At 54.7% G+C, this 56402-nt stretch overlaps 2 protein-coding genes across 6 annotated transcripts; one reads left to right on the top strand and one right to left on the bottom strand.

Moving 5' to 3' along the window:
* Window positions 1-244: 244 nt before the first annotated feature.
* On the bottom strand, window positions 245-24401 carry LOC100993681 (aldehyde dehydrogenase family 3 member B1). 5 transcript variants are annotated; one of them, XM_034933176.3, is made up of 11 exons: window positions 24256-24401; window positions 22659-23100; window positions 14078-14240; window positions 10872-10982; window positions 10616-10736; window positions 10254-10339; window positions 9713-9794; window positions 7638-8024; window positions 6748-6914; window positions 3411-3510; window positions 245-1771 (listed from the first exon to the last, which is right to left on the bottom strand). In XM_034933176.3, the coding sequence occupies exons 2-11, from the start codon at window positions 22919-22921 to the stop codon at window positions 1581-1583; spliced, it is 1671 nt and encodes a 556-aa protein (XP_034789067.3). In that variant the 5' UTR covers window positions 22922-23100; window positions 24256-24401; the 3' UTR covers window positions 245-1580. The 5 variants fall into 5 exon arrangements, 4 of the variants coding, with proteins under 4 accessions (XP_034789067.3, XP_054950574.1, XP_003828789.2 ...); XM_055094599.2 differs by lacking the exons at window positions 22659-23100; window positions 24256-24401 and adding exons at window positions 15061-16121; window positions 18210-19116; XM_003828741.4 differs by lacking the exons at window positions 22659-23100; window positions 24256-24401 and adding an exon at window positions 19157-20008.
* A 989-nt stretch (window positions 24402-25390) lies between these two features.
* Window positions 25391-38398, top strand: UNC93B1 (unc-93 homolog B1, TLR signaling regulator). Its single transcript, XM_034933175.3, has 11 exons — window positions 25391-25568; window positions 25718-25859; window positions 26341-26494; window positions 29838-29999; window positions 30213-30345; window positions 31068-31161; window positions 31700-31824; window positions 32706-32888; window positions 33605-33878; window positions 35696-35814; window positions 37644-38398. Exons 1-11 carry the CDS (start codon window positions 25473-25475, stop codon window positions 37953-37955), a joined length of 1794 nt encoding a protein of 597 aa, XP_034789066.1. The 5' UTR covers window positions 25391-25472; the 3' UTR covers window positions 37956-38398.
* Window positions 38399-56402: the final 18004 nt, after the last annotated feature.

Here is a 56402-nt window from a genome sequence, read left to right as displayed (position 1 = left end):
CTTTGGGCTGGTCAGCAGGTGCTCAGAGGAGAGGGGCTGGCCCTAGAGAGAAGGGAGGTCTTGGGATGGTGGCCCACACCTGACCCTGGCCCTTCATCAGGTGATTCCTGCGTGGATGCCTGCAGGGATTCCTGCATGGATTGGGGAAGTCCTGCAGCATTACAGAATTGTTACCCAACGCCAGGGGCTTGGTCCAGAGTCCTGTTGCTAGGTGCACAGAAAGCAAGTCACCGAGATGTAAGTATTGCCAGGGAAGAAGGCTTTATTCAGGTGACATCAGCCAGAGAGACAGGAGACGAAACTCAGGTCCACCCCTGTCCCCCTTCCCGACTAAAGTTGTAGGTTGATATAATCTGAAAAGAAAGCAGGAGCCAAGGAAGAGGAGGTGGCCCGCAGGCCGCAGGAGCTGCCTCTCATTGTCCAAATGTAGGTTTCTCAAGCATCCGGCTTGTTAGGAAATTGGGCCAGTTTCAGAATCATCAGCTTGTTCAAAAGTGGGACTTGGGAGGTGAGAAGGGTTGTCAGGCAGGAAATCCTGCATTCTGCTTTGGCTGAGTGGATGGGGCCCAGGAGGATGAGCAGCATGGGGAAGAGTATGACTCGTAGTGGGCACCATGAGGATAAAGAGTTACAAGCTCCTCTGGCATGGGCCGGAGGGAAGGGAGACCCTATCGCATAACCACAGCCCCACCTGCCTGGAGAGAAGAGGGAGGCGGCCCCGCTCCGTGCCACCCCACCGAGAAAGATAGGACACCTGGAGCTCCAGCTCAGCAATCCCTCAGTCCCTCAATCCTTCATTTCATCCTTGCAACAGTCCCAGGAGGTTTTTGTTTTTTTTTTTTTAAGGCAGAGCCTCCTTCTGTCACCCAGGCCGGAGTTCAGTGACGCAATCTCGGCTCACGGCAACCTCCACCTCCCGGGTTCAAGCGATTCTCCTGCCTTAGCCTCCTGAGTAGCTGGGATTACAGGCATGCGCCACCACGCCGGGCTAATTTTTGTATTTTTAGTAGAGACGGGGTTTCGCCATGTTAGCCAGGCTGATCTTGAACTCCTGATTTCAGGTGATCCGCCCGCCTCGGCCTCCCAAAGTGCTGGGATTACAGGTGTGAGCCACCTCACCCAGCCAGGAGGTATCAATGGTTAATTCTCTCCACTGAACAAATGGAGAAACTGAGACTCAGAGAGGGCAGGAATGGCCTTGGATGCAGTGATTCCATGGTGTGGCCTGAGTCAGATGCCAGGGCCCCTCGGACGCCCGCTCCACAGGAGAGGGGTGACTCAGAGGTGCCGTGTCTGTCCTCTTCTCCTGAAGATGGGTGGTTGGTGCGGGGGCAGGGGATGGGTCACTGCACTGTTTCCCATGCCTCCCACCTCGGCTCTCATGGTTGGGAGCGGCTGAGGGAGGAGGCTGAGGCAGGGAGAGGGAAGACCCAGGAGGGAGGAGGCAGGCGCTGCTTTGAGGGGTGCCCTGGAGCCTTGGCAATCCTTTTCCTCCTCGGGCCCGGGAGCCCAGGCCCCGTCTCCACCAGCCGCAGGCGACAGCTGTCATGGTGGTCTACAGCCTGGGCCTGGGGAAGGGCTCAGAGCAGTGTGCAGCTGCAGCCTCGGGCCTCCATGGCCACCAGCAGCATCCTCAGGCGGCGCGGCGATTGCGGCGGGTAGCGGAGGGCGTTGAGCTTCTCCATCCCCGGGCTGCGCAGGAGGCAGGCGCGATGGTGGGAGAAGGTGTCGAAGGAGAACTTGCCATGGTACCGGCCCATCCCACTGGCACCTGTACAGTGGCACAGAACACAGGTGGTCAGGCGCTGGGGGTCTCCTAGTCACAGACAGTGGGGCCTAGGCGGGCTACTTCTCCCCTCTGAGCCTCAGTTTCCCCATCTGTCCAGTGGGCTGATCATGAGGCACTGTGTGTAAAGGGCTTAGCCCCGAGCTTGGCACCAGCTCAGTAAGCCCTGGGGATGCCAGATGCCAGGGCAAGATAGGCAGGTGGTGGTCAAGGGCATGGATTCCAGAGTCAGACTGCCGGGGGTTAAACCCTGGCCCTGCTGCAAACAATCCATGTCACCTTGGACTGTGCCTCAGTCTCCTTTGTCGTGGGGTGACAAGGGTACCTCCCTCCTAGGGTTGTGGTGGGGATTGAGGGGATGTTGAGACCCCTGGACCCAGTAGGTGCTACGTGCAGTGAACTCTCCTCAGCGTCTAGGTTGGGAGGCAGATGAGGCGCCAGGCCAGGGCGTTCAGAGCACAGCCTGGGTGGAGTGGGGTTGGCTGGGGGGCTTCCTGCAGTGAGTGAGCTCCAAGGATGTGCAGTTAATGAGACGAAGAGAGTGGGTGGGGGCAAGAGGGACCCAGGCTTGGGGAGCCTTAGAGGTGGGTGCCATGCGGTGTGTTAGGGACCTGGGCAGAGCTCAGGCTGTGGGAGCAGCAGGTGGGGAAGCCGGGGTGGGGCCATGGCCACCAAGAAGGGTCGGCTCGGGGGCCTGGGAGCTGGGGGAGGCTTTCTTGAGGGAGCAGCAGGGTCAGATGTGCCCACAGACAGCCCCGACTCTCCTCCAGGGCAGGGAGGTGGGTTGAGGAGGCTGGGGCTGGGGCTGGGGAGGCAGCTAGGTGGGGTCGGGGGCAGCCGCCCAAACTCGAGCCGAGCCAAGACAGCAGCACAGGCACTGTTGTGCCCCTGGCTGCCCTCCAGGAAGGGCATGGACCCACCTGAGGCAGCTTGCCTGGCCCTGCCATCGTTCACTGTGGTGCTGAGTGTGGACAGGTGGCGGGACTGCCTGTCACCTGCCCGGGGCCTACTGTTCTCTGAGGAGGAAGTGGGCTCAGAAAGGGGAGATGTCACCTGGGCCACAGGGCCTTCAGCGTGTTGCTAGGACCATCTCTGAGGCTTCCTGACTCAGAGGCCAGGACTCTGCAGTGGCATCGGGGCTGCTCTGGGGGGTGGAGGATTGGCACTCATCCAGGCCTCTCAGGGTGGGGAGGTGTCGTACTGAGAGCTGGAGGGGGGATGGGGTTAGAGGAGCAGCTGCCCTGGAGTAAAGGACGCCGGCAGCATTGCTGCTAAGGGGCAGACACCAGGTCATACTGTTGGGGAGAAGAGCAAATAGCATCGCAGTGGGCAGTGTGATCATAGTTGTGTGGTATTTTTAAAAATTCACTAAATTGTGTGTCTGTGCAGAGATGGTCTAGAAGGTTCCACTGCAGACTTTTTTTGAGATGGGGTCTTACTGTGTTGCCCAGGTTGGACTCAGACCCTCTGGGGTGGGGAGCAGGATGCGGGTTCTGGGGTGAGGCCTCCTTGCCTGTCCCTCTACACTGAGGTGGGGCTGGGGTGCTTTGGCAGGAATGTATGCAGGTAACACTATTGCAATTTGACCAAATGGTAACAGAAGGGCAGGGTAGCAGGCACCTACCCACTCCTCCAAAAGGCAGGCTGGCCAGGGTCATGTGCATGAAGCCGTCGTTCCCACAGAAGCCCCCGCTGCTGGTCTGGGTCAGCACCCGCTTGACCACCTGGGAGAGAGCAGGATGTGCGTGAGGCCGCCTTGAGCCCCATCAGGATCATCAGGACCCAGAGCCTGTTCCATGCTGGACTCTGTGACACTGATCTTGCCTCAGAAAGGGTCTGAGGCCACCATGTCAGCTGAAGGGCCTGTGATGGTACAGGTGGGGCAGGGGATTGTGTAGCAGCTCCTCATGAAGCTTCCAACTTGGGACATGTTTCCTGGACATCTCCTCATGTGTGGTCCATGCTGATGGCACAGACTCTTAGGCCTGGGGGTAGGGGCAGGAAACCTAGTGTTGCTTGGGGACATGGAGGGTGTAGTGGCAGCAGGGCAGTACTGGACAGTAGGGAGGCATCCCAGGAGAGGGGTGTCATGTGCCTGCTGAGTGGAGGGACTGGGAGGGACAGAAGTTGTTCAGGCAAAGAGGGCACTGCAGACAGAGTGGAGGCTGAAGAGCTGTGTGGTGTGAGCACAGGGACATGAAAACATAATGATGTGGTCAGATTTGCACTTTAGAAACAGAAGCTTGGCCCTTGCTTGAAGGTCCTTAAGAAGGACCTTCTTCCTCAATCTGTAGACTTATTTGAAGACTGAAAGGAAAAAAAGATTGGTAGACACTAAATAGTTGCTGCACAAAAACTTCAGTATATTTAGTTGCAATCACCGTGAACCTCTGATCACAGCTGGGTCAGGGCTTGTCTGATGTGGGGAAAGTGGACTCCCCCCAGTGGATTCAGATGTCACTTCATGGCATGAGACCAGCATTACCCACAATGGCAGTGGCAGCAGATGGAGGAGATGGAGCAGAAGGCAGCAGAGGGTGTCCCAGGTAGTACGGGCAAGCCACCTTGTGCATGACTTGTGTCTTAGGTGTGACTGTGTGTCCTGGGATCAGTTCTGGGTGGTCAGAAAAGTTTGAAGCCAGATGACTCCACTGTCAAAAAACCTCTGTAGAGTTTTCTAAAGGTGAAAGTATCCAGATGAAGCAGGGCTCCTTGAAGGAATGGCTGCTTCTGGAGTTGGAGCAGGGGAGATACAAGATGAGCCTGGAGCTGCTTGTAGCACCAGAGGGGAAGGAGGTGGTCACAACCCAAGAGGCTGGGACATCTTACATGGGCTTCTGAGCCCGAGCCTCAGACAAACCACACGACCTTGGATTACAGCCCCTGGAGTCAAATAAATATACCTGAGTCCATAGTGACCTAAATAAACAATTCAAGAGATGAATCTTTCTTACAGAATTCCAGGAAATAGATGTAGATACTGCTGCTAGCCAAGAATACGGTATCCAGCTAAGACTATGCTTTGTAGATGAAGAAATAAAGCCTTTCCCAGACAAGCAAAGGCTGGGGGAATTTACCACTACCAGATCAGTCCTGCAAGAAATGCTCAAAGGAATCTTAACATAAAAACAAGTTGGTATTTGCCATAATACACACAAAAGTACAAAACTCACAGGCCCTATAAAACAATCATACAAAGGAGGAAGAGAAAGGTATCAAATGGCAATACAACAGAATTCCACCAAACCACAAATGGAATAAGAAAAGAATGTATAAAATAACTAGATAATAACTAACAATATGATAGAGCAGCATACAGCTTAATTACCCCCACCTGGTGAGGATGGGGTAGGCTTAGAGACTTGCTTCCAAATAATAAAGAAACAAACAATAGTAGCTTCCCAGGGAAACCCTGGCAGATACCGTCCTGACCCGGTAGTGAAGGTTCCACTCACTAGCCACGTGTGCATCTCAGGTGCCCCAGATGTGGTGTGAGAGGCAGGCTCACCTCTGTGGGATTCTCTCCTAAAACCAGTAACCTTTCTTTAATCATGAGAAATACACCAGATGACCTGAGGCTGGGGATGTTCTACAGGAGACCTGTCCAGCACTCCTCAAGCTGAGAGGGTTATTAATGCAAGGTGGGACCCTGACTTGGATCCTGGGGCCGAAAGAGGATGTCAGTGGAAAAACAGCAAAATCCAAATAAAGTCTAGAGTGTAGTTAATAGTAAAGCACTGCTGTCACTTTTTTTTTTTTTTTTTGGGGTCAGGAGATCCTTCCACCTCAGCCTCCCGAGCAGCTGGCATTACAGGTGTGCACCACTATGCGCAACTAATCTTAAAAACATGTTTCATAGAGACGGGGTTTTGCTATATTGCCAGGGCTGGTCTCAAACTCCTGAGCTCAAGCAATCCTCCCACCTTGGCCTCCCAAAGTGCTGAGATTACAGGTGTGAGCCACCGCACCCAGCCCTGCCATCACTTTTTTAGTTTTGACCCATCTAAGCACCATTAAATGGGGGAAATTAGGTGTGGGGTACATGGGAACTCTCTGTACCATTTTGGCAACTTTTCTGTAAATCTAAAAGTATTTCCCAATACAAAGTTTATTTTAAAAAAGTTCAAGTGGCCGGGCACGGTGGCTCATCCCTGTAATCCCAGCACTTTGGGAGGCCGAGGCAGGTGGATCACCTGAGGTCAGCAGTTCAAGACTAGCCTGACCAACGTGGCAAAACCCCATCTCTACTAAAAATACAAAAAATTAGCCGGGCATAGTGGCACACGCCTGTAATCCCAGCTACACAGGAGGTTGAGGCAGGAGAATCGCTTGAACCCGGGAGGCAGAGGTTGCAGTGAGCCAAGATTGTGCTACTGCACTCCAGCCTGGGTGACAGAGTGAGACTCTGTCTCAAAAAAAAAGTTCAAGTGGAGGGAATCGAGGAACTGGCTGAGGGCCAGGGAAGGGGGTGGGGTGGGTAGGGACTGCTGGTACCTCTTGGTGTTTTTTAATCTGAGGACTCTGGTCTTGGGCCTCCCAGGCTGCCTCTGCAGCTTGAGCAGGGGTAGGGGATCAGGGCTCATTCTTGGACCTGCACCTTTGGGTCATCCCCGACACACTGCCTGTGCCTTCAGAGCCAGGCTTGAGGGGTCATGTGGCCACCAGGCCCCGATGTGTAAGAAGGACAAAGGCAGGGGCTGACCTAGAGGAAACACTGGACCCTAGAGAAGGCCCATACCCCAGAAGCTGCCCACTGAAGGCCTAGGAGAGTGGGGCCAGACTGGGGACAGGGTTGGGGTAGGTGAGGCTCAGCTGCTTCCAGGAGAGTGGGCAGAGACAGAGCCAAGAGGACCACCATCCCAAAGTCCTGAAGCCACTGGATTTTGGTGGCCCCCCTGCTGCCACCACTTGTACTGCCCACTGCGGGCTCCTGACCCTGCCCAGCCCGGCCGCACCCCCACCTGGCTGCTGTTGGAGAAGGCGTACAGGGCCAGGGGCTTCTCCCGCCGGTTGATGAACTCGATGGCCTCGTCCAAGCTCCGCACGTTCACGATGGGCAGGATGGGCCCGAAGATCTCCTCCTGCATCACAGGCTCCGTCTCCTGCACGTCCACCAGCACCGTGGGGGCTGCAGGCACCAGAGACAGCTCAGCCCCGGGGCCACAGTCAGGACCACCCCCAGGGGTGGGGGTAGAGGTGGGGACAGGGCCACAGGCCAGGGCTGTAGGCCAGGATCCCAAGGTCTGACTTCCCAAGGCTTCAGGCTTTGGAGTGTTTAGGGAAGAAAGTCTCCCCACAGCCCCCCAGAAGGGACCCTAGAGCTTCCCCAGCCTGCTCAGGGCCTGTGGGACACAGAGAATCCCCTGACCTTGGTCTCATAGTCAGGGGTGATGGGATCTTAGAACCTTGGAGTTCATGAGGCAACAGCGTCCCAGAATGTTGGCGCCGCAGTGTCCCGTGAGCTGCTGAGCCGTACGGCCCGGGAGACTGGGGGCTCAGGACGGGACCGTCGGAGTTTAGAACCTGGGGATCATGGGCTCGGAGAATCTGAGGTTACAGCCTTTCAGGACAGCCGGTGGTAGGATGGGAGTTCATGTTAGCATGCTGAGCCCTGGAGCCCTGGGATCTGAGCTCAGCGAATCCAAGGTGAGGGACCAGAGTTTGGCCTTATAGGGCCACAAGCTCAGAAGCACAGAGACGGAATCATGGCACTGGAGCCGTGGCTCAAGGCCGGGCTCTGGCAGTGGGGCCAGGTTTCAGGCGCGGGTCCAGACTTGTGGCCCAGCCTTGGGCCCTCCAGTGAGGAGGGGTCTTGGCCCAGGTGGGCTGTGGTAGGGGCAGCAGGACTCACCGATGTAGCGATCGCTCTCGTCGCTCTGGCCCCCAATGGCCACGCGGCCGCAGCCCAGCAATGCCCGCAGCCGCTGGAACTGTTTCTGGTTGATGATGCGGCCCAGGTTTGGGGAGCTCTGGGGGTCGTCGCCATAGAAACGGGTGATGGTGCTCTGCAGGGCGGGTAGCAGCCTCTCCTGCATCTCGGGGCTGCACAGGACGTAGTCGGGGGCCACGCAGGTCTGGCCAGCGTTGAAGTAGCGGAACCAGGCCACGCGGTTGGCCACGGTCTGGGGGTCGCAGTTGTCGTCCACGTAGCAAGGGTTCTTGCCCCCCAGCTCCAGGGTGACAGGTGTCAGGTGCTTGGCGGCAGCAGTCATAACAATCTTGCCCACACGAGGGCTCCCTGGGCATGGAAGGAAACCAGAGTGGCCGTTCAGTGACCTGGACCAGGTGGGATGGCCCAGCCCACGGCCCCGCTCCTCCCTGGAGAGGTGGTGGAGTCAGCGGGCAGCAGCCCTCGCCTGGCCTTTCCTTGTTCCTCACTGCCATCCTGCAGCCCAGGGCCCTGCTCATCCTTCATCAGGACCAGCCCCTAAGCACAGAGTCTCAGGAGGGAATGGTGTATGGCTGCTATCGGCCCCCAGGGTCCCCCTGCTGAGCGAAGCCCCTTGGCTCCTCCCGCCTCTGCTTGTGACCCTGGCTGACCCTGCAGGGGACTCTTTGCAAAATGCTGCATGGAACCCCTCCCTACCCATCTCCTTTGGAAACTTTGGGGATCCCTTATCACCCAAGGCTGGAGTCCAGCTCTGTCTGCGGCATTCAGGTCTCTCTTCTCTAAACCTAAACCTGGAAGTTCTGCCATCTGCCCAGCCCTTTTTTTCTGACCCTTGAGGTGGACTGTCCCAGGCTGATGCAGGCGTCCCCATGTCCTGCCTGGCTTGGCCTCACCTCTCCTCTGTGCTGGCCTCCAGGGGCCCAGCAGTCTCCACATGCACACAGCCTTCTCTGCCCTAGCCATGTCTGGGCCTCAAGGCCTCCTCTCCAGACCTGACTCGGGGACCACGCTGCTGCATCTGTGGGGATGGCCCTGGCATTTCTCCCCCTTGTGGTCAAGGATTAAAGCCGGCAGGAGCCACTGTGCCTTCTCTACTCTCACCCCTGCCCCATCCTGGCACAGTGCTTCCTGGGCTCTGTGGTTCCTTCCAGGGCTCCTTTGCCTTTGCTGGGAGGTGGCCTGGTCAATCCTGCCGGGCCCTTCCCCACGACTGCCTCGACCTGTAAGGCGCAGACTTGCCTGCCAGCACCACTGTCTTCCTCCCGCTCCCTCTGCCCCTCCCTAGCTCAAAAACTCGAAGCCGGGTGTGGTGGCTCATGCCTGTGATCCCTGCACTTTAGGAGGCCAAGGCAGGAGGACTGGTTGAGGCCAAGAGTTCGAGACCAGCCTGAGCAACAGAGTGAGACCCTGTCTTTACTAAAAATACAAAAAATTAGCCGGGCGTGGTGGTACATGCCTGTCACCCCAGCTACTTGGGAAGCTGAGGCATGAGCATCACTTGAACCCAGGAGGCGCAGAGGTTGCAGTGAGCCAAGATTGTGCCAAGATTGTGCCACTGCCTGGGTGACAGAGCAAGACTCTGTCTCAAAAAAAAGAAAAAAAAAGTGACCTCTGGCGTGGATTTCTCCAAGGGCTTGTGTGCACATTCCAGCCTGTCCCCATCCTGGCCAGCAGGGTGACCCTGGGCAGGACGCTGAGGCCCAGTCCCTCATCTGCCTGCAGAGAGGGCTGTGGGCACCAGTAGGGTGGTGTCTAAGAGCCTGGGGGCAGCGGGGTCACGTATGAGGGTCTGGGGACAGTGGGGGCAGAGGCTATGGTTCCTGATGCTGTGGTTGGCACAGTGGGCTGGCCCTGGACATGGGACTCCATCCCTTCCTAACGGGTCCTGGGGGTCCAGGACTGCTCCCAGCCTGGTCCAGAGAGAGAGAGAGAGAGGAGAATTCAATCTCCCTGTAGACTCCCAGAGTTAGGGACAGGACCCCTGAGCAGCTGTCCTCCCCGACCCCAGCCTGTCCCGACCCTCGTCCTGGCCTCACCTGTGAAGAAGATGTAGTCGAACCTGTGCTCCAGCAGCTGCCCCGTCTCCTGGGGCCCGCCCAGCACCACAGCAAAGCAGCTCTGCAAGGCGGGATGGGTGAGGCTCCTTCTGGGACCCCAGCTCCGAGAACACAAGGGAGCAGCGCGCCCTGCCTGGACCCTGCCCTTCCTCCACCCCGCCTGGCCTGACCCAGCCAGGGCTCTAGGAGGGTTGGGTGGAGGCAAAGTGGGAAGAAGGGAGCTCCCCAAGGTTGCCTGGCATTGGCAGGCCCCGCTTGGAGTCCGGCTGGCGCTGGAGGGGCTGATGCCAGGGCCAGGTGGAGGCAGACACAGGACCCCTGGGCAACAGGCTGCCCTCGCTGCTCCTCAGAGGGAAACTGAGGCTGACAGGGGCGGTGACTTGGTCAAGTTTACACAACTCAGAAGAGGCAGGATTGAGGTGGGGACTCGGGTCTGACTGACAGGCCCTTCCATGCCAGGGGCTGCCCAGCCCTTGAGCCCTGCCTGTTCCCGCTCTACCTGCCCGGCAGCCCTGCTCACCTGGTCCAGGTATCGGGGCAGCACCTCGGCCAGGATCTTCTCGACATTCTTGCTAATCTCTGATGGCTTCAGCACCACACAGTTCCCTGCAGGGCAGCGCAGGGAGAGAGCTGGAGGAGGCGTAGCCCGCTCCTGGTCTCCACACACCTGCAGGGCAGGCATCAGCCTCACCCACTTTCAGATGCAGAACCTGGTTCAGAGAGGTGACATGACGGGCCCAGGGCCACACAGCCCGGGGACAGTGGACCAGACAGTCCTCTTTGCCACCTGGGCCAGTTCTTCCATGTCCTCCTGGGATCCATGGGTGGCCCTGAGGCCTCGAGTGGGGAAGGGTGACCGGAAGGGGCAGGCCCAGCTCTCACCTGCAGCGAGGGCACCCACGAGGGGCACCAGCGTCAGGTTCAGGGGATAGTTCCAGGGCGCAATGATGAGGACCAGGCCAAAGGGCTCCTTCCGGATGAAGGCGGAGTCCAGCTGCGTGGCCTGGGCCGGGAGCCGGGGATGAAATTAAGTGCTCAGCACCCTGGCCCCTCGGCAGCCAGCTCCCACCCAGAGGGGCCACCCTGTGGGAGCAAATATCCCCTGAGCCCCCCGCCCACCTCAGCCCGGCCGGCTCACCAGGTTCTTGGGCACACGCTCGTCCTTCATCCAGGCCCGGAGGTTCCTGAGGGCCAGGGTGACCTCGCCCTGGCTGATGGCAACCTCAGACACCTCCGACTCGAAGGCTGACTGCAGGAAGTGGGTGGGGTCAGGGTGGGCCAGGATTCCCAGAGTTGGCAGGAGGGCACAGCCTCCTCCAGGCAGGGCCTGCTCCCACAACTCATTCATTCATTTTCATTCATTCGTTCACTCACTCACTCACTCCATGTTCAGTGCGTGCTTCCTGTGTGAGGTGCTGTCTCTGTGCCAAACAGAGGGACCGGCCCTGAGGCCGACCTTGCAGGGGGCAGTCGTTCCACATGAAAGTGAGAACGCTGACGGCTCCATTAGGATGTGGCTGTGCTAGGGAAATCATGGAGCAGGGTGGGGGTGGAGACTGCTGGAGCGTGTGGCTGTGGGCGTGCACAGGTGTGCACATGTATACATCCACATGAGCATGTGTGTGTGTGCTGTTTTTACAAAGCGGTCAGTGCAGGTCTCCAGGCAGCGGTCACATTGGAGCAGTGACCTGAAGGCAAGGAACAAGCAAGTCGTGGGTACTGGGAGGCGGCATACTTTGGGCAGACGCCCTGGCGGCTGCAAAGGCCCCGAGGTGGCTGTGAGCTTGCTCTGCTCCTGTTTAGCAAGAAGCAGAGTGGGCAAGGTGAGGGGGCCAGGCGGCCAGGCAAGGACTCCTGAGAAGAGCAGGGATGGGATCTGACTTAGGGTTTTGTTTTTTTTTAATTTTAAAAAAAGTTTGTTTTGATTTTTTGCAGAGTGTCTTGCTATGTTGCCTAGGTAGGTCTTGAACTCCTGGCCTCAAACAATCCTCCCACCTCAGCCTCCCAAAGAGCAGGGTGGAGATTGGTCTGCAGGAGACACAGGCACAGCCACCCCTAGGTAAATGCTGTCAGTTCCCACAGCCCAGGGGCCAGGGCCACTGTCAGGCTTCTAAGCAGAAGTGAGGAGACCCGAATCAATAGGGACATTGTCCTGCTCTCGGCTAGCCAGTGCTCCCTGTCCTCTGCACCCCAAGGGAGGAGAGACCAGCCAGGCAGCAGGCTGCAGGCCGCTGGAGAACAGGTCAGGGACACTGGGGCCAGGCTGGCTCCCTGCCTGAGGCAGCGCCTGAGGTTATGGGGTGCAGGCTCTCCCGGGTCAGGGCAGAGGGGGACGGGCCAGTGGGGTGCTGGATGGGCCAGAGGACCAGCGAAGCCCAGAGAAGGAGATGCCCTGCCTGAGGTCACTCAGCGAACCAGGGGCAAGGCCAGGGCTATAGCTGAGCCCCAAGGGGGAGGAAGACGCCACGCCCACCGGCACCTCCCAGCCACTGAGGCTGGGCGAAGGTGCCTTCCACACGGACTTTCCCACAGCCTGTGCTCTGGCCCCATGAGCCTGGTGGCCTGCCCACCACACCTCCTAGGTCACCTGGGACCTGACTTTGGGAGACTGGGCTATTTTGAGCCAGGTTCAAACTCTGGCTCTGCTCTTCCTGGCTGCATGCCCTTGGGCAAGAACACACTCTCTCTGAGCCTCTTCTGGGGGCCACTGGGTGTGGTTGCCCAACCAGATTCACCAAGGGGTTAACTGAGAGGGTGCATGTGACGCTGGGCAGATGCTGCCTGCTGAGGGTGGGGACAGGGGGGTGACCAGGTCCAGAGGGAGGGACCAGGTTGAATGTTCTGGGCTACTGCTGCCTTTGTAGGGCCCCGCTCCTGCAGCTGGGATGGGAAGGCAGGAGGTGGAATCAGAGCCGAAGGGAGAAAAGGGACCAGACAGACGTCAGGTCAAGTCTCGTGAAGGCCGGCAGGTGGCCGGTGGCGGAAGCTCAGTGGTGGCGGGGGAGTCAGTCCCCAGGGAGCCCAATGGGCTGGGGGAAGGTCTGAACACTACGGCCTTCAAGGCAAAGGGAGGAGACATTTTGTCCAGAGAATAGGAGCCGGGGGCAGCCCCTGGGGCAGATGTCCTGAGGCAGGGGCAGGTGGTGTCCTGAGGCAGGGGCAGGTGGTGTCCTGAGGCAGGGGCAGGTGTCCTGAGGCAGGGGCAGGCAGGTACATGGGCCCTGATGGGTGAGGGGTTGGGGGAAGTGTGTTTCTTGGGGTTCTGCCTCGGCTGCCACTGGGATTGGGAGGGGCTGAGGCCCCAAGCCTTCAGGGTCTAGACAGAGGCCATGATGCCTGCTGTACCCAGAGAGAAGGCCAAGGCCTCACGGCCTCCGAGGCCGTACATAGTGTGGCCCATACCCCAGACCTCATCTTTGCTGTTTCTTCCTCTCCCACCCCCGACAGCTATGCTGGCTTCCTTGCTGCTCCTCAAGCAGAAACACCCAGCACCTCCTGCCTCAGGGCCTTTGCACGTGCTGTGCCCACTGCCATCTCCCCAGCATCCATGGGGAGCCTCCCCCTCCATCTTCACATCTCTGCTGTAAAGCCCCCTTCTCAGAGAAACCTTCCCTGACCCCCACATATACAGCAGCACCCTGATCCTGGCCCCCTCTCTCCCCTTCACCCTGGGTGTGTCTCCAGGGCACATATTTCAACCCAATATGCTGTGTAATTATTATCTTTATTATTATTTTTGAGATGAAGTCTCACTGTGTTGCCCAAGCTGGAGTGCAGTGGTGTGACCTTGGCTCACTGCAACCTCCACCTCCCAGGTTCAAGCGATTCTCATGCCTCAGCCTCCTGAGTAGCTGGGATTACAGGTGCCCACCACCACATCCAGCTAATTTTTGTATTGTTAGTAGAGACGGGGTTTCGCCATGTTGGCCAGGCTGGTCTTGAACTCCTGGCCTCAAGCGATCCGCCCACCTGGGCCTCCCAAAGTGCTGGCACTACAGGTGTGAGCCACCGGGCCCGGCCTTGCTGTGCAATTATTTATTTGCTGTTTTATTGTCTCCGACAGAAGGTCAGCTTCGTAGGCATGGGAACTGTGTTTTATTCTCTGCTATATCCCCAGAGCCTAGAACAGTACCTGGCACATAGTAGGTGCTCAGCAAATAGTTGCTGCATGAATACAGAAATGAGTGACTGGATGAATGTGCAAGGGCGGCTCTGGCCTAGGGGAGGAGCTGCTTTTAGCCCCGCTTCATGGAGGGTGCAGGTGTCTTCACCCCCTGCTGTCCCAGCTGCCCTCCATGCCCCCCTGCCCCAGTGCACCCTCTCATACCCCCAACCCCAGCCCACCTTGTGCAGGTCCTGGGCCAGTGCATCGTGCAGAAGCTGCTTGTTTTCTTGCAGGAAGCAGCCCAGGCCTCGGAGCTGCGCAGCCCGGAACTCAGCTGGCCGCGTGCGCCCCGCGTGGAAGGCCTCCCGCAGTCGCCGCAGCGTGTCCTCAAGGGGGTCCATCCTGCCAGATGGGGCGGCATGAACTGGGTGGCCAGGGCTGCCCCTCCTTCATGGGCACCACCCAGCCGCCCCAGGATCTGGGCACCCCTGACCTGCCTGCACCCACAGGGGCTTGCAGACACCTCTACCTTATACACACACAGGGACCCACTCAGATGACCCCACAGGGACTGAGGCTGCCTGCAACCCCTTTCACCCAACAGTGAGCACTCCCAGACACACATGAAGACCCTCGCACCACTCCCCTCTGCCATGGACCTGGAGGCGGCTGCAGGACTGGGTGTGGGCTTGGGGACAGCTGCTCCACCACAGCCCCCGAGGGTGAGCAGGCAGGCAGAGCGCCATGCTTCTTCCTGCCGCACAGAAATTAACCCCAAGCCATGGCCTCTACCCTGCCCTGATGCCCCTCCTGGAGGCGGGGCAGCCTCACCCCTGCCAGCCTGAATGGTGTAAGCAGGAGCTTGATGAGTAGAGGGGGTGACCCACTGCCACCATGGCCACCACCTTGGAGCACTCCAGACACAGAATTCTCCGTCTTCCTCTGTCCCCAGCCTGGGGGCACTGCCCAGGGAGGCCAGGCCAGTGGGCAATAGCCTCCTCTCCCTGTGCCTCAGCTTCCTCAGGAAGAGGGGGAGAACACCTCGGGCCTCCTGGAGGCCCTGCTGCCCACCCTGCCGGGGCTGTGGTGCTGGGAGGCAGAAACAGCTGTGGGGGAGAGGATCAGGGCGGGGGAGAGGGCGTTCCTGCCTCCGTGCTGGTGCCAGCCAGAGCTGGCAGGCAGGGTAGGGGCCTAGACATTCCCCCGAGCCCTGCCTGTTTACTTGAAGTTCATCGGAGGAGCACTCTGACGCACTCGTTCCTCGGCCTGGTGCCAAGGACCCGTGGGGACCCTTTCCTCCTTCCCTCTCCGAGTCCCTTTCCTCCAGATCTCAACTTGGCTGATGCTTCCTCCAGGCAGCCCACCCAGATTATGCCCTCATCCACTGTCACAGTGGCCCCTTGACTCTGCTCCCCAGCGTTCTGAGTTGTGCCATGTGATAAATGTCTGGTTACACTCTACCCACCTCCCAACCCTGTCCACATCTCCCTTATTTCCTCCTCAGTAGACTGGGAGGCAGGCCCCTCTGTGCCTACTTATTTGAGACCTAGTGCTTGAAGCCTCTCATGTTACCGGTGTAATGATGGCACCTGCCAGCTAATGATGAGACCACACAGTCGGTTCTGAGCCCAGGGCCCAGCATCGGTGAGCGCAAGGCTGTGGGTGATTGTTAAGTGGCCACCTTGAGGGCGGGACCTGCTCCGGTCTGCAGGATGGCCCTGCTGGACCAGTGTGCTACTGAGAGCCTGGTCGGGAGCCCCAGGCCAGCCCTCAGCTGGAGTGACTGGGGGGCCAGGCTGAACCCACCATCTTCCTGCTCTGATTGGGAGAAGCTGGGCAGCGGCCCGCACACAGGACAGGCACCATGGTCCCCATAGGGCTCGTTACGGGAGCAGGACTGAGACCCAGGAGCCAAGAACGAGCTTCTCGAGCCACCATCAGGCCTGTCTCCGGGCTCTGCCTCTTACTGGTTGTGGGACCTTGGGCAAGTCACTCACCTTCTCTGCCTCGGTTTCCTCATCTGTGAAATGGGGATGCTAATGGCACCTGGTGTCATTGTGAGGATTAAATGACATCACGCTGCATAAAACATTTGCTGTTGTGCCCACAGAAAGTACTTGACAAAGGTCAGCTCTGGGTGTTTTGCTAAGTAGCCTGCAAATATTTATCTCCCTCAACTCCGCACTCTCCTGGGTCCTTCTCCATTCTACTCTCACCTTCAGACTTCTGCCAGTGGTCAAAGGCAAACCACGCCTGTGCCTCTCTCACCCTTTGTAAGAATCTCTGCAGAAACCACAAAAATGCAAGGCACGTAACGTGAATGGTGGACCGTGGGCTGGGAGCTCTGTGGGGGATGGAGTTCTGCAGGGAACATTCCAGCAACCCTCCTAGCAACGCTGAAACCAACTCACCAGGGCCACAGGACACATCTCTCCCACAGGGCAACCAGCCCTGGCATTGCCCCTACGGGTCACTCACTCTGGACTGAGGCCCCCAGGGAGTGCCCAGTGGGGGACGGGGAGCTGGGCAGGACCCTGGCAAGCGGAGAAGCCAAGGCCGCCTTCTGCCTGAGTTCGGGGGGATCCTGGGCCTGTTATCTCCCGAGGGTGCTGGGCAGCCATTGTGGACACACAGAATAGGGAACTCCTGAATCAGGCACTGGGCTGGGGTCCCCCAAGCCCACCCCCGCAGCACTCATCCCACAGTGTGAGGTTGTAAGGAGTGTGATCCCCATGCCTGCCCTCGCTCATTTCACCACCACGGCCGCCCACTGAGGGACCACTATTCACCCCACTGAAGGAGATGGAGGCTGAGGCTCAGAGAGGGCCAGAGCTTGCCTGATGCCACCCAGCTCCTCACACTGGAAAACCCAAATCCAGAAGAGCAGAAGGCTATCCACCTCAGCTCCCACCTCCCTCACAGTCCCCTGGGGATGGGCAGCCAAGTCTTTGGGGGAAGGGACACTGGGCTGGGGCCTGGACGGCAGACCCAAGGCCAGGTGGACTCTGGTAGGCCAGCTGTGGGAGGGGTGACCGGTGAGGGGAGGTCTCTTGCTGTTTGGATTCCATTTCCGTGGCCTCCCTCCTCACTGTTGCTGCCACTCCCCACACTGCTTAGGTTGTGGGGTCTGAGACTGCCTCTTGCCTCCTGCGGCTGAGCCACTGAGGTCCAGGGGCTGATGGGCCCAAGGGTCTCTGGGGCGTGGCCCCCCATCACAGGTTGAGGTGCATTTGGCCCAGACCTGCAGCTTCTGGGGTAGGGGGGAGTTGCCACATCATTTGGTGATGAAGATAGCGGCTGTTTCCTCTGGCCTGGGGGCCAGGGCAGGACCAGCCACTTCCTCTCAAGGCCACGGGCCTCTAAAAACAATACTCAGGTGCCCACGTGCTGGGCACTATGCCAGCCTGGGTGCTCTCTGTGGGTGCCCACAGGCTCCGGGAACAGAGTGGGGAGGAACGGGGCTGACATATCACAGGGAGTGAATGGCTGGCCGAGCCGCTGCCCCCAACCTCACAGCAGGGACCGTCCCTGGGCAGGGACTCCCTGCTCGTTCACACCCTGGCCTATCAAGTGGGTTGGATTCCAGGGAAACGGATGCTCTGCCCGTTCTCTCATTCTTCCTGCCTCAGTTTCCTCATCTACACCATGGGCCTTCTAAGAGCATCCTCCCAGCATGGCATGGTCTGGGGGCCCAATGACCTGGGTTTAAACTGCAGCAACCACATGTGTGAGTGGGGAGACCTTGGGCAGTTTGCTTGACCTCTTTGTATTCACGTTTCCCATCTGTAAAATTGGGCACTGCCTGTGGCACCCATACCACTGTCAGGAGAATTCAAGCACTGGGACCCTGGGAAGTGCTCAGTATCCATGGAGGACGGATGTACCAGAGGAGGGCTCGGGGAGGAGACCCCTGGGGCAGGGGCCTGAAGGGGCCTTGATCCAAGGTGGGTGCTGGGGAGACAAGGACATCACCCTGAGACCCAACTGAGGACAGGGATGTGGTGACAGAGGGACTGAACATGGTGGGTAGAGGGCCTGGAGGACCCCCATCAGGGCAGCCAGAAGGCGGGGATCACTAGGCCAACTTCAGGGGACCCACAGGCCCAATACCGCAGGGTCTCCGATTCTGATCTCCTGCAGTGTAGCTTCATTAAACAAACATGATGAGAGGCTGTGATTTTGAACTGAGCTCCTGTACTAGGCCCCAACAGACCAGACCAAACCAAAATGGAGGCACTCATGCCAAATGCCACATCATCAAACCGAAGCTTTAAGGAAGCAGACAGAGCCCAAAACCACAGACCAGTTTCTCCGGGAAGCAGGAGATTCCAGTCCACCTGAGCCGGCATCATCAGGTCCCCTCTGCCTTACCCCTTAGAAAAAAGCAGTCCGCTTAGAAAAAAGCAGTCTGCAGCGATCCGGTATTAGGAGGTTTGGTGTTTCCTATTTTTCTGTTTCCTCCTTTCTGCCTTACGAACCCCCTGCTCCGCCACTGCCTGGTGGGAGCTCTCACTCCATTTTGTAGAATGGAGACTGTCCAGATTCACGAATCATGAATAGAAGCCAATTTGATCTATAACTAAATGTGTTGTCATTTTGTCTTTTGATGGCCTTAAGCTGGATTTTCATGAGGTCTCCCAAAGCTCAGCAGCCCCTCCCTTGGGGAGCCAGGGACCAGCGTATCCCCTCGTTTGTGACTCGGGCCAACCCAGCCCCGGGTCACAAAGAGGCTGAACAGCCTCGGCTCCCTGATGGGGCACAGTTCCCGGGATGAGAAGTGCCTCCTGCAGGCGGGGCGGGGCTGGCTGGCCACTCCTTTCTTGGACCCTGACAAAGTCCATTGCTAAGAACGATTCTTTCCCAGAGTCATTCATGGCCACGTCCCTGCATCAGCACTGGGCATGCAGGCTGGTGCCCAGGAAACGGCTGTTGCTGGAAGGGATACTTGACCCCTGCGGGGAAGGGGGGCACAGTCCTTCCTGGGGCAGCTGGACCCAGAGCTGTTCCCTTGGTTCCCTTGGAGGGTGTCCGGGAATCCCAGGAAAAGGAGGCGGTGGCAGCCCAGCTCGGACAACGGAAGGGTGCCTGCTGGCCAGGGGAGTGCCCGGGACCTCGCTGCCACTCCCCAGACCTGCCTCTCCTCCTTCCGCTTTCTCCCCCAGCAGGCAGGCAGATGAGCTCAGCCAGGACACAGTGGCCTCTGAGTGCAGCTGCCGGTGGCTAGGCCCGCCTGGGCTGCCTGTAACCCGGAGTTGCTGAGCTGGACTCTGGCCCGACTGCTGGCCCGCTACAGCCCCAGCCTCCCCAGGATACTGTACCTGAGGCTCTGCCAAGCTGCCCTTCCTCCTGGCTGTCCCGCTCTGCCTGGTGGCCCTGCTGTTAAGAAATGTCCAACGCAGGGCCAGTCCCCGGGGGCGGGCGGAGTTGCCCTAGCCTCGTGCCTGACTCTGGCTCTGGGCGGGCCGGAGGCTGCAAGCCAAGATTTCACCACCGCCTCCCTCAGGGGCCTCGACATCTCCTCCCAGACCACAGAGAAGAAGTCAACGCCCAGAGGGCGCCAGGCTAGAGCCACACGGCAGGGCTGAGCTCTGAGCTGAGGGGCAGCCTGAGGAGGAGGAGGAGAGGCTGCACAGCAGGGCTGAGCACTGAGCTGAGGGCCAGCCTGAGGAGGAGGAGTGGGGCAGTGGGCCCTGGGAATCCCGGTGTGGGGTGGGGAACTATTATTGTATTAATTATATTCTATTATAATATTATGTGGAATGTTATGGCCCAGAATAGCAAGGAAGTCTCGACCCCCCACTCCCAGCCTTCCCTCAATGCCTCCCCTAAGGAAGGAGACCACTACTACTCCTGCTGCCCTCCTCCTACCACCTTGCCTGGTTTACAAGACAGGAGGAAAGAGAGAAAGCAAAAAGTTAGAAAAAAAACAGAAGTAAGAGAAATAGCCAGAAGACCTTGGCGCCACCACCTGGCCCTGGTAGTTAAAAAAAAGTGATAATAATAATAATATCAACCCCTGACCTAAACTACTTGTGTTATCTGTAAATTCCAGACATTGTATGAGAAAGCACTGCAAAACTTTTTGTTCTGTTAGCTGATGCATGCAGCCCCCGGTCACGTTCCCCGAGCTTGCTCGATTTATCATGACCCTTTCACGTGGACCCCTTAAAGTTGTAAGCCTTTAAAAAGGCCAAGAATGTCTTTTTCAGGGAGCTCGGCTCTTGATGCAAGTCTGCCGATGCTCCCGGCCGAATAAACCTCTTCCTTCTTTAATCCAGTGTCTGAGGTGTTTTGTCTGTGGCTTGTCCTGCTACACCCTAACCAAGACTCAGTTTCCCCTTCTGCAAAACAAAGAGGTCAGACCCAAAGGTGGCTGGAGTCTAGAAATACCATCTTAGGGACCACACCTCATGCCTGCTCCTCTCCCAGCGCCCTGTGCTTCCGTGTTCCTCCACACCACCCCATGGGCCACCTCATTCATAGAGCCTGTCTTTTCGCAGATCTAACATTTTACAAACGAGGAAGTAGGGGCAGAGAGGGGGTGGGATGTGAACATGGGGCGTGTGTGTGGCAGAGCTTCTTGCTCCAGAGCTGGGGCTGCACCCGTTCCGGATGTCCCCTCTGCCTCCCAGGAGGAGTGCCTCCCTCTCTGCTTAGGACCGTGGTCATGATGCCACGTGTCACCTTGGTGGTTCCTGTAGTCCCGATCTTCCTCAGGTTCGGCACAGGCAGCTGTGCCTAAGCCTGTCCCTGCCTGCCCCCAGCCCGCCCCGGTTACACGTGTCAGAGCCAGCATGCTGTGGGGATGATGTGCAAGCTGCTGTGGGTGTGGACAGGGTGACAGGTGTGGGGGAAGAGCCTCCTCTATGCCCCTTCCTGGGCCTGCCGCTGCTACCATCTCCCTGGTGCCCTGGGTCTCCGTAGCTCCTGGCCCCGGGGCCTCTGGGCCAACGTGGCACCTGGGAGGTGCTCATCACCGCCCCCCCGACCTGCCAGCTCCCTGCCTACCTGGGAGGGCGGTGAGGTCTTCTGGACCATGCCCACACTGGTGGCCCGTGATTAGATAGTTAGGGTGGGGGTGAAGGACTGCAGAGCCCCTGTCCTCTGTGTGGGATGGAGCCCCCAGCCGCTGCCAGTCACGTGGCTCAGCATGTGACAGCCCAGCCCTGCCATTCTCTGGAGCTCAGCCAGATTGAGTGGGTGCCAGGCAGGGCTGGGCGGGGGCTGAGCCTGTAGGTCTTAGCTGGGAGTGAGGCCCAGAGAGGGCAGCCACTGGTCTAAGGCCACACAGCAAATCAGGGACCCATCTTGGTGGGTACTGGCAGGTGGGAGGGGTGTTTCAGGATCCTGAGGGTCCCCTCCCTGGCCAGGGAGCTGTTGAAGAATTTCCCCCAACTCACAGGGGCTGAACTTGTCATGAATGCAGGAGCAACCTGGGAGGAGGCCCCCAAAGAGGCCTGTCCTCCTGGGACAGAACTCCTAGCCTGCCCTGGGAGTGAGGCTCCCCCCAAGGGAGGCCACACACCTCCCAGGAGGGCTGGGCCCTCCCCACTCTGGGTCGGGTGCCCCTCACTACTCCTCAAAGCTCCAGTGGCTCAGTGGGGCCTGGGAGTCCCATCTCTGTTGAGGAGCCCAGGGTAAATGGGGAGCCCTCTGGGTAGGGCACCAGGAGGACTCACTTTTGGAGCCAGCTCTGGGGTGAGGTCTGCCAAGGCCCAGGCCAGCCAGGGGGAGTGGGTGGAGGGGTTGCTCAGGGCTCCGGGCCAGACAGCTGCGGCCCCGCCTGCCCTGCCTCCTCCTTGCTGGGCTGACGCTTCGCCTCTTTGGGCCTCAGTGTTCCCATGTGAGAACGGGGCTGACTACAGTCCCGGGGGCATCTGTGGGTGAATGAGAGGGTTCGGTGGGCACGGATCTCAGCACCTGGCATGGAGGGCGTTAAGTGTGAGGTCTGGGCTCAAATCCTGGTCCTGTCACTTACCTGTGTGACCTAGGTTAGTGTCTTAACCCCCCATGCCTCTGCCTTCCCATCTGTAAAATGGGACGTAAGTGATTGTGAGGCTGAAACAAGTCATTCCATGCACGTGGGCCCAGAACTGTGACCATTCCAAGTGCCCGGCCCCCTCTGGAGGGGTCTGAGAGCTACCTTCCAGACTCTAGGACAGGAGCGTGGGCAGGGCATGAGCATGGCATCAGGTGGAATCATTCATTCATTCATAATTCATTCATTCATTCCCTCACTTCTCAGAAACACGCCCCTGAGCCTGGCTCACAGGGCCTCAGACCTGCCCGAGAGCATCTCACTGCCTCATCTGCCCACAAGTGACCTTGAAAAGAAATGTCCCCTCACTGGGCCTCAGTTTCCCCAGCTGTAAAATGGGGCTGACTCTGCCTGCCTCACAGGGCTACTGCGAGGGTGAAACGAGAGCCGACCTGAAGGCACCGACAGGGCACCTGGTGCTCAGTAGGCGCTCAGAGCATGTGAATGTCCTCCTGCCCCTCTCCTTGCCCTCCTGAGGAAGTGGCTGCCCCAGGCCTTGGCCCTGAGGCCCTGGCCCTGCCTCCCACCCCCTCCCTGGCAGTCTTGAAGGCTGGACCCACCCTGGCTCCTCGAAGAGGCAAAGTTAGAGGCTGTAGGGGCCCAGGGCCCAGGACACAGTCAGAACTCACGGGCAACGGTGAATGCGGGTCACTTGTTCATTTACGCACTCAACAAACCTTTACTGAGCACCTACTGTGTGCAGACACTTCACACAATTTTCACAATTCCCAGACATTATTGACCATGCTTTCCAGCTGGGCCACACAGTGACAAGGACTCACCATGGGGATCCACACCCAGCCCGGCCTGGCTCCTCGGCCCACGGTGCTTCCAAGGTGCCTGGAGCCCTCGCACAGGAATGGGCTGGAGTCTTCAGCTCTGGGTGAGCCCTTTGCCACCAACTCTCAGGAGCCTCAAGTCTCAGTGGAAAGCAGCAGCCACCTGGGCATTTGCTGTGCCAGGCACTGGGCAGAGCCTTTGGCACACCCCAACCTGGGGACCTCCCAACATCCTGTGAGCCAGACTCAGTGATCATCATCCCCATTGGCTTTAATGTTTAAAATATTGTGGAATCACATCCATGCCAGGGAAGTGGTGTGAAGGGAATCATGTGGGCTGCCCAGCACGCTCCTGTGTCAGTGCAATGCGGGGCAACAATATTCCAAGAGGTTGTTTCAGGGAGTTCCAGTTGAGAGCAATATTTATTCTCTTCTGCTTGCTTTTCTGCAAGGAACATCGATTATTTTCATAATGAGAACTGAAAGTAAAGGCTTATTATAGAGAAAAGCATTGGCAAACAGTGAGCACGGGGGGATCTGGCCGCCCCTTCCTGGGGATGTGACTGTGCACTGTTGCAACCTGGATGGGTTGGCGGAGGTGCTGGCCCTGCTCAGATCTCTGTCCCGCAGGTCACCCTGGTGTGTTTATCTGGGCCACCCTATCAGCCTCTTAGATAGTCTCCAGGCTCCCCAAGAGCAGCTCCATAAACCACCTAAAAAAAAAAATCCTTTCTGGAGAGAGGAGGTGTATCAGTCAGGGTTTAGTGCCTCCAGGGCTGTTTTTTTTTTTTTTTTTGAGAGGTCTCACTCTGTCGCCCACGCTGGAATGCAGTGGCACAATCTCAGCTCACTGCAGCCTCATCCTCCTGGGCTCAAGCAATTCTCCCACCTCAGCCTCCTGAGTAGCTGGGGCTACAGGTGTCCACCATCACACCAGGCTAGTTTTTGTATTTTTTGTAGAGATGGGGGGGAGGGGGTTGTCTCACTTTGTTGAGGCTGGTCTTGAACTCCTGAGCTCAAGTGATCCTCCTTGGCCAGCCAAAGTGCTGGGATTGCAGGCGTGAGCCACAGCGCCCGACCCTCTCCAGGTGTTTTGAGTAGGAGACATTGAGTGCAGGGAATTGGTGGTACAGCACAGGTGATGGAAGAGCCCAGGATGGGCAACCATAGCAACCGCCACAACCCGCAGGCCCAGAGGAACAAGGGGAGGAAGAGATGTCACCAGGCCCCAGAAGTTTGGGGTCCCTCAGGGAAATTGAGAAGCTCGGGGGGCCCACTCCCAGCACTTTGGGGGCTAAGGCGGGTACATCACTTGAGGTCAGGAGTTCGAGACCAGCCTGGGCCAATATGGTGAAACCCCATCTCTACTAAAAATACAAAAATCAGCTGGGTGTAGGGGCACACGCCTGTAATTCCAGCTACTCACAAGGCTGAGTCAGGAGAATTGCACTTTCTCATCATGCTGTGTAATGATGCTGGTGTCTGCCATCTGAGAACGGCCCCCGCCATAGCCATACTCTCCCACCTCCTCCCTGCCCCTGCGCCTCGGGCCCTGCCCTCTCTTCGGCTCCTTTCCTGTCTCCCACTTCCAGCCACCCACCTGCATGAATCCACCTGTCTGTTCTCCACATCTGCACTTGGGCATCGTCACCTGGAGAAAGTTCTACCTCCTGGAAGCCTGAAGCCACTGCAGATTCACGCCTCCCTCCACCTTCCCAGCAATCCTTGCGGGGTGGGAGGTGTTTGTCATCCAGTCACTCATGCACCCATCCAGTCACAAGTATTGATCACTCAGTAGGTGCCCAATGCCATCCTCTGCATTTGGGAGAGGATGTACCTGAAGAGCAGTGGGTGGAGGGGGGTGCACAGGGAGGGCATGGAAAACCAGAAGGGAAGTGGAGGGACTGCATTCTCTGCAGGGATGTTCTCTTGTTCTGAGAGCTGAGTGGGAAGGAAGCCACCTGGGAGGCGCAGCAGGAAGAGCATTCAAACCAGAAGGAACCCAGGGGAGAGAATCTGGATATTTTCAAAAGTGGCCCCGTGGCTCCAGCCAGGTCGGTGGTAGCCAGTGCTTTGGAGTGTCGGCCCCACCACGGGCTCCCGCTGCAGCCCGGGATCCAGTGCCCAGCAGGACGGCGGCAGGTGGCTCTGGGCCCCACTACATGGTTGTGGCAGGGTCCCCCATGTAGTTCAGTGGGGATCACAATCTCCACCTCCCAGGACTCACTCAAGCTCCCATTTGCACAGCCCAAACTGGAGCAGGATGGGGACATGGGAGGTGGGCTCTGGCTGTAGCGTCCTGTGGTGGGAGGTGGGGTCCAGCTGGTGACGCTACTGTCCCTGCAGTGCTCTTTGATGAGCTGTAACAGCAGGCTTGGAGGTGGGGCTGGGGACGACCCAGGCAACCCTGAGGGGAGCTTAAGGGAGCCAGGCAACCCTGGCACTTTTCCAAGGCTTTGCATTAACTCAATAGTTCCGCCATGGCCCCGGGGGTAGTGCCACGTATTTCTGTTTTACCGTCGAGGAAACGGAGGAAACCGAGGCACAAAGAAATGGAGTTAATTCCTAAAGTCACAGGGCCAGGAGGTGGCTGAGTGGGGATTCGAACTCACACCCCAGAGGGCACACACAGGCAGGCCCCTGCACACACGCGCGCGCGCGCGCGTACACACACATACACACACACGTGTCCTGGAGGAGGCGGCCCGCAGGGCGGGACAGGGCGGGGCGGGGGCAGGTCCCGGCCGCCGGGAGGAAGTGGCCGGGCGGTCGCAGGGGCTCCGGGGCGACCGCCGCGAGTCCGCAGTAGTTCGGGCCATGGAGGCGGAGCCGCCGCTCTACCCGATGGCGGGGGCTGCGGGGCCGCAGGGCGACGAGGACCGGCTCGGGGTCCCGGACGGGCCCGAGGCCCCGGTGAGCGGGGACCCGGAGTGCGAGGCGCGGGCGTCCCCTGTGGGCCAGGGTCCCCCCGGCGGGGGCGGGGCGGGCCGGGGGGCGGCGGGCACCGGGGGACACGGGTTCGGGGCGCGATCGCGGGTGCGAGCGGCGTGCGTGGCCCGCAGCTGGACGAGCTGGTGGGCGCGTACCCCAACTACAACGAGGAGGAGGAGGAGCGCCGCTACTACCGCCGCAAGCGCCTGGGCGTGCTCAAGAACGTGCTGGCTGCCAGCGCCGGAGGCATGCTCACCTACGGCGTCTACCTGGGTAGGTGCCGCTCGGGGACCCGGGGCCGCCCCGCCCGCTCCCAGCCCGGCCCGGGAAACAGAAACCGCGGGCCGCCGCCTCCCGCCCGCTCTCACTTCCCCTCCGCTGCCCTCGCAGCTGCAGCCACGGCCCCGCGCGGCGGGGGTGGGGTTGGGGGGTCAAGTAGCGCAGCGTGCCCGGGTCCCAGCCAGAGCCTCGGTGTGGGTGGGGGACAGGGGTCCGGGCTCCCGGACAGACCTGCCACCTTCAGAATTGGAGGCCGGCGGAGCAAGGCGGGTGGGGGTCTGGGCTTAGCTGGCCAAGTGGCCGCGGGCTGGCAGAAGGCGTGGCGCAGCCCGGGAACCCGGCTGTCCTGAGGGGCGCTGTCAGCGGGAATGCCTTCGGTGATTGGAGCTCCCTGCGAGGCCTGCATGCCGTCTTCTGCTCGGTGGCGCCCAAAGCCAGGCTGCTCCCTGCACGCCGCTCTCTGTCCTGTCCCCAGGCCTCCTGCAGATGCAGCTGATCCTGCACTACGACGAGACCTACCGCGAGGTGAAGTATGGCAACATGGGGCTGCCCGACATCGACAGCAAAATGCTGATGGGCATCAACGTGACTCCCATCGCCGCCCTGCTCTACACACCTGTGCTCATCAGGTGGGCGCGGCTGCTCCTGTGGGATGCTGCGGTACTCCCATTTCGGAGGGGTACAGAGGCCGGCGGGCCAGGAGGTGTCCATCTGCCGGGGTGTTTGTGGGGCGAGGGAGCAAGGGAGAGGTTTTTTTCTACCCGGAAGCCTGAGAGTGAAGGGGGTGAAACTCGGATTTGGGGAAGGAAACAGGAACTTTGCCTCAGGGCACATTTGGTTTCCAGCAACAGATTCACACGGGCTGAGCTCCCTCCCAGCTTGCCTGGGCCTCACGTGGCACCCTCCTCGTGGCCTCCTTGGAGGCCTCCCAGAGCCACTGTGGCCTTCAGGGTTGGGGCTGTAGAGTTAGGGGTTTCTGATCGGTCAGCAAAGTCCAGGCACCCATGCCTGGCCCAGTCGCTGTGACTGGTGCTGAGGGGGTGTTTCTCACAGACAGGCATGGCTGGGCAGGTGCCCCAGAGCTCTCCCCCAGATCTGAGCCCTGGAGGTATGTGGTTCAGCCTCCCCATCACCGGTCCACAGTGCCCTCCCTGATGGGACCTGGAGACCAGTGGACAAATTAGGTGAATTTGAGCTCCCTCATCTTTAAAACAAACAAACAAACAAACAAACAAAACAACAAGAGAAAACTCCATTTAAACAAAAATTTGAAAATTTAAAACATCTCCCGTTGCACAGGCAGGATTAGAATAACTGAAATCATAAAAAAGAAACCCCATCTAAGCCCTCCAGGAAATCGGCTACCCATGCTGTCCCACCACCATGCATGGATTACATTCACATCCTTGTCCCCAGAGCACGTGTGTGGACGTGCCCGTGTGTGTGTGTGTGTGTGTGTGTATGCAAGCGGGCTATGTTTGCTTTTGCTTGCTTACTTTTTTTTTTTTTTTTTGAGACAGATACTTGCTCTGTCACCTAGACTGCAGTGCAGTGGTGTGATCTCGGCTCACTGCAACCTCTGCCTCCCAGGCTCAAGCGATTCTCCTACTTCAGCACCCTGAGTAGCTAGGATTACAGGCGCCTGCCACCCGGTTAATTTTTGTACTTTTAGTAGAGATGGGGTTTCACTATGTTGACCAGGCTGGTCTTAAACTCCTGACCTCAAGTGATTCTCCTGCCTTGGCCTCCCAAAGTGCTGGGATTACAGGCATGAGCCACAGTGCCCAGAGCTTGCTTCCTTCTTTTCACTGAGCGTATCTTAGCCTACTCTACAGCCTTCACAGTTACGACTTTGCAATGGTAGCATCTTCTGCAGATACGGTGGCACTGAACAGTGGCTTGGAATTGGACACTGCAGTTCCTTCTGTGCTTACATCTGTTTCCTTGTTTTTTTTTTTTAAATTATGTGTTTATTTATTTTATTATTATTATTATTTGAGACAGAGTCTCACTCTGTCACCCAGGTTAGAGTGCAGTGGCACGAACACAGCTCACTGCCTCCTCAACCCCCACACACTGGGCTCAAGCAATCCTCCCACCTCAGCCTCCCGAGTAGCTGGGCCTACAGGCGCACGCCATCACATCTGGCTGATTTTTAAAGTATTTGTAGCGATGGGGAGTTGCTATGTTGCTCAGGCCAGTCTCAAATTCACCCGCCCCAGCCCCACAAAGTGTTGGGATTACAGGTGTGAGCCACCACATCCAGCACTCCCCCAATTTTTTAAACAATTATTTTTCCTAGGATACATTTTCAACAATGTCTTTACTAGGTCCAAGCCATACAAAAGGCTTTATGGCTTTTGAAACCTATCACTTCTACTAATAGCAGTGAACTCTTGTCTCCTGTCTGCCCGGCACTTTATTTTATTTATTTATTTTTATTTTTACTTTTTTTTTGAAATGGAGTCTCACTCTATCACCCAGGCTGGAGTGCAATGGCACAATCTCGGCTCACTCCAACCTCTGCCTCCCAGGTTCAAGCGATTTTCCTGCCTCAGCCTCCCGAGTAGCTGGGATTACAGGCGCCCGCCACCACGCTCAGCTAATTTTTTGTATTTTTAGTAAAGACGGGGTTTCACCATGTTGGCCAGGCTGGTCTCAAACTTCTGACCTCAGGTGATCTGCCCACCTCCACCTCCTAAAGTGCTGGGATTACAGGCACGAGCCACCACGCCCGGCCGTGCTGGGCACTTTATAAGCGCAATTTCATTCCCAATAATTTGAGGAAGCTGCTCCAGTCTTAGACATGAAGAAACCATGGTGTTAAACAACTTGCCCAGGTCCCACAGGCAGTAACTGGCAGACTGAAGGCTTGAACCCCAGTAGAGGGACTCAAATCCACATGTTCACCCCCTGCCAAAACTACCAGGCTGCTTTCCCAAAGGGTTATGCCAGTGTGTGTGACCACTGGCTATATGTGCCACTTTTTTTTTGAGCAATCTTGCTGTTGCCCAGGCTGGAGTGCGGTGGCGCGATCTCAGCTCACGGCAACCTCCGCCTCCTGGGTTCAAGCGATTCTCCTGCCTCAGCCTCCCAAGTAGATGGGATTACAGGTGTGCACCACCACACCCGGCTAATTTTTGTATTTTTAGTAGAGGTGGGGTTTCACCATGTTGGCCAGGCTGGTCTCAAACTTCTGACCTCAGGTGATCCGCCCACCTCCACCTCCTAAAGTGCTGGAATTACAGATGTGAGCCACTGTGCCCGGCCTATATGTGCCACTTTCAAACCACATCCTCACCAGCAGTGAATGCACATTTTTACCGGCATTTTTACTTAAGGAGCGTAAATACAGAAAACTTGAAGATACCAGTAGTGGTTTTTGGCCTGATCAGCCTCCATGGGTGGTTGAGCCCTCATCCTGTCACTCACCAAGCCCCTTCTATTGTCACTGTGTGACCTTTTCCCAGACCCAGACAGGTGGAAACTTCCTGACTGACCACCATGGTTCATAAAAGCAATGAACTGGAGGCAGGGGTGCCGGGACTCTGGCTCTGGTGCTCCCAGTAGTGGGGCCTCTTCCTTTCTCTTCTCCCAGCCTGAGTCAAGCCCCTGGGCCCTACAGACACAGTGCATGAGCTTGGGAGGAGAAGGGGGAATGGGAGAATCAGAGAGCCCAGAACACGCATGAGGGCTGGTTACACCCATGGGTCACTCTCCATCCTCACAGTGGTGATGAGAGGCCTGTGGTTTGGGCTCCATGCCCATATTACAGCTGGGAAAACTGAGGCACAGTAGCTTGCCTGAGGCCACTCCGCAAGTCTGTGTATCTGATATTCCATCTCAGTGCCCTCGACTCTCTCTACCTCACAAAGCCCTGTGAGCTGGGACCTGCGGTTGTGGCCCCGTTTGGCTTCAGGCCACAGTGGTCCAGCAGGCCTGTGGTGCCAGCATCTCTCCCACTGTCCACAGGTTTTTCGGAACGAAGTGGATGATGTTCCTCGCTGTGGGCATCTACGCCCTCTTTGTCTCCACCAACTACTGGGAGCGCTACTACACACTTGTGCCCTCGGCTGTGGCCCTGGGCATGGCCATCGTGCCTCTTTGGGCTTCCATGGGCAACTACATCACCAGGTGAGCCTGGTGGGCAGCAGGGCAGGAGGCTGGAGACCTGGCCAAGCCTCCACTTTATTGCCAACTTTGGCTGGGGGACCACAGGAAGCCCCTTCCGCCCTCTGGGCCTCAGTTTCCCCACACCGGGGCTGGTCTGCCCCTAGCTCTGGGTGCAGGACACACAGGAGTGGCACAGGTCGGGCTGAGGAGAGCCTTCTCTCCTTTGTGGTCCAGGATGGCGCAGAAGTACCACGAGTACTCCCACTACAAGGAGCAGGATGGGCAGGGGATGAAGCAGCGGCCTCCGCGGGGCTCCCATGCGCCCTATCTCCTGGTCTTCCAAGCCATCTTCTACAGCTTCTTCCATGTGAGTGCCACGTGGGCCATTGTTGGGTGGCAGGGGCAGACCCACGCATTGGAGCCCATCCACAGTCTCAACCCTCTAGTCCCACTTTCTTTCTTTTATTATTGTTATTTTTAAGAGGCCTGGTCTCACTATGTTGCCCAGCTGGCTTTGAACTCCTGGGCTCCAGTGATCCTCCCACCTTGGCCTCCCAAGTAGCTGGGACTACATGCGCACACCACTGTATCTGCCCCACCTTCATTTCTTTTTCTTTCTTTCTTTCTTTTTTTTGGTGGGGGTTGGGGGCAGGGTCTTGCTCTGTTGCCCAGGCTGGAGTGCAGTAGTGCAGTCAAAGCTCACTGCAACCTTGAACTGCTGGGCTCAAGTGATCCTCCTACCTCAGCCTTCTGAGTAGCTGGCATCATATGCGTGTGCTACCACACCCAGCTAATTTTTTATTTTTTGTAGAGATAGGATCTTACTATGTTGCCCAGGCTGCCCATCTTCCTTTCTTGAGCCCACCCCAGCTTGCTCATCCATAGAGATAGAGATCTCATCTGCCCTTTTCCACAATGCTGGCCAGGAGGAGGTCTTCCTCATTGGGCGGCCCTGTAACCACACTACTCCCAGAACTGGGAAGGCCCCTGTTCCCCCAAGGCTGTGCCTGGACCCCTCCCCAGACCATGCCTGTGTCCCCTGCCTGGCTCTGTGCCTGAGTCTGGTCCCAACTGCCCTTGTTTCTGCAGCTGAGCTTCGCCTGCGCCCAGCTGCCCATGATTTATTTCCTGAACCACTACCTGTATGACCTGAACCACACGCTGTACAATGTGCAGAGCTGCGGTTAGTCCTTGTGGGGGTTGGGGAGGAGTCCACAAAGCCTGCTTACTTCCCCAGCAGACACTGGGCCCTCACTCACAGGATTCAGGGCTGGCAGCCCAGTGCCCCATAGCTCTGGTGGGCAAGACACAGGGCCCTGTAGGAGTAAGTAGTTAGGACATCTGACCCAGCCAGGAGAGTGGGTGGGCGGGGAAGACTGCCTGGAGAAGGCACCATCTGGGCTGAGGCTGCCAGTGGGATCTTTCTTGGGGCCAGGCAAACAGTCAGAGCTCAATCAGTGCAGGGGGTGTGCATGGAAATGTGAGGTCCACTGAGCCTTGGGGCAATAGGGTGGGAAGCAGGGGAAAGATGCCCCTTTCCCGGGGAACACCCAGCCCTAGTGGTCCAAACCTCCAAACTGCTCTCTGAAGGAACTCTGCCCTTGCTCTCACTCTCCCGCCCTCCACCGCTCCTCCGCGGCCTGCGTGGCTCCACCCTGGTGGCTGGGTTGACTGTGTGCCCTACTCTCTGCTCACGGTGCCCTCACCCCCACCCTTCCCAGGCACCAATAGCCACGGGATCCTCAGCGGCTTCAACAAGACGGTTCTGCGGACGCTCCCGCGGAGCGGAAACCTCATTGTGGTGGAGAGCGTGCTCATGGCAGTGGCCTTCCTGGCCATGCTGCTGGTGCGGCCCGGGATGGGGGCAGGACAGTCAGTGAAGCAGAGTGTGGTTCTGGGGACCGAGTCTGCGAGAAAGGGTCTGGATCGGATGGCGTGGCCTGGGTCGGGTTGTGGCCTCGGAGCAGGCCGTAGGCCTGGGAGCGCGATCTGAGTTGGGGAGCTAGGGCCGAGTGCTGCAGAGCGGGCATGAGGCTCGGAGGCGGGGCTGAGGCCTGTGGTCCGAGGCAGGCGTGGGCATCCAGAGGCCAGGGGAAGGAGGGAACAGGCTTGGTCCACAGTTTCGAGCTGGAGACAAGATCTTAGAGGACTGACTGAGACCTGTGAGGGGGTTGGGGACAGGACCAAGGGTGAGGGCTGGAAGGTGTGGCTCAAACTGGAAGTGATACTGGACGGCAGAACTAAGGCGTTGGCATGGCTGCAGCCTGGCGATGGAGCTGGGAGGCAAGGCCCAGTCAGGCGGAGCCTAGTGCTGGGAGGCGGGGCCGAAGTCTGTGGGTGTGTCCGAGGGGCGGGGACTAGCCTGGAAGGCGGGGCTGAGGTCTGGCGCGGGGCTGAGAAGGAAGGCTGAAGTCTATGGATTTGTCTGAATGTGAGTTGTGAAGTGTGTGTATGTGAGAGAGAGGGGATGGGACCTTGGGCTGGGAGGCAAGACCACGGTCTTTCGGAGTGTGGTGGCGTGGCTTTGTGCTGAGAGGCGGGGCCTTGAGCTGGGATAAGGCAAGACCTGGGTCTGTGGGTGTGTCTCAGGGGCGGGGCCCTGGGCTGGGAGGCGGGGCCGAGAGCTGGGGCAAGGCCCAGGCATGTGGTGCATCTGAAGGGCGGGGCTGAAGCCTGGAGGCCAGGCCTGGGCCTGGCTGGCCGCCCCTTCAAGTAATGGGTTCGCAGGTGCTGGGTTTGTGCGGAGCCGCTTACCGGCCCACGGAGGAGATCGATCTGCGCAGCGTGGGCTGGGGCAACATCTTCCAGCTGCCCTTCAAGCACGTGCGTGACTACCGCCTGCGCCACCTCGTGCCTTTCTTTATCTACAGCGGCTTCGAGGTGCTCTTTGCCTGCACTGGTATCGCCTTGGTAAGTACAGCCTGCATAGGATTGCCCGACAAAAGACAAGATAGCCAGGTAAATTTGAATTCAAGTAAACAACGAATAATTTTTAATTACATATGTAAGTGTGTACATGTATATCCCAAATATCCCCCTCCTGCTTTCTCTTCCCTCTCTTACCCCCGTCTCCCCTTTACCTTGGGCAAGTTATTTTAACTTCTCTGAATCGAAATGGGATAGCACCCACAGAGTGTTTAGTTCCTTGTAGGGTACAGCCCACGGTGTCTAGGGACATTCCAAGCATTTTCACACCTGCCCTCAGAACCTTCCCCTGAGCCTTGGAGCGAGGTCAGGCAGTCCAGGGAGGGCAGGGTGTGGCCTAAGGAACACCTCTTGTGGGGAGTAAGAGCCAGCCCTTCTCCCCCCCTGGCTCTTACTCCCCGTATCGCGGGGGGCCCCTCTCCCCACCCTGGCTCTTAGGACCCCCATCGCAGGGGGGTGAGGCACCCCCCGCGATGCGGGGAGTAAGAGCCAACCCCTCTTTCCCCCCGGCTCTTAGGACCCCCATCGCAGGGGGGTGAGGCACCCCCCGCGATGCGGGGAGTAAGAGCCAGACCCTCTTCCCCCCTGGCTCTTAGGACCCCCATCGCAGGGGGGTGAGGCACCCCCCGCGATGCGGGGAGGGCTGAGACTGGGGTCTGGGCTGTTCCAGACTTCAACACTCACCCCTTGTCCCCCCGCAGGGCTATGGCGTGTGCTCGGTGGGGCTGGAGCGGCTGGCTTACCTCCTCGTGGCTTACAGCCTGGGCGCCTCAGCCGCCTCACTCCTGGGCCTGCTGGGCCTATGGCTGCCACGCCCGGTGCCCCTGGTGGCTGGAGCAGGGGTGCACCTGCTGCTCACCTTCATCCTCTTTTTCTGGGCCCCTGTGCCTCGGGTCCTGCAACACAGCTGGATCCTCTATGTGGCAGCTGCCCTTTGGGGTGTGGGCAGTGCCCTGAACAAGACTGGACTCAGCAGTGAGTATAGCTGTGGGCACTGGGGGGCGGGGGGGGGGCGGGGCAGGGGGCTTTATGGCTATCTGTGGGTGGTTGGCGAGACATAGACATCCCAGGGACAGATATGGGGTCCCATGGTCACATAGGGTCCTGTGGACATGGCAGAGGCAGGTGGGGCTTCCTGTGGACACTCCGGGGGTGGAAGGGAAGTCTTATGGTCACACTGGGGACAGATGGGTAGGGTGTGGACACCCTGGAGACAGGTATGGGGGTTCCATGCCATGGACATTCCGTTAATACCCCAGAGCGGGCACAGGGCCCCATCAACACTGGAGGGTCAGTGTGAAATCTCGTGGCTACACGGGGCAGGTGTGGGGCTCTGTGGACACCCCTTAGGGACAGTGTGAAAAACACATCAGGGATTCTCCCTTTTCATACCAGGGGACAGGGCTTACCCTGGCATAGTTTTCGTGACACTTGGAGCAGATGTTTTGGTCTCTGCCTCATGGAGCATGTGGTAGGAGCAAGTGGCCTGTTGTACACCCATGGCATAGATACAGACATGGGCCTTTGTATAGAGAGGAGCAGGCCTGCAGCCCCAACCCAGTCTGCTCAGTACCAGAGTCCAGGCCCCAGGTCTGGGCTGCTGGGGAACAGGGCCCTGTTTGCAGAAGGCAGCGGGTGGGCCCATGTTCAGCTCCAGGATGCTCCCTGCCCACAGATGGGCACACGCAGTGACACACAGCTAGCACACATGGGCAGTCCTGCCGGGCATCCATGTCAGTGTCTGTTCTGATGGGCCGAAGCTGTGAACAGTTTTGAACGTCATCCTTGGGGGTGTGGAGTGGCCGAGGTCATGCCTGCTGCTGGCAGGGCAGAGGCTGGCTCTGTGTCTCTGTCTGTAGCAGGGGCTGGAGCCTCATACTGCACCACAGTCTCTTGGCCGTTTTGCCCAAGGATAGCCAATTCTGGGCAGAGTCCAGCCTGGGTATCTTGAACCCATGTTGTGCCCTGTCTGGTCCTGGCATCCCCTCTGCCCAGCTCCATATCCCATCTCCTCCAGTGAACCCCGGGGGATCCTTGTCTCTTCATAGCAGCACTGTGGGGGTAAAGTCACCCTGCAGGGCCCCAAGACAGGAGTGTTCATGTCCTGAGTGCCTGGTGAAGGTGTTAATAGTGGCCCCTATGATTTGGCAGGTGCCATGCCCACTTTCTCACTTTAGAACTTCAGAACACAGCACACAATAGGCACAAGCTCATCTCACCATTGGGAAAAGCAGCTCTGGGGAGTTAAGTACCCAAATCACCCACGGAGCCAACATTACAGTCCTGAGAACGAGCGTGCATCTTTGACTCCCAATCCATTACTCTTGTTGCCCACCCTGGGAGGACTCACTGGAAAGGAAGCCCCCCTCTCCATGCTTAGCTTCAGGTTTGATTTGCAGAGTTGGCAGCTGCAAACAGTTCGATCTCTCTAGTCCGGCTGAGGAGGAGAAACAGCGCCTGCAAGCTTGGCACTGCACACCTGGGTTGGGGACAGGACATGATTAAGCACAGAGCTTTCTTCTTTTGAGGCTACGCATGTGGTGCGGAGCGGGACCACCTGCATCCACACAGCCCGATGCACCTGCTCCTACTTCTGCTTAGCGTGTGAGCAGTGTGGTGACCAGGGTCTCCACCAGGGGGCAGGCCAGGACCGCCTCACAGCACTTTCTAGGCGCTCTCTGGTCCGGGGCTGGGACCCATACAGGGCTTAGTAAAGTTCGTAGATGGTAGCTGGCAGCCCCAGGCCCCAGGTGACACCTCTCCCCTGCCTGCCCTGTACTGCCTGCCTGCAGCACTCCTGGGAATCTTGTATGAAGACAAGGAGAGACAGGACTTCATCTTCACCATCTACCACTGGTGGCAGGCTGTGGCCATCTTCACCGTGTACCTGGGCTCGAGCCTGCACATGAAGGTGAGACTGGGCAGGGTTGGGGGCCCCATGCCCAATGACAGGTACTTCCTTAGCCCCTGCCCTGGCTTCACAGCTTCCTAAATGCCACCCCTTCCCAAGCCAGTCTCTGGGCCAAGGCCCCATTCCTGCAGCCCACTGGGTGGCCCCCAACTCAGCACCCCACTTACTGGCCCACCTCCAGCCAGTCTCAGTTTGCCCATCTCTGAGGGGATTTGTGGGTGCATCACAGCCATCCTGTGGGCTGTTTGGTACCCTGTTCTCCAGATGTTGGGTCTGTCTCTCTTCATGGCCTGAAGGGGAGCAGGCTCCTCATGCTCTGCTCCCAAAAGATGGTGGCTTGGTCTAGCAAGTCCCAGTTGCTAAACATTTTTTAAAAATAGAACTAAAGGCCGGGTGCGGTGGCTCACTCCTGTAATCCCAGCACTTTGGGAGGCCGAGGCGAGTGGATTGCCTGAGGTAGGGAGTTTGAGACCAGCCTGACCGACATGGTGAAACCTCGTCTCTACTAAAAATATAAAAATTAGCCGGGTGTGGTGGCAGGTGCCTGTAATCACAGCTACTCGGGAGGCTGAGGCAGGAGAATCGCTTGAACTGGGAGGCAGAGGTTGCAGTTAGCCGAGACGGGGCCTTGGCACTCCATCCAGCCTAAGCAACAAGAGCGAAACTCCGTCTCAAAATAAAAATAAAAATAAAAATAAAAATAAAAATAGAACTAAAAATAGCAGGGAGTGGGCCGGGAGTAGTGGCTCACGCCTGTAATCCCAGCATTTTGAGACGCTGAGGTGGGGGTTCTGAGATCTAGAGTTCGAGACCAGCCTGGGAAACAGGCTGTGAAACCCTGTCTCTACTAAAAACACAAAAATTAGTTGGGCATGGTGGCACGTCCCTGTGATCCCAGCTACTCTGGAGGCTGAGGCACGAGAATGGCTTGAACCTGGGAGATGGAGGTTGCACTGAGCCAAGATCGCGCCACCGCACTTCAGCCTGGAGGACAGAGCGAGACTCTGTCTTCCAAAAAAGAAAAAAAGAAAAAAGAAAAGCAGTGAGTGGGCTGGGCATGGTGGCTCACGCCTGTAATCCCAACACTTTGGGAGGCTGAGGCAGGAGGATTGCTTGAGGCCAGGAGTTCAAGACCAGCCTGGGCAACATAGGAGACCCTATCTCTACAAAAAATTTAAAAATTAGCTGGGCGTAGTGGCGTGTGCCTGTAGTTCCAGCTGCTTGGGAGACTGAGGTGGGAGGATGGCTTGAGCCTGGAAGATTGAGGCTGAAGTGAGCGTGCCACTGCGCTCCAGCAGTAGGTGGGGGAAGGGAGGGAGGGGGCGCGGTGGGGAAACGGAGCGACCGTGTCTGGAAAAAAGAAAAGAGCAGGAAGTATGCATACAGATATGTGTGTATGTACTGAGCTATGGTGTGAAATCATTCCTGACTGCGGGTTATAGTCAAAACCCCATGAAGAGCATCACTACAGCCCACGGGTGTGTCAGGGACACAGTGTTGTGAGCCCTGGGAAGGCAGGGCCTGTGGCCAGCACTTTATCAACACTGGCGCATGCACCCTATGAGGCAAAGGGATTTGCATTGTCCCCTTACAGTGTGGGACACTGAGGTCGCCAAGGGCATGGCGACTGTAAGGGACAGTGCTAGATGTGAGCCTCGCCTGCAGGAGGCGGTCCAGGAAGCATGGGTGGAGGGGCTGGAGAAGTTGAGGGCCGCGTGGCCCGGGAGGCTCCCGGAGGAGGGAAGGGCCTATCTCAGCGAGGGGCATAGGCGGGGAAGGTGCGGGGCGAGGCGGCCGCGGGTCCCTGGCATCCCTCTCCTTACGCCCAGGCTAAGCTGGCGGTGCTGCTGGTGACGCTGGTGGCGGCCGCGGTCTCCTACCTGCGGATGGAGCAGAAGCTGCGGCGGGGCGTGGCCCCGCGCCAGCCCCGCATCCCGCGACCCCAGCACAAGGTGCGCGGTTACCGCTACTTGGAGGAGGACAACTCTGACGAGAGCGACGCGGAGGGCGAGCATGGGGACGGCGCGGAGGAGGAGGCGCCGCCCGCGGGGCCCAGGCCTGGCCCCGAGCCCGCTGGACTCGGCCGCCGGCCCTGCCCGTATGAACAGGCGCAGGGGGGAGACGGGCCGGAGGAGCAGTGAGGGGCCGCCTGGTCCCCGGACTCAGCCTCCCTCCTCGCCGGCCTCAGTTTACCACGTCTGGGGTCGGGGGGACCCCCTCCGAGTCCCGCGCTGTCTTCAAAGGCCCCTGTCTCCCCTCCCCCACGTTGGGGACGCCCCTCCCAGAGCTCGGGTCACCTCCGGGCTTCCGCAGCCCCCTCCAAGGCGGAGTGGAGCCTTGGGAACCCCTCGGCCAAGCACAGGGGTTCGAAAATACAGCTGAAACACCGCGGGCCCTTAGCACGCGCCCCAGCGCCGGAGCAGGGTCAGGGTCTTCTTGCGACCCGGCCCCGCTCCAGATCCCCCCAGCTCTCGGCCGCGGACCCGGGCCGCATGTGAGCGCGCTTTGCACCTCCTATCCCCAGGGTCCGCCGAGAGCCACGATTTTTTACAGAAAATGAGCAATAAAGAGATTTTGTACTGTCCTGACTGGGGAGTCCCAGGCCGCGGGGGACGGAGCGCCCCTGGGATGCACGCCCGGCTGGCCCGGCCTCTGGGCGCGGTGGTGACAGGCCCTGACCTAGGGGGATCGCGGGGTGTGGGGAGTGCCGCGCCCTGCTGGGGGCGGGGCGAGGTGTCCGTAGGCCCCGCCCACCAGCCCTTCCTCCCTCCTGAGGCCCCGCTCCCCCATACCTGCCTGCCTTTGCCAGCCCCAGCCAGGAGAAGGGAGCGGCGGAGCGGCTGGCAGAGACAGAGGAGGGTGTGACGGCGTTGCTGGTCCCCCATGGGTCCATAGGGCGAGACAGACTTCCGAGGCACACCCTCCAGGGGACTGTGTAGGCATCCTCCGCCATCCAGCGACCACCCCCGCGTCGGACAGGGTCCACTTCCGAGCCACGGTGGGGTCACCCTGTGCCCAGTAGGGGCCTTGGAAGTGGTGGTTGGAGGCCAGGTACGCTCGGTGACTACCCTTTCCCGGCTACAGCCTCAGCTGCGATGCCCACGAGAAACAGGCTGGTGGAGGGGCAGACCCCCTACAAGGCCTGAAGGTGCCGTTCCTCCACCCGCTCCTCTTGTGGCCAGAGGAGAGGGACACCCCCGCCATGAAGAGCTCTGAACGGTTGGGTGAGGACAAGTGGGGGCCGTGGGAGGGCCATGGAGCCCCCAGCTGCACCCCAGCAGGCCCGGGGCTGGCCCACACCATTCCTCACTCCGCACAGCCTCTCTTCCCCTGACTTTGGCGAGACCCTCGTCCGTACCTCCAGGCTCCATGCCTGCCTCAGCATCGCTCTATGGATTCTCCCAGCCCTAAACTGGCCCCATCTCTCCTCTCTGCCCTCATGTGAGTTTGGTTCTTGAAGCCTCTAGTGGTCCCTGGGGCCAGACTCTGTGGCCTTGGACAGGGAGTCTGCCATCTGAGCCACAGGTTCCTTCTCTGTTTAGTGTGTGAGGGAACATGTTGGAGCCCTTAGTGTGGCGGCAGCAAGCGCCCCAGGCCCTGTAAGAAACACAAAAGGGTGCGGCGGGAGACTTGACATTTTCTAAATCTGGGAGGGAACGCTGCCTGCCTCACGCCGACCTTCAGTGAAAAGCAGACTCAGAAGCGGTCCCGAGGTGCCACCATAACCTGGGTGAAGGCCAGCACTGTGTGCTTCCAGTTCCCCCTCGGCATCTGTAGACTGAGTGTTCTCTGGAGGTGGCTGACGACATCCTCTAGGCAGGCTCCAGCAAAACCAGTCGGAGTTGGGCAACCTGAAGCTCAGATGATTCACCTCTGAATGGAGGGCAAGGTGATATTTGGAAGGGTGTGGGCCCCTGGGATGCTGGGCAAACGGGGAGCGGGTGCCTGGATAGTGGGCCTACAGCTCTTCCCAGTTCTGAGTCAATTCCAATGTTCATGGTGCCAAGGAACAGAGGCTGTGATGTTGAGCAGACTTGAAGGTGATCCAGGCACATGGAGTGGCCACTCAGGGGCTTGGCTCCTGGCTGTGCTCTTCCTATCTGGGCATTTCCCATGAGAAGGCTTCACAGGCCACCTGGCTGCTCCTGGCACACGGAGAATGCCCAGATGCTGACATGTGCCAGACAACACATATTTACACCTGATAGGCCACACACATGCAACATGCAAACACATGTGACGGGTAACACCTGTGACAGACACTACATGACAACACACGTGCACACATGATGGGAAACATATCACAGGCCGTGCGACGGGAAACACACATCACAGGCTGTGCGACGGGCAACACAGCGCAGGCATTGCAACGGGCCCTGGCAGCAAGCTCAGCAGGCTGGCTCTTTTCGAGCAGGAGAAGAGCTCATTGTAAGAGATGACACTGGCGTAGGTGGCACCTCCCCTGTCTCCATCACCCCCGGATAAGGTGATTGGGTGGAGGTTCTGGACCCCTGAGTGGACGAGCAGGTTGTGTCATGGCCTCCGTGTCTGATTGCCACCCTCGCTCCCAAAGCACCTCTGTGATTTTGTCGATCTGCACTGTGGGGATTTTTCTTTTTCTTTTTCTTTTCTTTTCTTTTTTTTTTTTTTGCAACGGAGTTTCACTCTTGTTGCCCAAGCTGGAGTGCAATGGCGTGATCTCAGCTCACTGCAACCTCCATCTCCTGGGTTCAAGCGATTCTCCTACCTCAGCTTCCCGAGTAGCGGGGATTACAGGCGCCCACCACCAAGCCAGGCTAATTTTTTTTGTATTTTTAGTAGAGACGAAATTTCACCATGTTGGCCAGCCTGGTCTCAAACTCCTGACCTCAGGTGATCCACCTGCCTCGGCATCCCAAAGTGCTGCGATTACAGACGTGAGCCATCACGCCCAGCTGGGATTTTTCAATTATGTGATTCCAAGAATCTCCAGTCCAAGATTTTCCCTATCTTTAAGTTCTCAGTAGCAGGTTAGATAACCTGAGAAGTCTCCCTCTTCAAAACACCTAGAAATGCTGGGTAAGAAACAAATGTCCTTTTAACTATAGAGCTGAGGCCGGGCATGGTGGCTCACACCTGTAATTCCAGCACATTGGGAGGCTGAGGCGGGCGGATCACCTGAGGCCAGGAGTTCAAGACCAGCCTGGCCAATGGTGAAACCCCATCTCTACTAAAAATACAAAAATCAGCCAGGAGTGGTGGCAGGCGCTTGTAATCTCAGCTACTTAGGAGGCTGAAGCAGGAGAATCGCTTAAACCCGGAAGGCAGAAGTTGCAGTGAGCCAAGATCACGCCATTGCACTCCAGCCTGGGCAAAAGAGTGAAACTCCATCTCAAAAAATATATAAATAAAATAAAATAAATATATAGCTGAGTTCTTCAGAAAATAAATTAAGTCCCCTAAGGCCAGAAGTGAAGAGGGGAGTGAGAACCAAGGTGGGGACAGAGGAGCTGGTGCTGCAACTGCCTGAGGGCAGGGCTGGGTTGAGCGTTGGTATCCCTTACAAGGCAGGGTGTCAGGGTTACAGTCAAGCATGATGAAGTTGGGGCCACAGAAATGCAACACCTTTAGAGAAAGGGACAGAAACATTTCCACCCAGGGGAACAGAGAGAGGTGAGAAAATTTGAGCTTTAGGTGGTGAACAAGTTTCCCATGAGATCGTTGCGTTTTCAGGCCTCTCTTATGTAAATGTGGAACTCCTACAATGAAGTCATGCTACCTGTGTGGTCTAGGAATGCCAGAGTTGAGAAATTAACACTAAAAAGTTGCTTTGGGCCGGGAGTGGTGGCTCTTGCCTGTAATCCCAGCACTTTGGGAGGCTAAGGCAGGTGAATCACCTGAGGTCAGGAGTTCGAGACCAGCCTGGCCAACATGGTGAAACCCCGTCTCCACTAAAAATACAAAAAATTAGCCACGCCTCGTGTGCCTGTAATCCCAGCTACTCGGGAGGCTGAGGCAGGAGAATAGCTTGAACCTGGGAGGCAGAGGTTGCAGTGAGCTGAGACTGCGCCACTGCACTCCAGCCTGGGCAACAAGAGTGAAACTCTGTCTCAAAAAGAAAAGTTGCCTTGGCTTAGTGGTACCCTGGGACCACTAAAGCCCCTCTGAAGCTCAGCTCACGATCCAAAATTACAGAACACACAGGAAACACATCACCGCGAGAAAAGGCAACAGACATAAAAAAGAGCAGGATTTGACACCTGCTCCAAATACCCCCAGCTAGGAGAGAGAAGCTGTCCAACAGGTATGTGAGATAGGCAGCTTCTATAAGGGCTGCCAGCGATCTCCCACCCTTGACTCTTCACAACTTTGTGTAATTTCCATCCCTTGATTGTAGGCTGGACCAGTGAGTTTCTTTTAACCAACTGAATTCTTATTTTACTTATTTTATTTTATTTTATTTTATTTTATTTTATTTTATTTTATTTTATTTTACTTAGAGATAGAGTTGCACTGTGTTGTCCATGCTAGGCTGAAACTCCTGGCCTTAAGCAGTCTTCCTGCCTCGGCCTCCCAAAGTGCCAGGATTATAAGCATGAGCCACTGCGCTCAGCAGCCTTCGCATTTATTTATTTTTGAGACTCGCTGTATCGCCCAGGCTGGAGTGCAAAGGCACGATCTCGGCTCACTGCAACCTCCACCTCCCAGGTTCAAGCAATTCTCCTGCCTCAGGCTTCCAAGTAGCTGAGATTACAGGCACCTACCACCACGCCCGGCTAATTTTTGTATTTTTAGTAGAGACTGGGTTTCACCATGTTGGCCAGGCTGGTCTCGAACTCCTGGCCTCAGGTGATCTGCCCGCCTCAGCCTCCCAAAGTGCTGGGATTACAGACATGAGCCACCAAACCTGGCTAATCAAATGAATGCTAAACTGGCCTGAGAGAGTCTCACTCCCTGGTGTCCACACCCTGCTAATGCCCTCCTGTGAGTGAATGTGATGGGCTACAGTACTTTTGAGCTAATCAAATGGGACGCTACCTAATGGACCTGAACCAGTCAGGCAAGTCTTTTAAAAGAAAGGGACATGGCAGAGAGGCGCTCTTCTGCAGGCTTGGTGTAGGGCAAGTGGCCATGGTGCCACCTACAAGGGGGCCCCGGAAGCCGAGAGTGGTCCCTGATGGCAGCTTGCAAGAAAACAGGGACCTCAGTGCCCCAACGTAGGGAACTGAAGTCCGGCAACAACCAGAAGGGGTGTGAAGAGGACACCAAATCCCAGCTGAGAATGTGGCTGGCCCACACCTTGATTGCAGCCTTGTGAGGCCCTGGGCAGAGGCCCCAGCTGCATCATGCCAGACTCCTCACCCACATCACCCACATCCACAGTGCGACAATGCATGGGTGTTGCTTAGAGCTTTGGAATTTATGGTAATCTGTTACAGAGCAATAAAGAACTGATACAAGGCCGGGATTGGTGGCTCACACCTGCAATCCCAGAACTTTGGGATGCCAAGGCAGGAGGATTGCTTGAGCCCAGGAGTTTGAGATCAGTGTGGGCAACCTACGGAGACTCGTCTCTACAAAAATAAAAGTAAAAATTAGCTGGGTGTGGTGGTGCATGTCTTGTAGTCCCAGTTCTGAGGGAGGCTGAGGTGGGGAGGATCACTTGAGCCAGGGAGGTTGAGGCTACAGTGAGCTGTGATTGCACCACTGCACTCCAGCCTGAGTGATGGGGCAAGACCCTGTCTCAATTTAAAAAGAAAAAGAGGCCAGGCACGGTGGCTCATGCCTGTAATCCCAGCACTTTGGGAGGCTGAGGTGGGTGGATCACCTGAGGTGAGGAGTTCGAGACCAGCCTGGCCAACATAGTGAAACACCGTCTCTACTAAAAATACAAAAATTAGCCAGGCGTGGTGGCAGGAGCCTGTAATCCCAGCTACTCAGGGAGCTGAGGCATGAGAATCACTTGAACCCAGGAGGCAGAAGTTGCAGTGAGCAGAGATTGTACCTTTGCACTCCAGCGTGGGTGACAAGAGTGAAATTCCATCTCAAAAAAAAAAAAGTAAAAAGAAAAAGAAAACTAATACAATGGCAAAAAGTAACAGGCTGTCCCTTCGGAAGGCAGGTTATGAAGACGGATTCTGTCTTGGTCACACTTTCTGGTGTTCTTTTTGAGGCCTACCTTTAAAGGAACTGAAAGCAGCCTCTGGGCAACAGCCTGGGAGGAACTGAGGTCCTTATTCTAACAAGCCAGGAGAAACTGAATCTTGTCAGCAACCAGGGCATGAACTTGGAAGAAGGCAGCATCCAGGCCAGCCTTTAGGTGACTGCCACCCAGTGACAGCTTGGCTGCAGCGTTTGGTAACTGATGCTGGTGTGTTATAAAAGTATTATTTGCGAACTGATAAATGTCTATATTAAAATGAAATCTTCACAATTTATGTTCTTCTGGCATGGCTCCAGCTGGTCCCTCCATTCGGAGTCCCTGACTTCCCTCAACATCTCTCCCTTTCTTTTTATATAAACGTGCCATGGCGATGAAGGCTTGTTCGTTCTCTCGGTTTTGATGCAGGATTCTTTGACTGGTCTGGCACACTAAAAACAAGCCAATTAAACAGAGAAACATGATTCCAAAATTCACTACAGTGGAGCCCCCAATAGACTTAATCCAAGTCATGGGGTTTAGTCCAGAAAGACTTTCTGCCACTTGATCTAACGCCTCAGCACCGGGCACAATGGATAAATGAGCTTGAGAGGCTTCAAAAATTTGTTTCTTTAATGATGTCCAAGGATAAATTATCTTCCCTACCTAGGTGTCCTTTGATCATTTCCCATGAATGATCAGTCTCGTTGTAGGAATATGGTGTGATACAGAAATCAGAAGTATTCCAGTCGCACTGCATGTGCATGCAATATTCAAGACTTTTAGCCGATCTCCAAGCCAAATAACAGACTGTCTTAAATCATTAATTTGATTAGCTAATTTTTGATCACTGCCCTGTTGAGAATTCCACATTTGGGTGGAATTGGCTTGCCAATCATTAACAAAATGAGCCGTTTGAATAGATTGGTGTGATGCCACTCCGGCAGTGGTGGCCAGTGCAGTGACTATAATTAGGTCCATGATCCAGCGATTAAAGTGAAAACAAATTTCTTAGATCTTTTGAGAATTCGTTGTAACACTTCATTAATTAAATGTACAGAGGGGGAGGATTCCCAAGGTCTGCGTAAAGTTACCAGTATCCAGATTCCTTCTCGAGCTCGAACCAACATTACACTTTTCCTGGAGTCAAAACGGGAGTTAACACAAGTGTATAAATGACAGTTAATGCATTGGACAGTTTGATTGTTCGTCCAAATTTTGATATTTCCCACTAATAGCATGTAAGGAGGCTTAACACAACTCTGTATAGGAATAGTCAGGCTGGAGGTAAACAAAGCGGAATGTTTGAATCTATGTTGATACTGAGGGAGAGGAGCGGCGGTGGCAAAACCCAATGTTCTCCATCGTACAGAAGCAATCCGAGATGCCTGGGGATGCCGAAGAGGTAGAGGGGCATACCGGGGTCGAGAAGAATTATCATAATGCCAATCGCAGTCCCATAAAGGAGGATCGGCATCAAAAAGAGGGAAAGGTTCAAAGGGGATTTATCATGGGGTTCAGAATCACGGATGCAGGGGGCGGTAGTGGGGACAACAGACAGAAAAGTTTCCCCTTCCCATACCCACAGTCCGGACATGGCAATAGCCAATTTCCAAAGTTCTGGGTGTTCTGGGCTTAGAATGGGGAGTATCATACAAGGCCTCGGGGGCGGGGGGTGTAAAGCCCTTATCTTCCCGTTTTAAGGGAAAGAACGAGCTGAACCTCCTATGCAAAGTAGGATGATGATCCTCATCCTCCCAACAAGAAATAAAAAGCCTCCAGGCATTCCCTTCCGCCAGAGGAGCAATTGTTTTTTAAATAGCCCTTTGGTGCCCAGTCTATTACTAAACCATATGAGTCATTTTTTAATACTACTGCATGTGAATTAACCCAATATTCCCAAATTAAAGTTTTAGATGGACCCTCAAAATTTTTAGGGCATAGTTTTCCTACAGGTTTATGTTGAAAGTATGGGGTATCTCCTATTACTTCCCTTTTCATTTGTCTTAAAGGAGAAAGGGAGGGGCTGGAGACCAAATGTCCCTGTTCCCCTGTGGCTAATCTCTCCAGAAGATAAGCAGCCCAGACTTGACTTTTTAGATGGATACAACCTGGTGCATGTCCGAGGCACAGAGGAAGGAATTTATAACCCATAGTAACATTAAATGCAGTGCCTTCTTCTCCTGGTTGAGCGGGCCAATGGTTATCTATAGCTCCACGCCTCCACACACTATCATTAGTGTAGATTTCCGCAGGAGCATCCATCCAGGTGAGAGGTCGAATAAGTGGAGGAAAAGGCATATAAGCCCAATAAGAATAATTTTGTGTAGCAGGTAAATCAGTTTGAGGAAAAACTGGTGAGACAGAAAGTATAAGTAGAAGAATTATTAAATAAAACCTATTGTAAGCAAGATCCGGTACTGAAGGAGGAAGAGAAGAACAGAGGGATGTTATTTTCAGGCTAATAGAAATGGTGAGATTTTTAGGTTTGTAAGGAGAAAAAGAAAGGTAATTAGGAGAAGTGGAATTAGTTAGAGGGGTTTATGTTGTCATTAGGGAGGATTGAACCAGACCCTTTTTGATTTGGTGTGCCAGTTTTTGAGGAATCAGCACAGATTTCACCAGGTATGAGGGCGGCCTCTGACGCGGACGTCTTTTCCCTGTGGTTTTCATTGTCAGTATTCACATGAAATTTAAGTCTCCTACTGGGAACCCAGACAGGGGATTGATGATCTCCTTGTGAAACACAAACATACTCTCTTCCCCATGTCATAATTGTTCCAGGTTCCCAGGTATTGGTCTGGGAGTTTTTCCATAACACTGGCTTGCCTTTATTTAGGGAGAATTTTTTGCCTCCATTCAGCTGCAGTCAGAGTATTGTCTTTAGGAACATTTAGAAAGTTTAAAGTAAACAATGCTAAATGTAATTGGGAGTGGGAGTGGCTAAATTATGCTTTTGTTGCTCAGACTGTTTGGACAATTGAGTTTTTAAAGTGCGATTGACCCGTTCCACCACAGCCTGTCCATGAGGATTGTAAGGGATTCCAGTAACATTGGAAATTCCCCATTGTTGCATAAATAAATCAAAAGCCTTACTAACATATCCAGGGGTGTTGTCTGTCTTTATCTGATATGGAAGCCCCATAACTGCAAAGCAAGAATACAGATGTCTTCTTTTTTTTTTTTTTTTGAGACGAAGTCACGCTCTGTTGCCCAGGCTGGAGTGCAGTGGCACCATCTCGGCTCACTGCAAGCTCCGCCTCCCGGGTTCAAGCCATTCTCCTGCCTCAGCCTCCCAAGTAGCTGGGACTACAGGCACCCACCACCACACCCGGCTAATTTTTTGTGTTTTTAGTAAAGACGGGGTTTCACTGTGTTAGCCAGGATGATCTTGATCTCCTGACCTCGTGATCCACCTGCCTCGGCCTCCCAAAGTGCTAGGATTACAGGTGTGAGCCACCACGCCCGGCCCAGATGTCTTTTAACATAGGCTCTGCCTTCCCCTGTTTGGCAAATAGCCCAAATAAAACCTGAGAAGGTGTCTACAGAAACATGTACATATGAAAGTCTGCCAAAGGAGCTAACATGAGTCACATCCATTTGCCGTGAATCATTAGGAGTTAGGCCTCTGGGAATAACGTCAGGTTCCTGATTTGGAAGTACAAAAACTTGGCACTGAGGGCAGCCATGGACAATAAGCTTAACCTCCTTCCAGGTGAGAACAAATTTATCTTTTAATCCAGCAGCATTGACCTGAGTGAGATTATGGAACTCCTGAGCCTCATGGATTGCAAAAGAGACCAAACAGTCGACCTTCTGGTTACCAGCAGACATGGGTCCTGGTAAAGTGGCATGAGATCTAATATATGTTAATATAGAAAGGGTGTCTATGTTGGCGAACCACCTGTTGTAACCTTGAAAATAAAGGAGACAATTCAGAATTATCGTTATGTTCAATAGTAGCGATTTCTATATTTTTTGTGGCATGTACAACATAAACAGAATCAGAGACAATAACGTTTTGGGGAGATCTTGTAAGGCAATAATTTCAGAATTAACTCTGCCTTTTGATCAGTGGTATAAGGGGTAGAAATAAGCTTGTCTGTAGGACCCACATAACCAGCATTTCTGTTACTGGAGCCATCAGTGAACACTGTAACGGCCTCAGGAATGGGCTGATCTTTGGTCTATCGAGGGACCACCCAAGAAGTCATTTTTATAAAATCAAACAATTTGTTTTTTGGATAATGATCATCAATAACACCGATAAAATCAGCCAAGTGAATTTGCCACAGTATGGAATGTTGAAAAGCGGCTTGAACTTCGAGCTGATTTAAAGGAACCACAGTTAAATTTGGATCAAATCCAGAAATTTTAAGTATTTGACACCGAGCTTGTCCAATTACAGATTTTTCAACAGCATCTTGTAATTTAGCCAAAAAATTAGGATATAATTTATTGTGACCCTGTTTAACAGTAGTAAAAGAAACAGGAGCTTGGCGGGAGTGTGTAATTTATCCCAAGCTCTTACACACACCTTTGTTACTTGTTCCGTGGTGACAGCATCAAAGCCTAATTGGGTGGTATTGTCAGAGTAATTATTGGAGCCTGTGAGCTGAGCCTGAGTAATTGGAATGCCATCAGCCTGATTTAGCTGAGCCTGCAGACGGGCCTCCTCTGACCACAAAGTACAGAATTGTAAATGCTGAGATGGAGTTAGAACAGCTTTTGCCAAAAGGTCCCAGTCTAAAGGAAGCAAAATGACCTCAGTACAAAGAGTCTGTAATACCTTTTAACATAAGGAGAAGCAGGATCATACTGAGTACAAGCATCCTTGAATTTTTTTTAAAAGGTAAGATTGAGCAGCGCATATCGATGCACTTGTACCCCTTGAGCATTGGCAGGTTCCAGCGCGACCGGATAAGCCCACGCCTCTAATCCACTTGTTTCTTTGTTCTGGCATACTAAGTGTTGCATGGAAGTTTCAAGAACAGGCACATGAGACGGAGTCAGCATAGAAGTGACAGGAAAAGTATGTGTAGATAAGGGAAACTGAGGTTGAGGAGGTCGGGCCAGTATGAGAGCACGAGAAAGGGGCATTGGGGGAGCAGAAGGGGCAGAAGCTGGTGATTATTGCCCAATCCTGTGCAACCAGAGTGGCAGGGGTGTCCATGCTTGAAGAAGGGTACAGAGAAGCAGGTTGAGTGGATGGCAAAGTGACCGGTTGAGGGACCGAAATGACAGGAGGGTGAGGGGCTGTGGTGGACGGGGGAGGGTCTGCAGAATTACAGATAAATTGTAGTTTGGTCCCAGAGCCATTAGATGGCTCCGGAGGCAAAGGCTGCAAAGGTTTGAAGAGGGAAGATAGCATAGATATGGTCTCAGGCTGTCCAAGTCGGGGCCGCGGGAGCTACAAGTATCAGCAATTCGTGAAAAGAAATAAAATCATCAGGAGGTGACATTAAGCCAAAGTCACCGGAGTTAGATATTGAATCCTCAACATTCTCAGGTTGGGGAGGAGTAGGTGAAGGGAGAAGCTGAGCAGATAACAAAGGCCGAGTGGGAGAGGAAAGCTGAGGAAGAGGTAGAGGGTCGCCAGATTCAGAAAACTGTGGTAACTGCAGGGGGTCACAGGATTGGTATGTCATTAGGATGGCACGTACCAAGGCCCAATCACCCCAAACAGTGACGGGAGCATAATTTCCTGTTGGGACCAGTTCCCGGAATTTTGCACCAACACGATCCCAAAGTTCCACATCTAACGTTCCCTTTTGAGGAAACCAAGGACAGTGTTCTTCCACCGCCCTGAAATGGGTGACCATATTTTCCATGGGTACCCGAACTCCTCCCTGTTTCTACAGGAGTTTAATATAGCAGAGATAAGCATAATGTTTAGATTCTGCATGACTCATAGTTACCCCGGACCATACACAGACAACTCACCAGTTGTCAGGGAGCCGAACAAGGGTTTCTGTGGACTGGACAGATGAACGTTTCTACATACCTACCAAAGGGAATCGGGTTCCCACATGCACTTAGGAAAAAGAAAACCACGTTGGTGTGCCAGATATTGGGGGAACCCACCCCCAATATTTCAATGTAGGTTCTTTCTATTTTCCATAAGTGTCGGCTGGCTGAGAAATAAAGAGAGACAGTATAAAGAGAGGAATTTTACAGCTAGGCTGCCGGGGTGACATCACATATCAGTAGGACCATGAGGCCTGCCTGAGCCTCAAAACCAGCAAGTTTTTCTTAAGGGTTTCAAAAGGGGAGGGGGTGTGAGAACAGGGAGTAAGTACAAAGATCACATGCTTCAAAGGGCAAAAAGCAGAACCACTAATAAGGGTCCAACAAAGATCACAAGGCAAAGGGCAAAAGCAGAACTACTGATAAGGGTCTATGTTCAGCAGTGCATATATTGTCTTGATAGACATCTTAAACAACAGAAAAGAGGGTTCAAGAGCAGAGAACCAGTCTGACCACAAATTTACCAGGGCAGAGTTTTTCCCCACCCTGGTAAGCCTGAGGGTACTGCAGGAGACCAGGGCATATCTCAGTCCTTATCTCAACTGCACAAGACAGACATTCCCAGAGCGGTTGTTATAGACCTCCCCCAAGGAATGCATTCCTTTCCCAGGATATTAATCTTAATATTCCTTGCTAGGAAAAGAATTTAGCAATATGTTTCCTACTTGCATGTCTGTTTATAGGCTCTCTGCAAGAAGAAAATATGGCTCTTTTTGCCTGACCCCACAGGCAGTCAGACCTTATGGTTGTCTTCCCTTGTTCCCTAAAAATCACTGTTATTCTGTTCTGTTTCAAGATGCACTGATTTCATATTGTTCAAACACACATGTTTTACAATCAATTTGTACAGTTAACACAATTATCACAGTGGTCCTGAGGTGATGTACATCCTAGCTTATGAAGATAACAGGATTAAGAGATTAAAGTAAAGACAGGCATAAGAAATTATAAAAGTATTATTTGGGAACTGATAAATGTCCATATTAAAATGAAATCTTCACAGTTTATGTTCCTATGCCACGGCTCCAGCTGGTCACTCCATTCGGGGTCCCTGACTTCCTGCAACAGCAACTCCATTCAGAAGAGGGCAGGACAGACAGTGGCAGGCCTCATCAGAACCCGAAGGCCATGCAGAACCTTCTCATGACAGCCTCCTGGGGGAGACAGGGAGCTAACGGGAGTGGTAGCAGCTCCTACAGGCCTCCCACTCTCTGGAGGATCACAAAGTGTCCTGTCATGACTCAGATGAGCCTCAGTTTGAGCTTTCGCCTCTGTAGCCTGTGTGGATATGTTCAGGGCCACCAGGGTGCCATGGTGGAGCCGTTCCCTACACAGCCTGGAGGGCTTGTGTGAAGTGGCTGTTTATAATGAGCAGACTTAGGAGAAATTGAATAAAGAGGTTTTCGTGAAATGTGTAAGTGGGAATATGTTGCCTCAAAAATCCAAGTAGCCCCAACAAACGTTATTAGAAAGCCTGTCTTAGTCTGCAAATTAACACCACAAATTGGACAACTGATAAAAGAAATTTATTTCTCCCAGTTTTGGAGGCTGGGAAGTCCAAGAGCATGGTGCTGGCTTTGGGCAAGGGTCATCTTGTGGCAGAAGGGTGTAAGGCAGAAGCAAGCATGTGAGACAGGGAGGAAATCAGGCCAACCTCACTTTTATAACACACCCAGTCTCGTGATCACTAACCTACTCCTGCCATAACAGGATTAATTAATTCATGAGGGCAGAGCCTTCATGACCTAATCGCCTATGGAGGGTCCCCTCCACGACATTGTTACAATGGCAATTACATTTCCTTTTTTGTTTGTTTGAGATGAGTCTCTCCTCCCAGTTTGCCAGTAAAGCTCCTCTTTCGACTGTGTAGCCGTCCTGGTGGTCTTTTGGATGACAGTTAGGACAATTTTTTTCCTTGACCTGAGTCATTTTATCTTCACCTTTTGTAATTAGGGATATTTTAGGGGGGGTTTTATTTAATTTTTTTCTCCAGGGTGTCTCAGTGTGCATGACCATGTCGCGGCAATGAGGACAGCAGCAGTAATGTATCTGCTTGCTGAGCCCTGAGGAACCTCTGCCATGGGAATCCTGGGGCTCTGAACACCACATAAATTCTTGTTCAAACAGTGGCCCCCACGGGGAGTTCTTGCCTTTTTACATGCAGCATTTGGGAAATGTGGGGCCAGCTTCTGGCTGAGACATATAACCAACCGTTCCCTCCAATGAATGATGCTACCAACTACTAGGGTCCAGTCTGCGGTCAGGATTCACTTTATGTCTGGCTCCTCAGCCCCCTTTCCCCATCATTACCTCTGGCTTAAGCTGCTACTTTTAAAGCAGATGCTTGGAAAATCCCAGGAGAACCACCCTAAAGTGATGTGGCCCAGAGCACAGGCGTGCCAGCAATCGGCCAAGACGGTCCAGGCCAGTCTGAGCCCACTACCTGTGGTATGGACCTGGTGAGTAAGCCAAGAGTGAGAGAAGAAACACATGCCATGTAGGATCGGCATCCAGCCCTCTGGTTCCCAGCATAAATTGTGTGATTTGGGTGTCTGGCATCCCTGCCGGACACTGGGCGGCCTCCACCCAGGGATTTGTGGATACTGGGATGAAAGACATTGGCACCAATGGATATGACATAAAATTTATTACTCACATAATAAACAGCAAGAGGATAAACAGCCCTTCCTCCCACAGAAGGGCTCAAGGTTGGTCTGGAGCAGAATAAGCTGTGTGGGGAGGGAAGAAGTGGCCTCAGGTTTCTGCCGTGCAGAAGGATGACCCGGGTGGAGGTGCCCAGGTGCAGCCTGGGGCTGATGTGGTTTGAAATTCCCACTCATGCCAAGAGACAGAGGGCACCCTTGGGCTCTCTGATTGGGCCACCCAGATATGGGGCAAAGTGGAGGGATGGGGACATAGAAGCTGTCAGTGATCAAACAACAAAAATAGAGTCTTTCTGTCTATGACACCTAAGATGCCTGCTGTGGCTATTTCTGTTCAAAGCCAGGAAGGGGTTGGTGGGAAGCCTGAAGCTGGCACTGGTCCACAGCAATTCCCACATCAAGTACAATGCCTGGGTTGCAGCCTGGGAGGGACTGTGAGCCAGAGGGCCCAGCTAAGCTGCAGCCAGATTCCTGACCTGGAAAAGCCGTGGAATCATAACTGAGAACTGTTTTAAGCCTCTCAGTTTTGGGGTAATTTGTTATACTGCAGCAGATAACTTGTCTGGATTTTTGTATTGCAGGTGGGTTGCTGCCATAACAAATAGCTAAAAACAAGAGGGCAGTATTCAAACTGGGCTTCCAAAAGGAAGGGCCAGGCACAGTGGCTCATGCCTGCAATCCCAAACTTTGGGAGGCCACAGTGGGCAGATCACGACCAGCCTGGGCAACTTAGTGAGACCTTGACTGTAGAAAGCAAAGGTTCCTCTTCAAAGCTTCCCCTTTAAATCATGTGTTATTGATATCTTTTCTCAGAACTAACTTTCTTCAAGTTTCTTATTTTATAGTAATACCTCTCTGTTATGCCTTATGTAGCAAATGTAACAGAATAAGCATACTCTGACTTCAATATCTACGTTAAACATGCTCACAGGCACGTAGTACATTCCATGTCCTTGTACCTTAGTCAAAATATTCGTGCTGGACGTGTCCAGGCATTTCCCAGATTGCAGCGTACACTCCTCCCTTATTTGGGAATATTATTACTTTTCTAAGTCCTTTCCTAAGCAACTTCCTTTTTTCCTTTGTTCCTCCCTGCCTTTACCTATTTTAAAAAGTTTAAACTGTTAGCCAATCGGGTTTTAGTTTAGGTGGTAAGGTCTGGCTCCAGCCAGTGACATGGCAATAGGGACCTCATGCGTCAGGGATAAATATTCTAGTGTCTTTTTTATTTTGTATGTGATCGTGGCAGGATTGCAGACGGGCAGCACTCTTTCTGCAGAAGGTAAAAATCACCTTGCTGAGGAAGCTTTTCGTCTGCTGATTCTTCTTTGTGACATCGGGGAATAAGGATTTATTTCTAACAGTCTTGGGGGCTCGTCTGGGATCACCCAGTCTCCTTCGGGTCGGGGTCTCTGATTCCCGCCCCGCCACCAAGGGGAGGCGCCCCACTGCCTTATTGCGGTGGCCTCAGGGACTGGGAATCCGGACTTACCTGTTGTGTTGAATAAACCCGGACCCTCAGCAACGTGGAAAAGGGCGAATAGGCTTGCATTGCCCTGCCTCAGGGACCAGATAAATTCTGTTCACAGAGCAAAGTAAAGAAACGTCGCGAGGGTGCGACAAAGTACTTGCTTGGTGGTCGGGATATTCTGGAGGTTAAAAGTGTGTGTGAATAGTCACAAGCCTCACTGCAGCTGGTGTTGCTTGTGTAAATCATGATAAGTCCTACTGCTGGACCAAGCGAGTGAGTCTTGCCTGCGGTTCCGTGGCTACCTCATACGGCTTAAGGCGGATCTTGCCTTGGGGTTTATACCGGCACGCCAATGCTAAGACGGGCCTAAATTCCCGCGAGGAAAGTGGCCAGGTAGGACAAAGTGAGTGAAGAGTGTAAAAAGCCTCCAGAAAGAAAAAGAGGAGTTAAATCCTCCTCAGGGCAAACGAAACCTCAAGCACGTAAGGTTAAAAATATAAGCAAGCCAGGAAAAAACAGGATAGACAAGAAATCTCCAGGATTAAGAGGTTAAGTCTACCTGATATCCAATATGGGAAAGGTTTCTAGTAAATCGGGGGCAAAAAAAGATGCAAGTTATCAAATCCCTCCCGATAGTCCTTTAAGGCTCATGTTAAAGTATTGGAAAGATAATAAAAAAAACTAAATTTAAAAAAAGCAGCAAATAATTAAGTATTGTTGCTTTATTTGGACTAAAAAGCCAATTCTCAAGCCAGCGGTTTTTTGGTCAAAATTTAGGTCAGATAAAGATTAAATCTGTCAACTTTTAATAATATATGTTTATAGCAAAAGTCCTGTGTCACAAGAAAAATTGATTATGCTTTAAGCTAGCGGCAAGGGCCTATATTATTCTTTATCCTTTAAAAACGATCAAAGGGGGACTAGAAAATAAAAAACAGTCAAAAATGGCCTTATCTAATAAGAGATAGGACCCTCTAGACCACCTTCCCCCGTTTCTTAATAACCTGCAGACACCTCCCCAGGTAGCTGCTGCTGTCCTAGATCCCCTTCTGGACCTGATCCCTGACCCAGCTGCCACTCCAGGCCTCCCCCATATAACCCAGATTCTTGTGAATCCCAGGAGCCTAAAAATTCTAAATATCCTTCTTTAAAGAAAAGACTCCAACAAAAATTAAAACAATGTAAGAAGGATATTCAGAATTTCCCTTTTCCTGCCCCCCAAAAAAGTTAACTTCAACATTCTTTCGTTTAAGGAAAGTTCCCCATGGAGGAGAAGCTATTGGTTTTGTGGATGCTCCCCTTACTGGGTCTGAAGTTTGGAGTATAAAAAGAGAACTAAAGCCACTATTAAATAATCCTAACAGGGTGGCAGATCAAATTGATCAGTTTTTAGGCCCACAGTTATATACTTGGGCTGAATCAGTGTGCATCCTAGGTATTATTTTTTCAAGGAAAAAAAGAAATACGATCTGGGAACATAAACATCCTCCAGGTCAAAATGTTCTGGCAGCAAATCATAAATTCCCTGCTTAGGACCCGCAGTGGGATAAAATAATGCTGCCCACCGAAATAATATAAGGAATTTTTAAAAAAATAATAATCAGGGGGATTCAAAAGTCAGCACCCAGACCCCAAAACCTTTCCAAAGCATTTAATGTCCAACAAAAGAAAGATGAAGGACCTATGAGGTTCATAGATAAATTAAAAGAACAAATAAAAAAAATGCTAACTTAGACCCAGAAAGCCCTCTTGGGCAAGGAATGTTAAAACTGCACTTTGTTACTCACAGTTGGCCAGACATTACTAAAAAGTTACAAAAATTAGAAAATTTAAAAAATCAATAAAAAAGTTATTTAAAAAGGCTCAAAAACTATATGTAAAAAAATAAGGAAAGACAAAGGCAAAAAGCAAAAATCTTTTGGCAAAATTCACTAGTCTCTGGCAGACGATGCCAGAGACCAGATCTAGACCTGGGCCTATAAAATTCTCTAGGGGAGGCAAAAGGAAAAAGTTTAGGAATTCAAAAATGCAAAACAAAAAAAGAAGGCAAGGTCAGTATTTATTTATTTATTTTTTAGCTAATTTATTAATTTATTAATTTATTTATTTATTTTGAGACGGAGTCTCGCTCTGTCACCCAGGCTGGAGTGCAGTGGCGCGATCTCGGCTAGCTCCACCTCCCAGGTTCACGCCATTCTCCTGCCTCAGCCTCCTGAGTAGCTGGGACCACAGGCGCCTGCCACCACGCCTGGCTAATTTTTTGTATTTTTAGTAGAGACGGGGTTTCACGTGTTAGCCAGGACGGTCT

This window comes from Pan paniscus, chromosome 9, assembly GCF_029289425.2.
Source record: "Pan paniscus chromosome 9, NHGRI_mPanPan1-v2.0_pri, whole genome shotgun sequence".
NCBI classification, from domain to species: domain Eukaryota; kingdom Metazoa; phylum Chordata; class Mammalia; order Primates; family Hominidae; genus Pan; species Pan paniscus.
Note: the sequence above shows the minus strand (reverse complement) of the source record. Positions and strands in the feature narration are given on the sequence as shown.

What these genes read in the sequence shown, in the direction of transcription:
- LOC100993681 (XM_034933176.3), bottom strand. Translation starts at nt 22,921, where the DNA reads ATGGGGATGATGATCACTGAGTCTGGCTCACAGGATGTTGGGAGGTCC. An exon ending in TGGCCCAGGACCTGCACAAG is followed by an intron (nt 10,983 to 14,077) that starts GTGGGCTGGGGT and finishes CACTTCCTGCAG; the next exon opens with TCAGCCTTCGAGTCGGAGGT. An exon ending in CCTGCCTTTTGGAGGAGTGG is followed by an intron (nt 1,772 to 3,410) that starts GTAGGTGCCTGC and finishes GCCACTGTACAG; the next exon opens with GTGCCAGTGGGATGGGCCGG.
- UNC93B1 (XM_034933175.3), top strand. Translation starts at nt 25,473, where the DNA reads ATGGAGGCGGAGCCGCCGCTCTACCCGATGGCGGGGGCTGCGGGGCCG. An exon ending in TACACACCTGTGCTCATCAG is followed by an intron (nt 26,495 to 29,837) that starts GTGGGCGCGGCT and finishes CACTGTCCACAG; the next exon opens with GTTTTTCGGAACGAAGTGGA. An exon ending in GAACAAGACTGGACTCAGCA is followed by an intron (nt 33,879 to 35,695) that starts GTGAGTATAGCT and finishes GCCTGCCTGCAG; the next exon opens with CACTCCTGGGAATCTTGTAT.